The sequence below is a fragment of the Mesocricetus auratus genome, unplaced genomic scaffold (genome assembly GCF_017639785.1).
Source record: "Mesocricetus auratus isolate SY011 unplaced genomic scaffold, BCM_Maur_2.0 Super-Scaffold_15014, whole genome shotgun sequence".
Lineage (NCBI taxonomy): Eukaryota > Metazoa > Chordata > Mammalia > Rodentia > Cricetidae > Mesocricetus > Mesocricetus auratus.
The window spans coordinates 58029938-58102026 of record NW_024429186.1 but is presented as its reverse complement, the minus strand read 5'-3'; the positions used below and the strand labels follow the sequence as shown (position 1 = coordinate 58102026).

Below are 72089 nucleotides of genomic sequence, written 5' to 3'. Positions count from 1 at the left end.
AATGAGGTTTCTGTAGCCATTATTTTTGCAATATGGTTTACATGTTTTCCACCAGCAACAACGTATGATTGCTGTTTAGCATTTTTTCCAATCCAAAAAAACTATATTATGATGTATCTTGAATAGTCACTTAATTGGGGAATCATGGACACAGAGTCTGCTGGATTATAAGTTCTCTTTATTTTTATGACCAAGATTTTATTTCAAATTTTTACAAGTGATTAACCACTTAACCTTTGTGCTGAGAAGTGCTGGCCATTTTCCCTGAGCTACTTCACATATGATATATATTAACACTGTTAACAATCGTTACTGCATGCATTCTCATGCTCTCTTTTTAATTTGTAATAACCATGTCTAGATTACTAGCAGTTTATCGATTCTTGAAGCTCACCATTTTCTTTCCAATAAGTTTTTCATCTGTTTTACTCTCTGTGAATGAATATTCCCTTTATATGTTGCATTTTTAAAAAAAAGGTGAACCCTTTCATAAGGAATGTCTTTCTTCTCTTTTAGTAAGTAAGTTTTAAAATCCCTAGCCCAGTATCTGTATTTCCTATGAGGTCTCAGTTGTTTCAAGCCTTTGGTCAATTTTGATAAACTTAAATTCAATAGTGTTGCCATTGAAAATTGATTGCATTTATACCCTCTGGATAAAAAACACCAAACTCAAAATACTGGGTATATAACATGAATGTCAAAAAAGCAGAATTTATTTCTTGGGAAACAGACACGTGGCTATACTACAGGGTTTTGCAAAGCCTTCCAGGCCTAGTGCTATCATAGATTGATTGGACTCTATTAAGTTGCTTCTATAAACTGGAGTTCACATGGCCGATAGGCATGATTAGATCCCATTTTTTCAGGATATCCATCCATATTTATATGTCAATGGTGTGCAAGATAAGATGCAGGACCCTCAGCTCCTCCTCCAGCACCATGTTTGCTTATATGCCACCAAGCTCTCTGCCATGTTGATAATGGACTAAATTTTTGAAACTGTAAACTGCCATCTCAATCAAATGTTTTTTTTCACCTTACAATAGTTGCTGTGGTCATAGTGTCTCTTCCCAGCAATAGAAACCCTAACTAAGACAAATGATTTTGGGGTTTTTTGTTTGTTTGCTTAAGTTATTATGTGGCAGAAAACATGAGCAATCCAATTGACTGGCCCTTATGTCTAGGAGTTTGTCATCTTTTTTTGTTTCTTATATCAATAGCAACATAGTAGTCAAAAGCATGGGAGGGGAGCATGGTGAGGGGAAAGGGAACCAGGAAAAAGAGAGGGAGAGAAGAGGAGGGGGGAAGAGGACATGGGGGAACAAGAAGGTTGAGTTGGTGGAAGAATAGAGGAGAGCAGGATGAGAGATACCATAATAGAGGGAGTCATTGTAGGTTTGAAGAGAGATCTGGCACTAGTGAGACCTCCAGAGATCTACAAGGATGACACCAACTGGCAAACTAAGCAGTAGTGGAGAGACTACTTTAAATGCCCCTCCCTAGTAATGATTTTGACGACTATCTTACATACTATCCTAGAACCTCCACCTAGTGACAGATGGAAGCAGAGGCAGACACCCACAGCTAAACACTGAACTGAACTCATGGAACCCAGTGACAGAGAGGGAGGAGTGATGAGCAAAGGAGTCAAGACTGGGCTGGTGAAACACAGAGAAACAGCTGACCTGAATAAGAGGACCCCAGACTGATGGCTGAGAGGCCAGCAAGGGACTGATCCAGACCCTATAAATATGGGTGTCAGTGAGGAGACCTAGGCAATCTATGGGGTTTTAGGTAGTAGATCAATATATATCCCTGGCACACAAGTGGATTTTGGGTGCCCATCCTGCAATGAGGGATGCTCTCTCAACCTGGACACTTGGGGGAAGGCCTGGGTCCTCCCCGGAACAAAATGACAGACTCTAGAGATACACCATGGAGGGCTTTACCCTCCCTGAGGAATGGAGTGGGGATTGGGTGGGGGGTTGGAGGTAGTGGACGTGGAGGGGAGATAGAGGGAACTAGGACTGATATGGGAAGCAAGCTTGTTTCTAATTTAAATATATAATAAAAAGTGTTTAAAAAAAGAATGAAAAAAATTCAAACACAAGTTCACTCTCTTTAAAACATCCATTCTCTTAAATATCCAAAGTCTCTCTGAAAATCCAAAGTCAACTGTGGGTTCTGGAAAAATGAAGTTTTTAAGTTATTTTAAGTTATTCCTTGTTCTGAGAGAAGAACCAGAGTAAAGTTATAATAAAATAAAAGTAAAACCAAATAAAAAAAAACAAAAACAAAATGGTTGGACCAATTCGGTCTTCTTCCCACACCCTTAGTAGGAAGTTCCATTGTTGTAATACAGGCATTTCGTGTTGTAGAGGTATTTTTAAAAGTAGTTCCTTATTGGCAGAGCTAAAACAAATTACTCCAAAGTTGAGCTAGTGATTACATAGAGTTTTCACCCTCATGTTATAGCATCTTTGATACAGGAAGGTACTCTATACACTACCAAAGGAGAACCATAAACACCAACCAACAACAAAATCTTTGATCTAAAATGTTGTCTTGTCTGTAGGATATGTTAGGATAATAATAGTACAAAGTTTGTGGGAGTAGCCAACCAATATCCAACTTGACTTAAGTTTTACTCCACAAGTTTGAACGCACACCCAAACTACTTGGGTGACAAAGAGCCAGTTATCCCAGGGAACTGGGGTGAAATCAAATACTTCTGTTCTAAAAGGATAAAAAAGAGGTAATGATGAATAACTACTAATGACATTCTGCTCCACTCATAGATGTCTTTTGCTTTTGTTTTTTGAAGTCATGTGCTTGTGCCCTCAGAAGGTGTTAGCATATCTTTGGGAAGAAAAATACAGATACAAGAGGTAAGTCCCTAAAGTTTTCCATTGGAGGGGATAGCTGGAACTATTTAGTGTGGTTCTTTGTTTTCCCTGTTGCTGAATGAATTCTTTGATGTCTTTTATCAGGGGGAAAGTCACCCACTTTAGGCTCAAATTAATTTCATTCATTTCTTAGGAACTCATTGTGGATAGACTATACAACAATTCAGAAATTTTACTTATAATTTCCAAAAGTCCCCTTAACAGAGATGGCTCATGTAGTACTTCATCCAGTCTTGCAGAGTGACCAGTCATAATTTAATGAAGAGATAATACATGGTTTTCAAAACCTTAGGTTCGGAAAAATTAGTGCCTTTGGATAAAGAAGGCTGGGAGCTTTAGTTACTTTTGGATTTTGATTTTTTTGTAGTGCTATTCATTTGTTTAACTAATCCAAAGAACTGAGGACAGTGGACACAACCACAGTGTTGTATAATCGTCCTACTTTTACTTGTCCAGTAAAATTAGTTTCAGGACCACTGTGCGGTCAGCAGGAATGCTACAAGTAGGGATAATCTGTTCCAGTAGAAGTTTTTTGTTCTGTTTCACCTTTTTATTTTATTATTATTATTATTATTATTATTATTTTTGGTTTTTCAAGACAGGATTTCTCTGTGGCTTTGGAAGATGTCCTGAAACTAGCTCTTGTAGACCATGCTGGTCTCAAACTCAGAGATCCGCCTGCCTCTGCCTCCCGAGTGCTGGGATTAAAGGCAAGTGCCACCAATGTCTGGCTCTGGTAGAAGTTGTCCTACTGTGAATACACTGAATTTTCAAATAAGGAAGGCCTCAACCCAAAGAGAAAACATAAAAACTAGCACCAAGACATATTTATATCTGAGTCAGAGGCATTCATATAAAATATAAGTGCCTAGTCTTAAATGCTTCATTCATGAGGGAAATGAAATATGGTCAGGATTACAAGCAATACTGAAGGAATCACTATAAGGCTTAGATATTTAACTTCTTGATGGAAGAGTTGCATTTTAGCTATATTACGATCATTCTTGTCTTGCTATAATATGAACATGTTATCTCTGAGGCGTCATCATCTGAAATGGAGCATAAAAGTAGGTCACATGAGTATTTACTTAGAAAGTCATGAAAAAAAATAGATCTGGTAGGTCAGGTTCTAGAATTTGAGAATAAGCATGGGACTTTGGGTATATCCCTGTGGATATCACACTGTTATCATACTACTGTTATTCACATGAAAACCAAATAAATGTTGGTTCTCTGATGTTACTGGGATGCTAAAAGATTCACTTGAAAATCTGCTGTTGAAGAACAGTCTGTATTAAGTGTTGCAGGAGATTGGTTGCATGATTATTTTCCTGCCCAGTTCCACAACTGCCTTGCCCCAAATGAACACACGGATGCTTATATTAATTATGAAACTGTTGACCGTTATCTAGGGCTTCTTATTTGCTATCTCTGTCTTATTATTAACCCATTCTATTAATCTAAGTATTTCCGTGTGGTCTTATCTTACCGGAGAAGGGTACGGGCCTCTCTACATGGGGACTACTAAGCGTCTCCACAGGGAAGACAGTGGTTTCCTGTTTGTCCATGTTTATATCCTGATTCTGCCCACCTATGTCATTTCCTGTCTATATGTACAGACCTCTATGGTTAGCTAGTGGCAAGTTTCTGCCCAGCTATGTCACTTCCTCTATGGCCAATCAGCCAATCAGTGTTTTATTTCACTAACTGATAAGAGAAACATGTATACAGAAGAACATTCCCCATCACAGATTAGTTTGTTTTGCACTCCAAGATGACCAATAGGGTCAGACCTTGGTTGGGAGGGTGGAGTTCACATTTACCTGGCTAGAGTGGACCATAGAGATTTCTGGTGGACTCAGAGGAAGATAGAGTGTCACACAAGAGAAATAACTGGGGCTAGGGAGTTGTAGGATCTTTTTGACTAGGGAAGATGGAGAAGAGACCAGGTGATCACTTCTCTGTCACTCTATGAATCTCTCAATTTTATTTCCTAATATTTAACTCCAAAGTATTATCTTTGGTAAAACAATAAAAGAAGTTGCAATAATTAAGGAGGTATTAAATTATGTAGGAGTACATGAGATTAGGCACTGCTTTGTAGCAAGGAATAAATTATCTTATTTATGGGTCAGAGTTCTTGCACACATCTCCACCCTTGTCCATTTGGCTTCTTTATGCAATATTTGGTTAAAGCAAAGGGTTACATAAGTCATTTTATAGGTATTTTTGTGTGATGAATTTGATTTATTTTTAATTTGTTTATGTTATATGCTTGAGGCCATACATAGAGAGGTCAGAGGACAACTTGTGGGAGCTAGTTCTCTATTTCTACTGTGTGAGTTCTAGGGATCAAATTCTGATTGCTTGGCTTAGCAGAAGGCAACATGTTTTTTTTCCTATTGAGCCATCTCCTAGACTGATCAGTTTGAGTCCTGCCAAGGTGTCTTACATCAAAGGGCGATGGCTTGTTTCCTCTATAGTTATCACAAATAGAGTGACCAGTCTCATCTGCCTGCAATTCATTTAGGATTTACCTACGGTTCTACTCCTTGTGAAAGAAGACTTCAGTTTTCCCATGAGGTCTTTTCTGAACCCTTTATAAGAAGCATAGAGAAGATGGTAATAGTCTGTCCTATGTGTAAGAAAATCTTTCCTTTGGTGCAAAGGCATTTGCCTCCACAATGTTATAACCCAGTAAAGGAGCAGGGCTATCGCCAACAAGTAGAAAATTAAGAATTCCCATAGTTTCTTCTCACTAGAATTTTATGCTGTTTGTGTTAACAAATGATATACATAGATTAGAAATATCTGACATCTGAATTTTATCTTTATTCTGAAAGAGTACTTAAATATGGTACAATTAAAAACAACACACAGTTCATGTATGTATTAAGTCCATAGTTTCCTCTTAGGTTAATAATTATCTCTATTTCTCTTTAATTATTTGGAAATAGAAAAAGAAAAACTCTGTGGATTTCTTCAGGGCAGCCCTTTTGAGTTTTGTTCAATATTTCTCTGAGAGGCCTGTTTTCCCTTTATGGAGTTTCTTCTAATTGCCCTGAAATAGCTAAGATTTTTATAATAGTTACAAATAACCTGGCCTCTCTGAAGATAGGAGGATTTATGGAGCACTTAGCTGTTTTAACTGTTAGGAACTTCATAAGTTCATAAATTTGGTAGGAGTATCTTTTCCTTAATAATTCTTGAAAGTTGGTTCTCCAAGGTAATAACGATATCCACGGGAGATGAAGCCCATGTTTTCTTACTTCATTTGACAAAAAATAACCAGTTTCTCTTCTAGAATTTACAAGAATGTGAAATTAAATGAGATATCATTTCTGTACTCTCCAGTATTCTCAAGGGGAAATCTTCAGTGTTGTTGAAATATTTCTTTTTCAAATCTGCTGTAGAAGTCAGGGTTAGTGTCTCTTACTCTTCTATTTCACCTGTAAGAAATATATTTTGGCCCCATCAGGAAGTCACAGGGTTGTTTTGGCATCCCAGCAGAGGTAGTTTACTAATTTTCATCAGGCATTCTTGGAATTAGTACCTATTTTGTCCTCAAAAGATGTTTTACTAGCCTGACAAATGGAACAGTCTCTTTGTTTTTCTCCTTGAAGCCAATAATAATTAATATATAATAGAATATATAATATATCAGTAGGAAAATGTGAAACTTCTTAGCAAATTCCAGAGGGTCCTAATATGGACTGGGAAATGCCAAAATAAAAGTCTCCATCTTAGTTTCTGTCCAGGAAGAACATGGGCAGGATCAAGATCTTTGCTCCTTAGGCATATCTTAAAAGTTGCCAAGACAACCTTTTCTTTTAATGTCCAGTCTTACTCCTTCTGAGGGTTCTTACAGAATTGTCATTAGGGCAGTGTAGTGATGGAGGAAGTCCTGTGTATGTGCTTATCTTATTGGTTGTTGAATAAAGCACTGTTGGCCAATAAAGAAGCAAGATAGGTGGGACTAGGAGTCAAGAAAGATTCTGGAAAAAAGAGGCACAGTCAATCACGATGTAGGACTTCAGAGGAGTAAGAGGTCCAGACCCTGTTCTCCGGTAAGTGAGACCACATGGAAATATTCAGATTAGCAATTATGGGTTAACAATTATCTTGCCGTGCATTGGTGGTACACGCCTTTAATCCCAGCACTCGGGAGGCAGAGGCAGGCGGATCTCTGTGAATTCGAGGCCAGCCTGGTCTACAGAGCAAGTTCCAGGACAACCTCTAAAACAATACAGAAAAACCCTCTCTCGAAAAACTAAAAAAAAAAAAAAAAAACCAATTAAGTCAGAGCTAGCCAATAAGAAATCATAGCAAATGGCCGAGAGCTTCCCTGTGTGTCATTTGAGTTTGAGCAGGTGTGGCTCCGGGACCTAGGCAGGATCCCACAACAATATGGTACCTACAACATGGGTATTAAGAACTTCCACTTAAACCTAAACAAAAGCTTAAAAAAGGAGTTTGCAATCAAAACAACAGAAGCATACACAGCTTCTTGGTAGCAGCGTTTTTTTTTTTTTTCAAGTGAACTCTGCTTTGCTAGAGACAAACAGAAACTCATGCAGCTCCTTTCAGGGAGGTTTCCTGACTCAGCATAAATGGAAAAACTGCCAGGTTCTTTTAAGAGGCCATGCTAACAACAGAAAAATATAGTTTTTCAGTACAGTCTAATTCAGATGCAGTACAACCTCCAAAAGTTTTACAGTGTATTTAAATATATATATATATATATATATATATATATATATATATATATATATATAGGCTTGTGATAGAAAAGGAAACAAGATAAACTGGTTTAAAAAAATAGAGGTTCGGACCTTGTTCTCCAGTGAGACAACATGGAAATATTCAGATTAGCAATTATGGGTTAACCATTAATTCATGCCGTCCGTTGGTGGCACACGCCTTTAATCCCAGCAGGGAGGCAGAGGCAGGTGGATCTCTGTGAGTTCGAGGCCAGGCTGGACCGACAGCCTCCAAAACAATACAGAGAAACCCTGTCTCGTAAAACCAAAAAAAAAAAAAATAGAGGGAAAGAAGAGCTGGGTGATGGTGGCACACATGCTTTTAATGCCAGCACCCCAGAGTCAGAGACAGGCAGATTTCCACAGAGAAACCCTGTCTCAGAGAAAAATAAATAAATAGAAGTAAAAGAAGTAGAGTAATAAAAAATCCATGTAAAAATGGAAAACGCAGAGTCCAGATACTGTATGCTATTGTGTTTTTCGATTGTTCGTTTGTGTTGTTCGATTGCTAAAAATGAAACAACTGCTGAAATATACTTGATTATAAATGTTGTTAAATTAGTCCAACTTATATATTTTAAAAATACTTTGACTTCTCAATCTAAACATAAGGACAGGTTACTTGGGAAAAAGATTTTATTTATATTTCCTCAGAAAATAGAAAGCTGTGGATTCCTTCCAGGCTTCTGTGGTTTGATGAACCAAGACCCCCCCGGAAGCAGTGGCCCAAGTGATCCAACATCTAAAACAGCTGAGATGATGCTGCCTTAAAGACTACAAAAACAAGGACTTGGCCAGGTTTCTGAGTTTTGTCATGATCTCCATGGCATGAAGAGCACCCCCTATCAGCAGGAAGCTGTTTAGAATGAACAACAACCAATTTCCCAAATATTGTTTATAAATTTTTGTTTTCACTTAAATGGGGTTGCTTATAATTGGTTAATTATCACAACCAATCTTTTTTTAAAGGTAAAAGGGGATTATGGTATGGAAATGAATACTTTGTATTGGTATGATTTTCCATTTATTGATACAAATTTAAGGTCAATTTTGTGATATGTATATTTCTCCTCTTGTTTAAGTATTGTGTTTATAGTGATCTTTTAAAAATGTAATTCATAATTAAATACAGGTTATAGATAGTAAGATTGTAATAGTCAGAACTTATAGTTAGGTAAGTTAGGTTTTCTAGGTATACAGAGATATATTTTAGATAGATAGATAGATAGTCTTCAAACCTTTCAAAGACCTTCAGAAAATGGCATTTAAAAATGATTTAGGATTTTTCTTGACAATGAGAAATGTCTGCTCCTGGCAGCACCAATTACGTTGAAAGGAATACAGGCATCGAAGAAACTCGTTCTGGAGTTTGCTTTCAACATGTCAAGATTAGCCATTTGGGCAAGAAACTGCTCTTGCCTGGACTGCTTGAGTGTTGCTGTATAAACTGAACAGGCACCCACAGGAAAGTGACTGCTGAACTTTGACAGTCCTATAGGGTTCCTGCTTCATGGAAGAGTCTGCCAGACATTCTGCAGGACACAGAGAAATGACTCATGAACTACCAATGCAGGTGGACAGTTTAAAATTTCCTGCTTTGCTGAGAAGTCTGCCAGGCACACTGGGGCCTATGGGCTGAAAAATGGATGCCCCAATGTTGCAGAGGAACTTCAAGTGACTGTCCAGGTAGCAAGACGTCTCTGTCAATTCTATTGTTAATATATTATCCTTCTGTGGTCTTTGATGGAGTTGAAGACAGATAGTTATAATTACAGTTTTCCTTAGTTATGATAAAAGATAAGTTACATATAAGACTTTAGACTCACACAGATAGGATAGATAATAAATACTTGCTTTAAATCTTACTAAATGTTAATGGACTAAATATTGTAACTATAGTTCTTGCTTGATAACTGTTTTGTTATATGTAATTTGACTATGTTAAAGTTAAAACTTTTCTTTTTATTTAGACAGAAAACGGGAGATGATGGGGGAAATCCTGTGTATGTGCTTATGTTGAATAAAGCACTGTTGGCCAATAGGGAAGCAAGATAGGTGGGATTAGGAGTAGAGAAGGATTCTGGGAAAGAAAGGCACAGGCAGTCATGATGTAGGACACCAGAGGAGTAAGAGGTCCAGAATCTGTTCTCTGGTAATAGAGACCACATGGAAATATTCAGATTAGCAATTATGGTTAATTAAGTCAGAGCTAGCCGATAAGAAATCATAGCACACAGCCAACAACTTCATAATTAATAAAGTGTCCTGTGTGTTATTTGGGGGTTCAGACAGCTTGGCAGGGCTCAGGCAGCTGGTGGGAAGACTACATGTTACAGGATGGTGAAGAAGGAAAATGCTCATCTTGTTCCTAGTGGAGGAAGGGAGGCAGAGAAGCATAGCTTAGAGCAAGGATTTGAGCATAATTGGATTCCTTAGAACTCACTTTTGGTTCTGAAGCTGCCTATAAAATTTTCTTAATAATATCTTGTGCTTTATAATAATTTCCATAATTCTGATATAGTTTCAAAACTCTTTTTACTAATTGTAAATTAACAATTTGAAATTTTCTTCTCTCAGGTGATCTGAATAGCAATTAAGGTAAACTCTCCTCTATTCACCATTTTATTGCCTAGTACTTAGAGTTCAGTATGAGAAAAAAAGGAATACCAAACTTTCCATATTTCTCTAAATACTTATAGGTTGAATTACCATAGTTATCAAACATAAAACCAACAAGAGTGCCAAATATTTCTTTCCTACCAAACAAATCCTTCCCCTCTGCTTTGTTTTCAATGTTGGTGGAAATGACTTTTACCCTGAAAACTGTAACCTTTTACCATAGCTGGTGGATTTGTATGGAGATCAGAAATATGATTTGTTTAGGGGAATTACTCTCTTGAGTCTCAGTCTGAAGTTTGTTCCTTCTGCATCTTGATTTTAACCTGCATAGTTTTAGGAATGCAAGAGAGTCTAAGGATCTGAGTGATCACTCTTCTATGTGCGTTCAGCTAAGCCAAAAGTCTTTCTTCAGACCCCTGAATCACGCATGTTGTTTGGGGACTTTTTATAATGTCATTGTACATCCTGGGAACTTGCCCCAGACATATTTATCCTGTTGAGTAGAAGGGAGCAGGTGCCTCTTATCTTTGGCATTTGTATGTTTCAAGGCTCATTTAATTTTAAGCTAAATGTGGTAAGACTGCAATGCACAGGGAATGAGACAGAAAACAAAAAATTCAGATTAGATATCTGAGGAGTGACAGAAAAAAGAAAAAAAATGACTAAATGTCAGCAAGCAAGAGTTGTGATGCATGCTTGCCTAATGCTCTTCTACAGTAGAGGGTAGCCAACACAGCACCCAGCCAGACAAAACATTTAGTGTGTTTTCAACCAAACATAGGGCAATCATTCCTAGAAAAGACTCACCAACATGCATGCAAGGAGGCAACACAAATAGTGTCTGCAAAAAGTGCATGCTGTTGTCTGCCACCAGTCTCAGTGTGGATTCAGTAAAAGTAGATCAGCCTTCTGGTCCCCACATCAGGTAACCAATGCTGTTAATTTATTACACATCTCTTGCTACGAAAGAGCACAGATTTACAGTGGAAGAGGTCACAAGAACTTTTATACTCTCATAACACCAACAAAGGGCATTAATCAATTCATTTACCAAATATATTGGTGGGGAAATCAGATAGGTAGGTTATATATAGCAAAGAAACCTCTGCTATATGTTTCAAATGCTATCTGATGACACATTTAGCTTTTGCATCAGAAAAGACTTGTCATCTGTTAACAAATCCCAAAAGTTTTAACCTAGTTGTAATGAAGATGTTGAGTCATATTCATGTGTTAGGGGAAAATGGCTATTGAACGGACTAAAGTCTAAGATAATGTTGGCTCTCAGTCTGCAGCATGTCATTGTTCAATCACTGCATTCTCTTCAGTTAATCATTCTGTAGAATCTTCAATACAAACGTACATTTCCAGAGATCTTCAGTTCACAACTGAAGAAGTATGGCATATTTGAGGCCAGCCTCAATATGAGCTACATATAATGAGATCCTATATTAAAAATAAAAATACACGAGTATAGAGCTTGATTACTGTAGTGGAGCTAAGAAAACCCATGTTTGTGATAGCAAGTTATCTCTAACACATTATATATATAGTTTTATAGCACATTATTTCTTCAAAGAAAACATATTTCATTAAACTATAAGCCCTCTCATGTTAGAATCTATGTCATTCATGTCGTGTTGATGCCTGGCATAAAGTAAAGACTCATTATACTTTTGCTAGATTGAATTTTTTAAATGATGAGAAAAGTACTCTACTATCTGGCTTTAGCATTTTTTCTGTCCAAGACACTATACAACATCTGCTTTACTAAAGTTTTCCTCCCCATGCTTTTTGGAGTGGGTTAATTTGGAGAACCCAAGTGCTTTCATTTCCTGATGGTCTTGGTATTTTCCACTGGACACACTTCTGAAGGCTTACTCAATTTTTGAGCAGAGGAGAGCTGAATATCTCCAAATCACAAAGCCAGCTATAGTATCCAGCTTGTGCCCAAAGCACATGTCAGCTGGAATACAGTCTCAGGATAATTTTGTTTCTAGGCAAGCTTTTATAGAGCAAATGTCCATTCTGCTAAAAAATAAAGTCAACCAATTTGATATTCCATGGAGGAAAGAACAGGGGTATCATTAAATTATGAACCAGTTTTATATTTCAATCTTACATGAAGTAAAATATGAAGTTAGGAGCTATACTGTGCCATAATATATGAAATCACATTTCTCAAATGTTAACACAGAGTATAATATACTATAGAGAACTCCGAATCATTTTAGTCATTTTTACTATTTAAAAAAAATCTAACAAGTAAGTCGGTAAAATGACAGATTGCTAGGATTTTAAAAGGACATATGCTTTAGTTTTATATGGCTTTGGAAACTCCAGCATCAGAAATGATTTCTAAATACCATGAACTATAAAAAAGTAATTGAGTTTTCTCAATTACTAGTGTCAAACTCTAAGCAAAATTAAGACATTCATAAAATGTGGTCACAAATACTTATCATCAGCAACATTTTCACCCTTAAAGTTCAAAGAATGACTTCTGTGTTGATTAATATAAAGACATGTTAAGAATTTTAAGAATGTCCAAGAAGTAGTCTTAATAATAGTCATAGACATATTAGAAGAGACGTCTATAAAAGTTCAGGACAGTATTTACCTTTGAATACTGCACCTTCATTTTTTAGTTGTAAACTCACAGCAATTACAACAAAATGGCTAATACACAACCTCAAGCTACTGGTACATCAATTCTCAGAAAGAAATCTATCTATTTATCTCCAAATGTAAGATTTTTATTGGAATTTGATGTTAAAAAACTGAAATGACTACAGATATCAGTTTTTAAAATAAGAATTATTAGGTGGACAGACAATAAAGCACAGTGGTATGGCTGATAGTGAATAAAGAAATGGACTTATAGACATGGCTGATTCGGGGTTGTTAGTGTTAAAACCTGTTACTATTTAAACAAATCGCTAAATAGATATTTATCTCATTTTTGTCCCTCCATCTTTAGTCTATAGGCTCTTGAAGGCCTGCAGTTGTTTATACATAAGGTTATCCTCTGTCTTCTATACATGTGCGCATAAATGCTTATGCACCACACATGCATGTATTCATGTATGCACACACACATACAAGTATGCGTGAGTTTGGGAATAAGTGCTCGAGTGCACTCACACACACACACACACACACACATTTGCATGCATGAAATACAAAGATAACAGCAAAAATGTATCAAACTCCTAGAACTACCCAAAGTATAGGCAATAAGATAAAAACTAAATTGGATTTAATGAAAATTATAAGGTGTTTATTAGAAGTCATGCTTAACAAAGTAAGAGAATCTAAGGATCTTGGGATTCTAGTGTAGTTTAGTGTAGCTTTCCTGGACTGTTCCTCTAAACATTAAGCACTGTACTGTTATAAGATCTGGTAACCCCACTTGTGGCTATCATAGTCCCTAAATAACTGAAGCAATCATCTATCCAGATGTTTGTATCCTCCTGTTCATAATAACAGTGATATTAACATTATCTAAAATATGTAAATAATCTAAATATTAACAGATTCATAGGTGAGATAAAAGGTATTGTTCCATAAGAAAAGAATTTCGGTTTGGGAAGATGGAGAATAAAACTGCAAACAGATGGGATGATGGTTGTGAACAAAGTAAACATACTTAGTGACAAGTAAGTGGACAATTCAAATGGTTTAGCAGGAGGCTTTTATGTTTGGTAGACCTTACTTCAACAAACAACCAGTTGCTTCATGGAAGACTTAAGGATTGTAACTTGCACTGAGCTGCTGAATAAAATGTTTCCATAATAAGAAGTCAAGAAGGAGGCCCCTTTTAGATTTTGCTTTTACCAGAGAAAGAGAAAGAATGGCTGACGATTTCACAGGCTTGGTTGAAAACAACAGAACTTGTTGGGGAAGTCTTATGTCAATAAAGCACTGTTGAGCCTATAGGGAATCTAGATAGGAGGGACTAGGAGTCCAGGAGGATTCTGGGAAGGAGAAACACAGGAGAGTTCAAGATGTAACGCCATTGGGGTAGGAAGCCCAGAAACCTCTCCGGTAAGAGACATACTTAGATTAACAATTATGGGGATAATTACTTAAGTCAGAGCTAGCCAGTAAGAAACAAGCAAGGCCAACAGCTTCATAATTAATACAGCGTCTTGTGTGTTTATTTGGGGACTACAATCCAGCAGAGCCCAGGAGGCTGGCGGGGGATAAACCAAAGCGGCTAGCAAGGAAAAGCTTCTCTTAACAGAATGGTACCAGGAGTGGGGTCATAAATTTCCACGCAGAATGACAAAAGCTTTAAAGGAATTTTAGAAACAGAAGAATGGAGAGACGCACAGATTTTTGGTAGCAGCGTTTTCTCAGGTGTGCTCTGTTTTGCTAGCCACAAGCCGAGATTCACGCGGCTCGCTTACTGGAGTCTTCCTGACTCGGCATAAAAAGAAAAAAAAACCCAACAAGGTTCTTTTAAGAGACTCTGCTAACGATTGATGCTTCTCTTAACAAGAACTGTCTGTCGATTTACATACAAGGGCTTCATTCAGTTGTGTACTCATCGCACTTTGCAATGTCCTGAGATTACGAAGAGAGAGAGTGTGTGAGAGAATGTATTGTTTTTTCTCTATTTTTGTTTCATGTAATTTTCAGAGCACTTAATGTACACCCATGAGAAAGGGTTTTTGAACTTAAGTATTGTTATCTCCAGTCTTCTAGCACGTTAAAGAAAACAAGCAAAGCTGGCACATTGTGAGGAAAAAGAAATGATAGATTTCTTTTGCCAGAAAGTTTGTTTTGAGGGAAGAAGGGGGGTTCTTATATAAACTTAAGGTGTGTATACAAGTCAGAACACAGCTAGAAAACTCAGTGCCTCTGACTCCAACTCCCACTGTCTGGTAAGTTCCAATTGCCTGAGTTTTCTGACCTATGAACTCAGGGATGATTGTCAAATAGAATGGGGAGTGTTAGTGGTGTGTGTTGTCAGATTATATCTTATTAAAGCTTTGTGATGGTTCTACTTCTGCAAAGATGTAAATGCAGCTATAGAAAGGTCAGGCTATTAGCACAAACGACTTCTCTTAGCATTCAGCATTGAACTAGAAGGTGAAAAAAAATTTTTAAACATACTTTGCCTGACCCTTTCCCCTGAGACTGAGCCACCATTGCTTCTAAAGGGCAATCCTACAATCAGTTCCCTCTTGCTCATAATAGCGCTGTTGCTATTGTTAGGAAGAATAAATCATTGGAAAGGCAATCTATTTTTTCCCCTTAGCGCTGATTTTTATTTTAATTAAGTGTAAAATTTTATGTGGGTGTGCATTTGTTTTGCTTTTTATTTCTCCTTGTTATTCCTAGATCCCTTAATTACATTATGTGATGAGTAGGAAAGAGACCAAAATGTCTCTCTCCTCTCAATATGTGAATGTGTATGTGTGTGTGTGTGTGTGTGTGTGCGCGCGTGCGGGGGGCCGTGCGTGTGTTTACTATGTGTTGATCATGTATATAATGGGAGAGTCTGGAATTACATAGATCCTTTGCATTTTTTTTTGAGGAGGAAGAATATTTTCTTTATAAATGTGCCCTAAAAACAGATTCTGATGGGTGAGATGCTACAATTTTAAGAGTACTCTTCATTACAGAAAAAGAAGAAAGAAACGAAAGGAAAAGATGTCCACAACAGAAATCCTTGACTTAGAGTACCAATGATTTATAACAGTACTTCTCAATTTTCCAAATTGTGATAGAAAACTTGAAGAACAGTGGTGTTCAGGCCGTCCCACCATCAATTTTAATCAATACCTACAAGACTTTGACATACAGTTTTAATCATTCCTCCAGTGATTCTGATGGGCCCAGATCTCATCTACAGGTTTAGATGGTTTTTATTTAACTCTTTGAAACAAATACAATACCACTTCTCCATTCTAAAGCTGTAAACTTCTTTTACAAGTCTGTTACAAGTTTTGATTAAAATACCAAGCAGTTTACTGTAAAAGCTAACTAAAGAGGGCCTGGAGAAATGATGCAGCAGTTAAGAGCACTGACTGTTCATCCAGAGGACCCAGGCTTCATTCGCAGCACCCACGTGGGGCCTCAAAACTGCCCATCACTCTAGTTCCAAAGAATCTGACACCCTTTTCTGGACTCGGAGGGTACCTTACATGTGTGTAATACACAGGCATGCAAGGAGGCAAAAAGCCCATACACATACAAGAAAATAATTTAAGAAATGTTAAAAGAAACTCTCTAAAGACATGACAAAGCCATCTTGCTCTTTCAGTCAAATCCTGGCTTCTCCACAGTCAGGAGAAAAAGATCCACCTGTCTTCCTGCCATGATATCAGAGAGGCCCACTGTGCTTCGTGATAAATGGAAACTTTTCTCACACAGTTTCTGAATGTTTCCCAGAAAGCCTAGGGGCAGCTGGGACCTCATGCTCAGACCATTTCTTTGAAGTAGGTTGAAAACTTCTGGAAACCTCTAAGATACTGATTTCCCTGAGATTAATTAGGACATTTGAGGTTCCTGGGAAGCAGTGATTCTAAACTTTGTTGAAGGAAATTTCTCACAAAGACATAGCTTTTTCTTTAGACTAGTAATACTTCTATCTGAGTCCATATAACATCAAATCTTTAAAAATTTCTTCTCTGTTTCCTTAAATCTTGCTGTTGTTCCAAAACCATTTCAAAGCAGCAACCATCTCTATATTTACAGATTTAGAACCTGGATAGAGGTAATGTACTGGCACACAAAACTCCATCCCTAAGAAAAGAGGAAAAACAAATTTACGTCCCATATCTAAGAAGAGTCAAGGACTGTGTTTCAGTGTACACAAAGGAAACATGGAGAGTCAGAGAGAGAAAGATTTGCTTTATCTCTGGCTGTTAACACTCTCGAGAGAAAAGCAATTGCATCCCAAGGTGTTTGCTTCTCTGGTTACAGAGTATTTACAAAATGTCAAGTTTGTATTCTTTTTTTCACAGCAATTTTTTAAAAAGGAAATGGTCATTTCGGTCATTTGTTCTATTGTTATGATGACCAAGGCAACTCTTATAAAAGAAAACATTCTGTTGGAGGCTTGTTTATAGTTTCAGAGGTTTAGTCCATTATCATCATGGCAGCAGACAGGCAGACTCTGGAGCTGTAACTTAGAACTACATACTGATCTGTAGGCAGAGAGAGAGAGAGAGATACATTGGGATTGGCATGGGCTTTTGAAAGCGCTAAATCCAAACCCAGTGACAAACTTCATCCAGCAAGGTCATAATCCTAACCCGTGTGTGTGTATGTACCTTTTATCTATTGTAAATCAAGCAGGCCAATAAGTAGAAGCAGGTGGCCCAAGTACCTCATATGGCTAGCCTATCAGAGAAACTTTCTGTTGTGTCAATATGGTATTTAACTGCTCTTGTACTAAGACATTAAGGAGTTAAGTTCAAAATGTTGTAAAAACTCAGCATGCTCTCTGTTATTCATGTATGAAGGTTAATCTTCTTGTTGGGCTATTTTGTGCAGTTTCCTTAAAGACTTTTTTCTTGTATCATTCCTTATTTTATATCTCAGTTTTGAAGACTTTAGTTTTGTGTGTGTGTTTGTGTGTGCATGTGTATGTATCCGTGTATATGTGTATGCATATGTATGCTTGCATGTGTGTGTGTGTCATTGTGTGTGTGGGGGTGTGTGTGCATTTGACTCTGATTTTCCAGATTGTTGACTGGATAGTTGTTTCTTCCAATTCCAATTGAAACTTACTATCATGGTCAATATTTCACACAACACTAGAAATTCTCAAAGAATAAAATAAAACAAGTAAAACTTTAAGTCTGATGTTATTAAACTCAAATCCACATAAGTAGAATTATTTCACTGTGCCTGTGGTAGGCATATGTCTATTCATTGCCTATACTGGGGATAGAAGGTTTAGGAAAGTTTCATGGATAACAATCAGGTATCCAAGATGAAAAAATAGAAACTAAGTAACATTTGGAAATAAAGACTAAGTTTTCCATACTATAAATAATAATACTCAATGTTAAGAGAATCAGCTGACAATTTACAATTTCATGCAAATATATATTGACTTCTGCACATTTTCACTCTGTTATTTTCTCCCATTTCCCCCTCTCTGAAACCCTTCTACCTTAAAACCCCCCTCTTCTCCCTTCTACTTTGACCTCTCTCTCTGTCTCTCTCTCCATAGACTATCAGCGAGGGATAGGGTCACAAGAGCCTTATACATGGTGGAATGGTGACATGTCCAATCTTATGCAGTTGTTGTGCAAGTAAACACAGCTCCCTGAGTTCATGAGTTCAAAGACAGCGTCCTGTATATTATTTCTGCCACCAGTTCCTAGTGTCCTCCTGGATGGACTTCATCATTTTTATTAGCTTACAAAAAGACATAGGTTTCATTATGTCATTTTTCAGAAAAAAATAGTAGTTTCTTTCCCCCTACTTCTTCCTTCTCATCTCTCCATGGCCCCTCACTTCCATCAGCCTATTCTCAGACCTCTTTCCTCCTCAATACCTCTTGTCCCCTTTCATTGAACCCTATCTAGTCTCACCAACTATACCCATTCTAATAATCCTTATTTAGTATAAAGAGACGCTAAAGGTTAGGTCCCATATATGAATGAGAATATGTGATAATTTTTGTCTTTCTGAGATAGGGTTGCCTCACTAAATGTAATACTTTCTGATTTTACTCATTTTTCTGTAAACTTCATGATTTCCTTTTTCTTACTAGCTGAGTAAAATTCCATTGTGTGTGTATATCATGTCAGATTTACAGATTTGGCAAGGGTGTCTTGAAGTAGATCATCAGAGGCAGAACCATGGTGAGGCTCAGATCTTCACTGTCTAGACCAGGGTTTTAAAATCATGTTCCCTGTTTTATGCATTCTTGGGTCGGTCGTGTAACAGGACAACATGTCTTTTGGGGAACAATACTGAATTAAGAAGTCTTTGTCCTTGGAGTAAGCTTGTTAGAAAATATACCATCTGCTGTTACCTTTCCCATGGAAACTAGTCTAACTGGTGACACAAAAATGGCAATATCAGAATAAATGGAATTTTATTTTTTTCCTTTTTAAATTTAAATTAGAAACAACTTTGTTTCACATGTCAATCCCAGCTCCCTCTCCCTCCCCTCCTCCCCATCCCTCCCTACCAGGTCCCCCAGTCCCCCACCCAATCTCCACTCCAGTCCTCGGGTACAGTGAGGCCCTCAATAGTTTTAAAACAGAATAAACTTGTCCTTTGGAAACCCAACAGCACAGCTCTTCCCAATAGTGTGCTCCTGGGGCAAAGCCCCTGCTCCCTCTTTTGGAGTTTATCTTCACTGCTGAAATTTGGAGTGACTTTAGGAAGAGCACAGAACTTGAAAACACAGTCACCTGAGGTTGAATTGTTGTCTCTTTATATTTATTCTTTTGGTACCAAAGACTCAGTAGAAATAAACAGAGTCACTCCTAACATCTATTCCTTTGTTTCTGAAGAAAGATATCAAATTCTAGTTCTCAGGTTTTATTGAATAAAATATGATCTTGAACAAACTAAATGTTAAAAAAGAAAGAAGGAAGGACAGCGTCTTTACAGAATGGCTTGTTTTTGCAAAGAGAAGGGAAAGACTGGGTAAACTGAATACTCCTAATTCCATTAGTGGAGGGACATTTGTGTGAATTACAGATCTAAACCATGGAAAAATATGCAGCTTTTGAAATGAATGGATTAGGTCCATATGGAGTGATTCTGAGAAATGCCACTAATTTGTTTTTCAGTTTGAAAAGGAAATAGCAAGGGTTGGATACATGGCTTAGTGATTAGGAACACTTGCCACTCTTTCAGAAGACTGTGGTCCAGTTACCAGCACCCACATAGTGGTTTACAGTTACCTGTAAATCCAGTGCCAGAAGAACTGAGACCTTCTTCTGGCCTTCTCACCAGGCATCATACAGACACATACTTACAGGCAAACATTCATACACATAAAATAAAAAATAAAATTTAAAGAGAAAATAATGATAAATTTATAGAAACTGTTTCCACCTTGCAGTATGAATAAAAATAAAAAATGCACATGTATTTCTGTTGGTAATATCTGTTTTCAGCATTGTGAAAGATGAAGAAAAGATCTTCGTGTACTCGACCAACTTTGGGTGTCCCCTCAAGCCTCTCCTTCTCTGTGACACACTCCCCAGGGGCCCTGTGCCTGCTCCCATTACTCTTCTGCCCATTTAACCACCCCCCCGTCTTCTATTTCCACTGTTTCTTGTTAGCTCTAATAGAGTATTTCTTTTACATGAATCAGTGCATAGCACTTTATGAGGTATTTATTCACGAGACTCACATATGTGAGGATCTGTTTATAGCTATGCACGTAATGACCAAATCAAGGCAATAGTCCCATTTCCCCTTTGCAAGAATGTGAGCTCCAGCAAGGTGGGTGTTTCATCTTCGTCTTGCTGTCAATTCTAGAACAGGACCTAGTGAGCAGTATATATTCTATAATGACTTGTTTGATCGGTGTGTACAGAACATACTCATGCTGTTGATCTTAGAATAGATTGGTGATGGAGACTAAGACTGAGTAGAGTGTGTTCATACACTTGGATCTGTTTCTCCTCGGTGAGATGTGCAAACTACTTTTTTAATACAAGGTACAGTGTAGAAATCTATTAACAATAAACACAGCTGGTATACTTTCTGGTTCTATATTACATGCTCAATAAGTGATTGCTGCTTTTCTATGTCACAGACTTCTTGCCCCCACAACTTTACAATAGGTATGCCCTGTAGTATTGATCAAGAAAAGATTTTTTTGTATCTTACAAAAATCTAGTGGAAATTTTCAACGTGATTTTTCACTTTCTTAAGAGTATTTGTGCATAGTTGTGTGACATATTTACTTCCTCATGTAAAAAAAGTAGAAAACAAGGATAAAATGAGTATATGGAGAAAACTGAGGAGAAATTTATTTCGCAGGGTAACAAAATGATATGAGGAAAAGTAATACTGAGAGGGAAAGGAAGAGAAGGGAGATGGAGGTGAAGGTGACCCAGGCCAAGAAGAAAAAAATCAGAAAGATGAAGAGAAGTCTGATGTGGGCAGGCCCAAGTGATGCCAGGGGCAGATATAGTGGGAGAGACAGAGTCAGAAACTCAAGGCGGCTTATTACCAGAGTCAGGGAAGTTGGAGTTCATAAAGTGTGTGTGTGGGGGGGGGTGGGATTCTGTGCTCTTGATGTCTTCTTAAGCCTTCCAGCTTGTCCCAGAATCATGGTCTGCTTTCAGTTCATCAATGAAGGAGCTAAGAACTCTAAAGATCGGCCTTCTAGCTCTTATACACACATTCCGACCTCCAGGTACTGTCCTTATTTCCTTTCTGTTGCTGTGATGAAAACACTCTAGCCAAAAGTAGCTTGAGGAGGAAAAGGTCTGTTTTAGCTTCTAGTTCATCACTGAAGGAAATTAAGTCAGGAACTCAAGAAGAAATAAAGCAGAAACTGAATGAGCAGTGCCTACTAGCTTGCTCTCTGGGTTTCGTTCTATTAGTTTTCTTACACAGATCAGGGAACTCTTGTGGGGATGGTGCTTTCCACAGTAGGCTGGACCCTCCCACATCAGTTGTCCATCAAGACAGTTCCTTATAGACTGGCCATGGGCCAATTGATAGGGGAAATTCTTCAACTGAGCTTCTCTCTCCCAGGTGGCTCTGGGTCGGGTTTAGAGTAAAACTTACTAGCACAGGTACATATATGGGAGTATAACTAGTCACTTGTCTTCCAAACAGAGAAGGTATATCAGTTAAGACATAGTTATAATCTCTACTGCTAAAGAAGTAGAAACCCCCATGGTGAGAGAATTAAAGTCTGAACCATTGCAAGGCTGGTGCTACATGAATTAACTTTTTTCCTGATAAAAGAACTAAACATGATTTGAGAACCACAAGAGGCTATTAGGTCTGGATTAAATGAACCCATGGTGTTTTTTAAACCCATATACCAGAAGCAAGGCTTTTAGACTTGAGCCTTGAGTCAACCAGTATGGGACAGTCTCAACATGGCACAGAAAGGGAATCACATGCCTCCATTCCCTTTTACATTTGAGGAAACTGGTGACTGCATCCCACCAGCACCTGGCATTTCTTACCAACACAAAGGGTTAGAGCTGTTGTGTTTTATGTTAACCTTATTGTGTTTCTTTGTAAGCCACATGAATGTCAAACTGGAAAGATCAGGTAGCTTAGCCATTAAGTCCTTTAAAGCTTTACCACCAGGTTGAAAAGGAAATGAATGTTAAGATCTGCTGTCTGGGTAATAAATTTGATTAGGAAAAATGTTCATGGGTGAGAACATTGGGAGAGGAAGTGACACTTTACTGTGACTGGTGAAGCAAAGCTCAGTGCCTATGCTTAATTGCAAAGCAGGAGGCTCTTATCCACTGGCAGCAATGCCCACGCCACCACGTGCCTGTATTTGTTTTATGACAAGTCATTACAGCAGATGGAGGGGCAGTGTGCAAGGCAAAAAATGGGGTGCCCTGGGTAGGCTGTCTGTCTTCTGCTCTTTGGGGTACTGAGTCTCTGGGGTGCTACAGCTTCACCTCATCTTTGCAGGTTGACCCCCTTGAATAATGCAGGGTTCAAATGGTTGGCACCTCCAGGCTTCTGTCTGCATTCTGACTCCAGCCACTGAAACCATCACAGAGGCGTTAAAGCAGATAATCCATTTGGTGAATGACCATGGGTCAAAGATTTCCAATTCCTTTGTGGAACTGTCTCTAGACTTCTCAGCACTCTGGAATGCTTTTTCCTCTCTCCTTCACCGAAGCTGATATCTGACTGGTGATTTGATGGCATGTCCTCCAACCCTCCAGTTCTTCTCTTGTTCGTTCCTTTTATTTAAGCATTTCTCCTAAGATCCTTGTACCTGTGCACATTGAGATCTACTTCATAGAGAACCTAAGGTAGCAGATATCTTATTTTCCTCATTTATGAAGTAGGAAATATTCCTTCATGCCTTCTTGGAAGAGGTATCATAAAGATTAAATGAAAATGGGAAGAAAGTTGTCAATGATCCCTGGCAAATAGTAAGTAATTATATAAACAGTAGCTATTAGCCAGGATTGCTCTATTTTATCCCATGCAGGCTGAACTATAGCCTTGATATCAACTGGAACCCCTGTTCCCATTGGACATAAGAGCTGACATGGAGGGTCTAGGGCATGCTCAATTGCCTATCACATGGGCTTTGGGTTACCTAAAGCATACTCTAAAACTGATACATTTCTGAGAAGTCCAAGTGTTTTTTCAGCACGGTACAGAAATAGTCAAGAAAGGTAAATCAGTTTGTTTTTATGAAGCATAGAAGAGATTTAATTCTTTGGTTCTTTGAACTTTTGGATTCTAGTAAACACATCACCTCTCCCAGTAATTCTTTCATTTGAGTGCCGTTTCATTTGTCAAGTGACACACTGTGTTCCCTGTTAAAAGAATCAGCGAGCAAGTGGAGAACGGTAGAGGTGGGGCTTTCGTGTACATGGACTGAGCCTGTGACCCATCTCTGAAGTGTTTGTTCTAAGAAGTAGTGAGGAACAGCCTCACACACAGCCTGGCACAAGGGGTGGCAATCTTTTTTATTAGATTTGTTCTAGACATTTGGGAGCCATATAAATTCCTATTTAATTAAGGAAATATAATGTAACACAAAGGTCTAAGCTGGCTATAATGCACAATTACACAATGGACATGTAAAAATGATTACATGTTTTTAGACAAATAAGCATTTTCAAAAGTTTAACTGGCAAAAAAAAAATGGAATCAGATGATGGTGAGTGAAAACGATCAAGTTGAGTACCACAACATGTTGGTCATCTCTCAGTTTACAAGCTACAAAGGAGCTAAATCCTGTCATAAAGATGATCATATTATTGCAAAGGTCACTGCTCCCTGGGAAAGAGATGTCCATTGTCACATTTTCACTGCCAGAGACCCCATAGACTGGCCAGGCCTCCTAGATGACCGACATTCAGGGGACCTGGTTTGATCCTATGTTGGTTCCCCAGCTGTCAGACTGGGGTCCATGAGTTCCTACTTGCTCAAGTCAGCTGTTTCGGTGAATTTCCCCCAGCATGGTCATGACTCCTTTGTTTGTTATTCCTCTCAGCAATTCTGAAGGAAGGTTCATACACAAAATTCTACCTAAGTCTTTGGAATAGTTACATTTTATTTTTACTGGCCACTGATAGTTTTGTTTGTATTAAAGTAAGCTACACTGTAGAAGATACATGTCTGTATCCCAGCTTTTCACCATCTCTGAGTACAGGTGAAAAGTCAAATCTTAAATCCTTCAGATTATTTTTGTTCTTGTAGCAGGTAGTTCTTCTGTTTGTTGTTCAATGGTCTCTATTTTGATGTTCAGTCCTCACTCTGTAGAAGCCAAGGTGAGTCTTCATGTATGCTTGGGTTTTTTAACCTACAGGGTTTCTTCACTGAAGCCAGCTCCATACATCTTCCCTCTCTAATCATTTAGCTTTTCGTTACAGCAGATTGTCTGCAATGCACATGCAGTTTTCATTAGAGACAAATTTTATTTTGTTGTTCCATTGAGTCAAATGCTTTTCAAACCTTCTTGCCTTTTGACCTTGGGTTTGTCACAATCTCCTTGTCTGCATGTGTCTGCTCAGCAAGATTTTAATATAAGCGCTCTGGCTCCTAGGTGGAGATCAGCCTTTTGCATAACTATCCTAGAGCCATCTGGCAGGGTGTCTTAGCACTCAGTCTAAAAGTGTCAAAATTTGGAACCCTGTTGTGCATCTATTAGGAAGAGACTCACGGGTGCTGGCTCTTAATATTCATTTTCACTATAATTTGGTTTTTTCAAATAGAGAAAGAAATGCACCTTTTCCTGAAGGAAAGAACTCAGGGCTATTGGTTTGCATTACAGAGACCTTGCAGGAATCTTGGAGGAGAATTTGGTCCAGCTTGCAAAGAAAGCTGCTAAGATGCAGGAAAGATAGCCACATGGGACTCAGAGCTGGCTGATACCCCAGTGTGCACACAAGTTCAAGGGGCACTTTCCTCTCAGAGAGTATGTGTTATGCAGCCTGCCCTTTCACAACATACAATCAGAGACTGTTAGAACTTCCAGGAAGCTAAAGTCTTTTTGACCAGCCTGCCCGGTTTAGATGTCAGTGACTTGCCTAAGATCTGATATGTACATTCCCAGACTGACAGCTGGGAGGCCAGCATGGGACCGATCCAGACCCCCTGAATGTGAGAGTCAATGAGGAGGCCTGGGCTACCTATGGGATCCTGAGCAGTGGATCAGTGTTTATCCCTCGAATACTAACAGACATTGTGTGTCCATAATACAAAGAGGGTTGCTCTCTCTGCCTGGACTCTTGGACCCTACCCTGAATGAAATGATAGACTCTAGATATCCCCTATGCGGAAGGAATTGGCAATAGGGTGGGAGGATCGGGGGGGATGGTGGGGGTGCAGGAGGAGGGGAGGGAGAGGGAACTGGGATTGACATGTAAAACAAGCTATTTAAAATAAAAAAAATGTTTAAAAAAAGCATTCTTGAAATATACCATATGCTTAATAAGCTGAAGCAAAGACTAAATTCCAGGGCTTAATGATATTTGATCAGTAATCTCTTTAATATTTAGTTTGGTAACACTATTTTTTCATGTTAAATTCAATCAATACTTAATTTTTAATTTTAAGCATAACATTTAACTTTAGGTGTCTAGAGTAATTGCATTATTTTCTTTTCTGTTTATGTATGACCTTTCTCATAATAAAAGCACAAAAAGTTTACAAGCTACAAAGGAGCTAAATCCTGTCATGAAGATGATCATATTATTGCAAAGGTCACTGCTGCCTGGGAAAGAGATGTCCATTATCACATTTTCACTGCCAGAGACCCCATAGACTGCCCAGGCCTCCTAGATGGCGACATTCAGGGACCTGGTTTGATCCTATGTTGGTTCCCCAGCTGTCAGACTGGGGTCCATGAGTTCCTACTTGCTCAAGTCAGCTGTTTCTGTGGGTTTCCCCCAGCATGGTCTTGACTCCTTTGTTTGTCATTCCCCTTTCTCTACAACTGGATTCCAGAAGTTCACGTTTTCATAATAAGAATCATCCCTTTACTTGAGATATGATGCTCTTTGATCTACAGACATTTTTAGGTTTATAAGACCTCATTCATTGTCATTCTTAATGTTGGTACTATGGGGGTCCTATTCAGAAAGTCCTTTCCTGTGCCAATGGTTTAAAGCATGTTCTTTATTTTCTCTATCAGACTCAGGGTATCAAGCCTTATGTTTTGGTCTTTGATCTGCTTGGTGTTGGTTTTGTGTGGGGTGAGAGATAAGGCTCTAGTTTCATTCTTTTTACCTGTAATTATCCAGTTTGACCAGCACCATTTCTTGAAGATGCTGTCCTTTTCCCAATGTGTATTGTTGCCTTCTTTGTTAAAATCAGCTGGCTGTAGGAGTGTAGGTTTATATGTGGTTCCTTAATTTTATTACATTGACCAGTGAGTATGTTTTACTGTAAATATCATTTTTATTACTGTAGCTCTGTATTCTAATTTGAAGTCTGAGATGGTGATGCGTACCACAGACTTTTGTTGTTGATAGTGTTTTGGCTATCCTTGGTTTCTTGTATTTTCATATCAAATTTAAGATTTGTTTCCCTTTTCTGTGAGAGCTGCATTAGAATTTTGATGAAGATTCCATTGAATCTGTAGATTATTTTGGCAAGATGTCCATTTTCACAATTTTAATCCTACCAATCTATGGACACAGGAGGTATCTCAATATTCTAGCCTTATTCTATTTCTTCAGTATTTTAAAGTTTTGACTGTACAAGTCTTCCAATTTTCCTAGACTTATTCCATGATTTTTAAGGTAATTTTGAATGGTATTGCCTCCTTGATTGTTTTCTCAGCATGTTTGTCATTTGTATATAGAAAGTCACTGATTTTTCTATTTTACTTTTGTTTCTTGCTACTTTGTTGAATTTATTTATCAGCTGTAGGAATTTTCTGGTGGAATCTATAGTATCTTTTATGTATAGAATCATATCACCTTCAAATAAAGATACTTAGACTTTTTTCTTTTTGCCCTTCCTTGTCTCTTTCACTTGTCTTACTGTTCTAGCTAAGACTTGGACTTCTGTGCTGAACATGGTGGAAAGAGTGGGCATCCTTGTCTTGTTACCAGTTTTAGTGGAAATGCTTTGAGTTTTTCTCTGTTTAGGATGATGTTGGCTGTGTGGTTCTTGTCTATCACCTTTATTATGTTGGGATATGTATCTTGTGTCTCTATTCTCTCTAGGAATTTTAGAGTGAGTAGATATTGGATTTTGTCAAAGGATTTTTTGTTTGTTTATTTCCATCAAATGAGTTAATCATGTGTTTTCTGTCTGTTAGTCTATTTGTGTGAGGAATTATGTTTATTGATTCTCTAAGTTGAGTCATTCCTGATGTGGGGGGAAGGGAGTAATGTGTAGATATGATGGGGACAGATCAGTCAGAAAACTTCTCCCAAGAAAGGACACACATATGTGGATAAAGTAACAGCTTTTCCCCTTCAGTTAAGTATAGAAGTGTTTTTTAATCAATTATTTCATTTGTATATGGCTTGGAAAAGTTGGTAGGTGTATATTCTAAAGTGTAGGACTGAAGGCCCCAAAAGCTTCCACCTTTAAAAGATAACAATCAGAGATGACAGCAATTGCCTTGCAGGCAATGCCATGACTTGTGCCATCTGCTAGCCTGTGGCTACTCTCTGCAGTCCTGTGAGCAAAGGTCACGTGGACAATCTTCTCTGTTACAGATTACTTCCTGGAAAACAAATGAGATAGTGACTTAAATTTTGAACTCTGCTTGTAAAGTCAAATACTGAAAAGCAAAAAAGATATCGGTATTATTTTCAACATTTTTTCAATGAATATTTAATATCTCAGAAATCTCTGAGAAATGTTAGATTTTGTACTGATGTTATTAAGATTGATCCTAAAACAAAATCATTCCTTGGCTTTGAAATTTCCCCTATACTAATCTGATGGGCAAGATTTGCAAGATTAGCAGAATTTCACTGTTTGTTTGTGGCTTATTTGTGTGTGGCTTTGAAACTGGAAAACATAGCAAGCTATTTCTTGATATTTTATAAAGTTTTGTCAAGATGTAACGATGTACGCATGTATGTATATGTTCAATGTTTTAACTAAGGTTTATTAACACTCCACTATGTAGCGGTATGTAAGTTAATTACAGTGTTTGTTGTTGTTGTTTTGCTCATTGGAAGATAGACATTAGTTTATGGGTAAAGAAAATGAGGTTATTGAGAGATGAAATGAGAAAACTGATGTTCCATAGCTAGCTAGTAGCAAGTCTAGTCTGCAAAGTCTGAAATATCATAACCAACCTGAATGCCAGCCACACTGTTCTGTTTGTAAGGAAGGTATAACCTGTCTTACATACAGACATGTGATTCCCAAGAAATCCCTAAGTTCTAATTGTTTTTTTGTTTGTTTGTTTGTTTTTGTTTTTACGAGACAGGGTTTCTCTGTATTGTTTTGGAGGCTATCGGTCCAGCCTGGCCTCGAACTCACAGAGATCCGCCTGCCTCTGCCTCCCGAGTGCTGGGATTAAAGGCGTGCGCCACCAACGCCCGGCGGGAATCACAAACTCTTTAGGGGAATCAACTAACAATGTTTTTTGAAATGCACATATAATTAAGCTATTTGTAAATATTTATGTTTATAATCATAGACTAGTACAGCTCTCAGCCTTGGTCAAAGTGGAGAAATTTAGCTAGTCAAAGTTCTGAGAATAACCTTCCACCGGGAATTGACCCTAAATGGTAATCTGTGTCACTTCCTCCAAGCCTCATGGAATATTTGTCATGGAAGAGGCAAGTGAAAGGACTGTAGGGACCTGAGGATGGGGAGAGAGTGATATGAGACTCTGTCTTCAGTATGTAATATGCTGACTGCAATCATGAGCATAAGTGTCTGTGGCCATCTATACAAAACCCGCATAACAAAAAAGAAATAAATTATGGAAAGGAAGGGCGAGAGGGTAGGAGAGGTACTAGTTGAGAAAAAAGGGGTCAGTTGGAGTGAAAGGGGTTGAGAAAGGGAACTCAGGGAAGAATATGATCACAGAACATTGCCTTTAGCTATGAAGTAGTCAAAAACAAAATTAAGTTAAAATGCTATGCTATACACTCAAACATGTACCATTTGAAAATTTTACTATTAAAAATTAATTAATCAGTTTCAAATAAAATAACTACAAAAGAGGAAAAGCTTAGGTTTTTCTGCTACTTATAATATACGCACTCTGAAAGACCAATGGGTTGATCTCTGTAGTCGTGAGCTCCGTTTCTTTCACCTAACATTTTCCTGTAGAGAAGCAGCACATTCTATACCACTGCTATGTTTGCTAAAACCTGGAAGAACAAATGTCTCATGCTGTTAGCCTATGTGATGGCTAGATTTTATGTCAGCTTGACATGAGCTGACATAAGAAGAGGGATCCTCAACTGAGAAAATGCCTATAACAGGCTGGTCTGTGGGCAAGCCTTGTACCCACTTCACCATGGGTGGTGCCATCCCTAAGCAAGGGATCCTGATGCTCTAAGAAAGTGGACTGAGTGGAGTCACTGAGAACCCCAAGATTGCATTAAATAAAATCAATCATAGGCTGAGAGGTGAAGCAAAACAACCAGTTGAGTGGAATTAATTATAGAGTGTGAAGTGAAGTAGGGAGATCAGAGAATGGCAGGTACAGGCAGTAGAAGGGAGGGACATCCAGTTGGAGGACTTTAGTTTTCTGACAGAGTAGGAGAGGGTCTCTTTCTGAGACAACTGAGGAGAAAAGTCGCTGGCTGCTTTCTCTGAGCCTTTGAAGTAGCAGGTTTTACCAAAGCATCTGGATCCCTTGCTTAGTTTTGTTTTATTAGTAAAACAAAATGACAGATAGAGACTTAAGTCAAACATTTGTTTCCTTATGGGAGGTAGCAGAAGTGTATGGATGTGAAGAGCTCCAGCATGCAGCCTCAGCAACAGTAGTGGTGGCTGTGGAGAAAGAGTCAGAGCTGAGTTAGTGGTAGGATCAGGTGTAGCTGCTTACCAGCAGATATGAAAACAATGGGGATCAATGCAGTAAACAGCACTCCTCCATGACTACTAAATCAGCCTCTGCAGACTTCGTGTTCCTTCCCTGAGTGACTCTGACTTTTCTTCATGAAGGAGGGTGATCAGGACATACAAGCTGAAGCAAACACTTCCTACCCCAATGTAGTTTTTAGTCATGATATTTTATCACAGCAAAAGAAACAGCTAAGATAGTCTGGTTAGTTATATTTTGTTTTTGTGACTAAGGAAATAATATACCAAGTAATTAACTAAGGAAGTGCAACGGAGGATAGAGACATGGACAAATAATCGTTTGCCATTTGGTATCAAACAGGTGGCCTTAAAATTGCTTCAGTGGTATCTGCTTTATATATGTTTGTACATTTTCCCATAGGATTAAGTTGAATTTTTGTATTTGTACTCCAGTTGTGTAGCTAGTAGTGTGAATAAAATGTCATAAATTATCTGTCACTCTTACTAAAGCTTTTGTGAAAAGTGATCACGTGTTTCTGTATGATGTGTGGAAGCTTCCTTGTGTAACTTCTCCAAACACCCCTGCTACTGCTACTTATGGCTGGACAGGAGCCAGGCAGGGTGAGCCACACCATGTCACAGTCAAGAGACACCAGAACTCACTTAACCCAGTTCTTACTTTATAAATGAAGGGGTGTTGATGTTATCTGCAAAGGTGAAATAAAGTCCTCAAGATCTCAGTTTCATTAGTTATCATTTCAGAGTTAACATGCAGTTGATTATATAAAGAAACAGACAATTTTTATTATCTTGTGTCATTCTTTTACTGAAGTTTATGCTCATAAAATAACAATAGTATTAATAAGCAATAAAACTACTCAGTCTTGCTAAGTTATCTCTCTTCCAAAGAGCTGAATGTCATATATTTTCAAATGCTAATGTTTTGGAATATGTAAACAAATAACAAAATTATGTGACTTTCAGTTTTTTCTTTAGTTATTTCTTTAGAGTTCTAGCTGCTTTGAAGCAAATGGTGCTCTTAGGAATGTCTCACTGGATCTGATAGTAGGTCAAACTCATTTAATATTACATTAATTTGGGGGGATAAAAGTGGTTTGTAGTTTACAGATTTTGACAGAGGGTTAAATCTAGTGTCCCAAATGGCAGGGTAAGAAAACAAGCTAAATTCTTTCATAATAATCATTCCCAAACATTATTTCTTCACAAATTGTTCCTTTGTCACACTAAATTTCCTTCCATAATGACTACTTTTATTTCCATTTTTACCCTCCATTTTGAAGAATAAGATCCTAACTTCCAATGAAGGCTCTTTTAAACTTGTCTTATTGAATTCTAGGGGCTATCTTCTAACCAATTTGCAAAATGGTTTTAAATGCAAGTTATTTTAATGCTCATAGTTGCATTTAATTTTAAGTAGCTACAGAGAACTGTAGCTACTGTGAGAGCCCTTGTTTTTTATTGTTTAATTTTAAAGTGGGATAGTATAGGAAATAAAAAGTTAACTCCTAAAGCTAGTAAACTAAACTTATTTTGTTCTGAAATTGCAAAACATGCTAGCCTAGCTTTGTGATAACCAGGGAAAAACAAATTTAAGACCATGGCCACAACACTATGACAGCCTTGTTAAAAGGAGTGACACCAATAGAACAATGTGAGGTGCACTCTCACCCAGAACTCTTGGGAAAGGGTCTAGGCCCTGCCCTATATGAAATGACACACTATGGACACCCCCATGGAGGGCCTCACCCTCCCTGGAGAAATGAGAGGATAACGGGGGGGGGGGGGAGGGCACGGGAGGGAGGGAGGGAATGGGAGAGGGACCTGGAACTGACTTGTGAAGCAACCTTGATTCTTATCTAAATTCTTATCTAAATTTAAACTGGAAAATAAAATTAAAAAAAAAGAAAGCTTTATTGGTGTTTATGCTTTTGACTTTTGGTTGCTTTTCTGTCCCCATTCTGGAACCACATCTGAGATCGGTAAAGAAGAGATTTAGGAGCAAACCTTTTTCCTAGATCTGAGTCCTTTGTAAGAATTTACCATATTTGGGAAGTTGTAATCTGATTTAAAATTCCATTGTCAAGGGAATGTCCCTGACAAACAGAAAGTATTTACAATCTACAGTGAATAGTTCCTTACAATTTGACTTGTGTTTTGGATTCCATGAACTGAGGAGCAAAAGCAAGAGCTGTGGCACCATAGAAAAAACACCTCAAATACTCAGTATGAGGAGGAAGGAGAAAACTCTCCAGTTGTATGCTGCCTGGAAGACTAGAAAACCCTGTCTTGATGATGATCTAAAATATATTTTGCCATGGTTTAGTGTAAAATAGATATCCCATTTTTGTAATACAGTGGCCAGAATAAACTAATATTACGTAATGTTTAATACACTGAGAATATGAGAGTAATAGTGTTTAAGTCCATTAGACTCTTATTTTTATTATCTTTTTAAATATCATGATTCAAAATGATCTCTAGTATATATTCTATATGATTTTAGAAAATCTAATATATGATTTTCTAAATTTGTACTACATTATAAATTCAGGTTCAAAGCATGTAACATTTGCATCCATCCTACACTACTAAAACATTTCCGAATTATACATGGACTTTATATAATATGATAACACCAGAATTAGCAACAGATGTTATTTCAAAGCTCCAATTTGAAATGATTTATCATTCTACATTAAAATTATGATGCACAGCTGTATGATTTAATTTTATATGTCTAAGTGTTTGTATAGATCATGAAATACTCTGTACAGGTGTACAACTCAAAATCCAATATAACTTTTTAATTATAGAGATCCTAACTAGGAATAGAGACACATACCTATGATTCTAGCACTAAGAAGGCTGATGTAGGGGGCTAACATATTCAAAGGCACAATCATGTAGTTAACCTTTGTCTCAAACAAATTATAAAGATTCTATTTTTGGTCTATTTTTGCTTTGAATTTTTATTTTACTGACTTATGAAGCTTAGAAGATATTGATTAATATAAAATTATAGAGCTGAGTAAAAAAATCAAGACCATTTATAGTATAGTAAAGACTAAGTAGAAAGGCCTCAACTCTCCATAGGAGCCTACAATCAATTAAGGAATGCTGATAGCAGGAGAAATAGTCTTCCCCGGAAAAAAAGCACACCAATTGGTGATTCCTGAAAACAAATATAGAAGTAACATTATACAGACTGAGCTAGTTGTAGCTATGAATTTAGGAATAGACAGCAAATTAATGAAAATAGAGGCCATGAATTTGAAAGATGACAAGGAGGAGGATTTGCAGGGAGAAAGGAAAAAGGGGAAATGATGTAGTTATATTATAATCTGGAAAAATAAATGAAATAATTATAACTTAGAAAAATCTTCCAAGAAATAAAAGACAATAAATAGTTGAATATGCAACATAAGAGAGGCACAAGGTATTTTATATTTCATAAGTACCACTGTATTATAGTGAGTTTGTGGAATATGGATTAAAAATATCAAGAAGACCAATATTAACAATAAAAATAATTAGGGGAAGATAAGTAAAACAGTGGCCCTTAAATTCATGACAGAACCATAATTTCAAGAAAGAGAACCATGTGATGACCTTCAGGCTTGGTGTGTAGGTAATCTCTCTCATTTTTATTACCCAGTCCCTAACAGAAACAACTCAAAGCAGATTTCTGGTTCATAATGGACTTCAGTCCATTATGGTGGGAAAGGAAAGGCTGCAGGATGAGTAATTCACATCATGACTGGCCAGGAATCAGAAAGCAAGACAGGAAGCAAAAGGACTAGGAGAACACCCATGCTTCCAGTGGTCTACTTCCTACTGCTGGATTCCTCCTCCTAAATATTTCAGGACCTCCTCAAACAGTGGCATTAACATAACTTCAAGTCTGTGAGCTTGTGGGAACACATTTCCCAGTCCCACTCAATATTAGGGACCACTGTCTTTGCTCTGCTTATGTTAAGGGCCACTGTAGGCATTGTACTGCAATCATTACATTACATAAATTCGTGTAGCTAATTAGTGGTGCAGGATTTTCACATAGGTGTCTCTGACTCTAAATTCAGTGTACTATGTTTTTTGTGTGTTTGTATGCATTTTATATCCCATGCATACCATAATAAATGTTTTAATTAAACTCGAAATTGGTAAGGATTCAGTGTTAGCAACAAACAAATTTCTATGCAAACTCATTGCTAAAAAGAATGACACTACCACCTATCATAAAATTTGAAAATTAGTGTAACTCCAACACAATAAAAATTATAATGTCAAATGCTGATATTAACCTGAGTTGCTCAGCTACCTATATGATGTACATAGTTATTGCTAAGTAAAACACACCTGAATGTCTAGTACAAAATAAATAATACTGGCAGAGATTAAGAGTATAAAGGTTTTACTAAATGTGAATTTCTTAAGGCTCAATATATTTAGGGAAATTTACATTCTGTCCTAAGAAGAAGCTGAGAGCACATTTGCACCATTGATTTCTTAGCATTATAAGATTATGTGAGCAATGTCCTTTGCCAAGCAGATTTATGTTATGTTAATATCATTATTTTTATCATGAATGCAATTATTCAAAGCTAGTCTTTCAATCATGACTAATTTCTTGCTCTGGTGACTCATATGCCTCACCATCAAAAAAGGAAACCTATGACTTTATAGTTTCAAAGATAACTAATGCTAAAGATTTGAACTTCTAACTCAGAGTTGTATTCTTGTTTATTTGTGTCTATGAAATTAGATATTGTAAGCACAGAGTATGGGTTTCTTGGTCATTGTTTAAAGGGGAAAATATGAGCTCTGGATAGTGTCAAGAGCCTTTGGGTAACCTATTCTGTTTCAGTGTCTCTGACCTGAAGCTGTGTTTCTCTTATTAAATTATCAGTGTCACAGACTGAGTCATATAGATTGACCTCAAAACCAGTCCTACACTTTGTAACTCTATCATAACTGGGCCCTGTGGGCTGGTCTCTTTTGTCCTAAGATACGCAAGTGACAACCCACTCAAATGGGTGGAGTTTCTCATAAATCTGTTACAATGCAAGGTTTCAACTTTTCACAGCTTCATAGAAGTAAAGCCAATCTTATTTTATTTTAAGCCAAAGGAAGGAGGTGAAGGAAGATTATTAAGGAATCTCTACTACTAATGGTGTCCTGTCATTTAGTGGCAATCTCAAAATCCAGTAAGAGGACATGCTGCGATCTGCAGAGTCAACATTGATGTTGTTACCAAGGGAAGTACATTTCTGTCAGATATGGTATACCAGTGAAGAAACCAGAACTTTAAAATATGTAAGCACCATAAAACAATGTTTTTATTAATGATGTACTATATATATTATTGTGGGCTATATATATTATGGGGAGATTATTATAATGGAACTGAATTCCTATCACCTAGAGACACCACAGTCATCAGATGTTTAAATATCTATCATTACCTTTTTAAGTCAATACAATAACATGATGTGCAGTTTTGGATCTCAGCTATATGTGTTTCACTGTAGATCCTGGGTATACTGTAGGCTACACTCTTTAAGTTGTTGTAAGTATGCTCTGTAATATTTGAATAACGATGACATTAACTTAACAACCAAATTCTTTAGCATGCTCACAATTCTACACAATAAAATAGATTTTGGTAAAATGTCAGTTCTGTCACTAGCCTAATGTGTGTCTTATAAGTGACTCAATTGTTATTTTGAAACACAGAAGAGATTATAATGCCTACCTGTATCACTTAGTCTACCAGATCCTGGCATAGAAATTACATAAAGCAAATTCTCAATAAATTTTACCTTGTACTTTATCATAGATGTAATATTTCTTCAGAAAAGCAAGCCATTTTCATACCTTATTTTGGTTTAAATTTCATCAGAAATTTGTGATTAATACAGGGCAATGAGATAATAATAAAAATTTAGTACGTCTCCAATGGGTGATATGGAGTTGAGTCAGAGTTGTGTAATAGTTTTAATATTGGGAAATAGTTTAAGAATGAGTTTGAAACAGCTTCTAAACTGACTTCTGGAGGTCCATTGAATAGGCCTGTGGGTAAAATGAAGACTGTTATGATTATTTGTTTAAGTCTACTTTGTATAACACAGTTATGTTAGACTTATGCTAGAATTTATAATAGAGTTAAGATCTCACATACATAAAATACTAAATAGAAAATAGCTATTTTATATCTGTAGGTGACTTTGCAGCTACAGGCTAGAGTTTTTCTTATAGTCGAAGCCTCATTAACATGATTTATTGTTCAATGATTCAGCCCGTTCTTTGCCATTTTGCAATCACTGATGTGAGGTGCTCACTGTTCCAGCAAATCTATGTTTGCTCAACCAAGAAATAGGAAGCTTACTGGTAGAAGTTTGCTGTGGTTTCTAGAGATGATGTGTCTTCTTCCAGTCTTCTAATTCACTGATAATGACATATGGACAGTTACTCAAAATCTAGCCAGAAGGGCAGGATGGAAGGTTGAGGTTCACGTTTGGATTACAAAACCATCAGTTCAGTGAGTATCTGCTACAGATAGCCCACTATTTCTTGTTTAATGTCCACACTAAAGGACTCCATGGTGTCAATTCTATGCCTGCTCTTAAAGTTTTGTACTAAACTTAGTAGCTGAGAATTATGACCCTCAAAACTGATACTCTCAAAAGAGAGGAAATGTTACTACACCAATATTTGTACCAGAGATCTCCAACTCATATCTCATTTTCGCTTACTTTGTTTTCACCAACACATTGACAAGAAACTCATTTTTTGCTGCCACAGCTCACTTTTCATCCTTCGTGTTGCATATACTCTCCCTTCACCCAATTCTCTTCCAATTTCACTTTCCCCTTCATGAACTGTCTTTTCTTCTCCAGGTCTGGGTCAATGTTCTCCCCTTTACCTTACCAACAATGTTGGGGTAGACAAGGGGGTGATACTTGGAAAGACAAAAGATGAAAAGAATCCTCTCTAAAATGTCTTCTTTGGAAAATAATAAGGAGCACAAGTGAGTCTACAGTCCTGTGTGGTTAATCACTTGTTGAGAATAGGCAAACTGTGCCTTGTCCTAAGTACTGCCATTTTGACTGTAGGGTGAAACAAAGCTCAGTTTCCACTTAGGGGAGCTGGCAACCCTTCATGAGCTGACCTATCTCCTCCTTAAACCATAGAAATAGTTATTATGCATCTATAGTTCTCTATAAACATTATGGCTATTCCTAACAACAGAAAGAACAAATAAATCTGATTGATTTTACTGAAAAGCTTGCATTGTGTCTTAGTTGATAATGATTAAACATCGAACGAAGCCCTGAATCTCTAAATCCTGATTGGTGAAGACTGTAACTGTAACTTGGCAACAAATATTTGTGATTTTTTTTGTTTATGTACTTGCTTCAACTGGCATTCCGGGTCACAGTTCTGCAACCATGATTAATCAGCCCCCTCCCCTTCCCCTTTATTTTGTGCTGACCTGTATTAAATTTTGCTATGCAGGAACCTCTTGTGTCTGCTTGGGTTGATTCGGAGCCTCAAACCACAAAACACAGAATCTCCTTCCATCTCCTCTGTCATTCCTCCAAGACATGGTCCACTCCACCCCACCCCATTCCACATGGCTCTTCTTCTTCAGATCTCACTGTAGTTTCCATCCCAGGTCGATGTAACAGATGCAAAGCCATAAGGACTTCATGTCATTGTGGAGTAAACATGCTCCAAGCATCTCAACATGGAATGAAGGACCCATTTTTATACCATGTATTGCTATATGCAACAGGCTGTATCTGTTGAGGCTACCAGCATAACTATAAGTTGAGAAAGGGAAAGAGCCCATCTCCAGCTACCATGTACTAATCCAAATATTTGCAATGAGAAAAATTTAACGGGTTTTTTTCATGTAGTTATGCTGGAATATTTTATATCATTTTGAAAAGTAATGCTGTTTTAAATGTATAAGGGAATCACTGTTTTTGGATAAGTCTTCACTGAACCCAGTAGCATCTACTGTATGTTACAAAAAAAAGTGTTCCTGTGGCCAGTCCTATAGACCAACATCATGTGAAACACTGGGAAAATGTCATCCAGAGCTTTACTCAATCAACTTTCAAAATTTCCAAATGTTGAAAAATCAACTACCTCGTCTTATCTGCTTGCCTCCAGGCATGTATATGGTGCACATATACACATGCAAGCAAGCACTCATGCACATTCAGTAAATAAATAAATTTTAAATAAGAAAATGACTTGAATTGTTCCAGAAGGCATATGTGACCTAGTTTTAAAAGTCTTAATTTTAAAAAGTTTATCATAAGAATTATTTATTTCAAATCAATTGGTAAGAAACCCTATATTTTACTTCTATTAAAATTATTGCTTATACTATTATTGAAAGGGATGTGATACACCTTTACTGTATATTACTCTTATTAAAAGCTTTTTCATTCATAAGTAGGACTCTAAAACTTCAATTGAAAATATATTGCAGCAGATTTTGTTTTGAAAACTGTTCTCTGACATAATTGGGAATGCTTTATGTTACTGCAAACTCAAGGTTAGATGTGAGCAGCTTATGTAAATGAGGAAGGAGAACACTTTTTTTTTTGGTTCATTAACCTAAGTGACACTAAATCAACTTTCAGTTATTTGTGTCCTCAAATAGTGAGACAAGGTCTATGGAACACAACTCTTTGGGTCCAAAAGCTCCTGTAGAGGTGGTTTAAGGAAAGCAAGGGTGTCTCCAATGTGGTACAGACTGTTTTCACCTGCTCCTCATGCCTATGAAGAAGTGACAATAACTATCAATAACTATCCGTTGAATCTCAGCCATGACAATGTAAGGCATGAAAATGTGAGATCATATATGGTCAGAGATATCATGTGAAAGTTGGTGTAATGGTTTGAGAAAAAGATTTCATTAGTTCTCCTTTACTTTCAATCATTTTCAGCGCTGAGCAGTGCAGACTTGCCTAGAACCAACAACATCAGGTCACTAAACCAGGAGGGCTGCAATTTCAAGCTATCAACATGGACCCAGGAGAAAAGCCTGTCTAAAGAAACAACATTAGGTGTACAGACTCAAATTAATAACTGTTGTGTGCCAAACTGCTCTTCTGTCCTAATGCTTGAGATAGTTTGATGATGGAAAGTTGTGTCTACCTTCTGACTCAAGTGCTAATGGAGGCCCATATTTAATAAATTCACATATAAATGGTACAACAATTTGTCAGGTAGTACACATGTTTCTGCTGTAATTATGAATTAGTTTGTATTTAGAGCCTGAAACTCTTTGCTAGAGTCTACCTTATGTGATTCTGTGGTCTGTGAAGCCTAATAATTGTACTCATTTCACTGTAACACATTTATGTCATTAAAAAGATGGCCTTTAATTGTTTTCTCAAGATAGGTCACAATAAAAACTATTTAATACTTACTTGGGATGTTGGAGGGTGTGTTCCATGAGTATATATACATGTACTCACAACAAATTTTACTATCTTAATTGGGGTTTCAATTGCAGCAAGGAAACACCATGACCAAAAAGCAAGTTGGGGACAAGAAAGGTTTTGACTTACACTTCTACATTGCTGTTCATCCTTGAAGGAAGTCAGCACAGGAGCCCAAACAGTGGGAATCTGGAGTCAGGAGCTGACACAGAGGCCATGGAGGAATGCTGTTTAATTAGTTTGCTCAACCCACTTTCTTTATTATTATTATTATTATTATTATTATTATTATTATTATTATTATTATTTTAATTTTAAATAGCTTGTTTTACATGTCAATCCCAGTTCCCTCTCCCTCCCTTCCTCCTGCACCCTCCCACCATCCCCCCCAGCCTCCTACCCTATTGCTATTTCTTTCCACATAGGAGATATCTAGAGTCTGTCATTTCACTCAGGGTAGGGTCCAGGCACTCCCCTAAGAGTCCAGGCTGAGAGAGCATCCCTCTTTGTGTTATGGACACACGATGTCTGTTTGTATTCCAGTGATAAACACTGATCCACTGCTCAGGGCGCCACAGGTTGCCCAGGCCTCCTCACTGAATCTCACATTCGAGGGGGTCTGGATCAGTCCCCATGCTGGCCTCCCAGCTGTCTGTCTGGGGTCCAAGAGCTCTCCCCTGTTCAGATCAGCTATCTCTGCTGGTTTTGCCAGCCCATTCTTTGCCAATTTGTTCATAGCTCCTCTCTCTCTGTCACTGGGTTCCTTGGGTTCAGTTCAGCGTTTAACTGTGGGTGTTTGCCTCTGCTTCCATCAGTCACTGGCTGAAGGCTCCAGGATGGTTATAGACATCAAGTTCATTATCAGGAATGGGCATTCGAGGTGGTCTCTCCACTATTGCTTAGCTTGTTGATTGTCAACCCACTTTCTTATAAAACACAGGACCAGCAGCCCAGGGATAGCACCACTTATCATGTTTTGGGCCCTCCCTCGCTAACTGAGAAAATGCCTTACAGCTGGATCTCTTTCAGGCATTGCCTCAAATGAGGCTCCTTCCTCTCTGATGAGTCTAGTTTGTGTCAAGTTAACAAAAACTAGCCAGTAAATGCATTAATGGTAATCTCTGGCACATTTGTGGTTTTAGACCTAGAACAAAGTTAGGAACCCGAAAGCTCTCAGAGTTATCTAAAAAAATTGGGACAAACATTTGTGCTAAAATATTAAAGTTGTATAATAAGCATAGTGGTTGGTGATACCCTAGGAAAGGATAGAAGAGAAATTTACATGGAAGTTCAACTGGTGAGGAAGCATTTCCACATCAAATTTCAAATCACAGGAGGAACATAGCACTAGGTATTGTGTTAAAAGAAGGGCAGTGTCTCCTCTCTGTAGGTCAGGTTAGGTGAATGCATAGGACAGATAGCTTCCTAAGTTGTTACAATATATAAGCACCAGCATTGTCTTTGAAATAATTGCTTTTTAATTCGTATACAAAGTAATGGGTTTCATTATGCAGTTTTATACACACTTTATTTCTGCTAATTTCCCTTCCCTAATCTCCTGTCAGAAGTACCATTCTCTGTTAGAAGTTACTTGTCATTGGTTCAACTAATTTTCATTAATTGCTATACTTACACAATTCTTAGGGTAAAACTGTAATGGATACAGTATACACAAGCCCTATACAGTTCATGTGCTCCAAAGATTTCCACTTTGATGAGGAGAGCTGTTCAGTGTGCTGCTTGACTAATCTGGGCAAAGATATGAGCAGGATTGGAGTATAAGGCTGCAAACTAACAGCAAAGGCCTGGCCTGGAACAATGCAACATAGAAAAATACAGCTAAACTCAACTCATGACCCTAAAGATCTCACAGCTTCAATATGCTGTACCCTGTGTCAATTTGCATTTACCAGGCTCCTCTGAGTCATCAAGAAAAATTATGTCATAGAAATTTACAATCAAGCTAGAACTCAGAGGTTGTCATGTCCCTTCTACCTAAAAATCACAGCCACAAATTAAAATCAACTTCTCCTTTTCTGCTAAAAGTGAATTGAATTGGTACTTGTGAGACAGCTCTCATTTTATACAGCTCTGAAGGTGTAAAAGTCTCCATATGGTGTACTGAAATCTGCCTTCAGGATCACTTCCTCCCACAGGGAGTTTCTGAGGAGATGGGATTAAAAACTACTCTCTTCTGTTCATGATGTGGGATTCTATTTGACATAAGAGGAAGGGGTAGAATAATATATCTATAGACAGTTTCAGCCTTTAAAATCTCATCTATAAGAAGAAAGTTCCTAGCAGGCACCATATCATCAGTTTTATTCCAGACTTTATGCCAGCCTGCAGTCATGCCAGCATCCATAGTGATGGTGTTCTGATACTTTTACAAATGCACTCACCCAGTGACATGTTCTCTCCTTGAGGATGCAAAGTGACTGTCCTCAAATGACACACAGCAAGTTTTGGGCCCATCCTTAAGTCCATCTTCTATGATTTGAGATATAAGCAAAAACGTATTACAGAGCTCTTCTAAAGAAAGGACAGGAGACCTTTCATACCTGCACTTTCATTCTGTGACTGGATGTGATGACTTGAATAGGTATGTCCCACAGACTCATATATTTGAATGCTTGGCCTATGGGAAATAGCAATATTAGGAGGTATGGCTTTGTTGGAGTAAGTGTGGCCAGGATGGAGGTAGGTTTTTTGGTCTCATGTATGTTCAAGATCCTGTTGCCTGCAGATCAAGATGGAGAACTCTCAGCTCCTTCTCCAGCACTATGTCTGCCTACACACCATGCCTACTGCTATGATGATAATGGAGTAAACCTCTGAAACTGTAAGCCAACCTCAATTAAATGTCTTCCTTTGTAAGAATTTTGTGGTTCAACCAAGCACCAGACTGACTCCGGGAATCCAATTGAAAGAGAAGAGGTAATATATGAGCAAGGGAGGCCAATATCATGATGGAGAAATCTACAGAGACAGCTAAACCAAGCTCATGGAAACTTATGAACTCTAGACCAACAGTTGTAGAGTCTCCATGGGACCAAACTAGGCCCTGCATATATGGTAGACAGAGTTGAGGGACCCCTGGCAGTAGGACCAGGATATACTCCTTGTGCATGAACTAGCTTGTTGGAGCCCATTCCCTACAGTGGGATGCCATGCTCAGTCTTTTTTTTTTTATTAATATTTTTTTTATTTTCCATTTTAAATTTAGATAAGAAACAAGGTTGCTTCACAAGTCAGTACGAGGTCCCTCTCCCTTTCCCTCCCCTCCTCCCGTGGCCATGCTCAGTCTTAATGCAGTAGGAAGAGGCTTGGCCCTGCTCCAACTTATTTTACCAGATTTTGTTGACTCCACATGGGACCCCTTACTGGTTGGGAGAAGTGGATGGAGGATGAGCTGTGGTCATGGTGTCTCTTCACAGTCACAGAAATCCTAAAGAAGACACTGGGGAAAGAATAAAGTTTCTCTTAAGTTCACTTTACAATTAAAGAGCTGGAATGAACTCAACTACTTCCCATGTCTTCCTAAGTCTAACTAACCTGAAAAGCTTCTTGTTTTCACACATGTGCAATCACAGAGAATCTAAGTTTATGAAGTTATTCTATCCCATTCTTTAAAAACTCTGATTCTGTCTCTGTTAGAATTTCATCTTCTTCCCCTCCACTCTTTCCCCTCTCCTTCTTTTCTCCACCTCCCACCCTCATTATTTGTTTTATCCCTAAGACTCACTCCAAACTTGTGATTCTCCTGCCTCATCTTCCTGCTTGAGTAGCTGGGACTAATAAAATATGCCCCAGCTCCTGGATTTCTCTAAAAGAGTGCCTACTTCTTCACAAACTACCAACTATTTTTAGGATCAGGATAGTTCCTCAATAAGCTAATATGTAAGTTTACATAGTATGTCATACATTGAACTAGGGTACAAGAGTAAGCAAGAAAGTACTAGAATTTAAATCTTTGCTCTCACATTGCTAAATAGTCAAATGATGTAGACATAAATAAGCAATTTTGAGAGAGGTGCTCTGTGTTGAGGAACTATATGGGGTTCTGTATGAACCCATACAAGGAAGAGTTGATCTGGAAGGAGAAGAAAAGGCTGAGGCAGGGGATTGGCAGCTGTTAATGGCATTCAGGGTTTCATGCGGATGGAACAACACAAGCAGTGTGCTTCATAAGGTACAGAGATGAGAGAGCAGCGTACATTCAGAGACTGAAAGAAATTGCTCATGATTGGCATGTGAAATGGGGGTGTCAAGAAGTAGCAGTTGAAGCGGCATAGATTATCAGGAGGGAGCTCACAAAGAGCCCTTAGAGACACATTACAGAGTCCGGGCTTTGAGCTTGTAACAGTGTGACCTTATTAAAGCAATTTAAGCAGGTGGCTTCGGGGAGATGGTGTTATAATACTAGATTCTTTGAGATAAAAGTATTTGAAGTATCAGATTGAGAGCTGAAAAACTAGTAAAAATTTTGGATTGATCCAGAGAGAGATGGTAATCTTGGTAGAGTAGGAGGGAAGTAGATGGGTTGGAGACACATTTCAGCAATACAGTCAGAGAACGTAGTGCTTGGTTGAAAGCTGAAGGTGATACAGAAAAAGGACCTGAAATTGACCATCAGGCTTCTGACATGAGTCTCTGAAGGAACGGAGGGAGTGAAGTGGAGAAGATAAAAGAAGGCACACTTGAGGGAATGTTACCAGTTCATTTTGTGGTTGTCTAGATGTGAAATGACTTGGATGTCCAAGAAAATACACAGCTTAGCATATAGCTGTTTATAGAAGATTCAGATTTTAAGTCTTGTGGTAAAGATCTCATAGTTTTAGCTGCAGTTGACATTTGGGGATTATTTCAGAACACCAGGGATAGTGTGCAGTGAAAAGAGATCTGGGTGTGAAACAGAAACGAGTAAAACCATAGGAAGGGTCTTTGCATAGGAACTGGAGCTTTCCTAGTCAATGATGGAAAAAACAAAGAAATAATGTCACAGAAACAAAGATGAAATACTTAAAAGAGGAGCATTCTACAGAGTCTATATTTGCAAAAAGAGACAAGTACGGTAAAAAATGGAAATGGCGCTTTACAATCTGCCTCATGAGCTGGGGAGATGGAAGTCCAGATTAAAGGAGGAGACTCTAATCCCAGGGAGGGTTTGTAAGAAAGTGGGGCATAGAAGGAGAGATTAGGGCATTTTGTGCTGCGTTAGAAGAGTATCTCATGCCAAATAATTTATAATGAACAGAAATTCATTTGTGACAGCTCTGGAAACTGAGAAATCCAAAGGCCCACAGTCTGCTAAGGCCTAGTCTTCACATCCCACAGGGCAGATTGAATGGTAAGTGCCCTGGAGGGCAGAAACATTATTTTTCAAATTGTATCAAATCAAAACAGCATGGAAATAACATTCATTGCAGAAAAATCTTTTAAAAGAAGTTAATTACTCCTGACCATCTACTCCTCATGGACAAATCACTGGAGATCTAAAAGTTCTCGACACCTTAAGGCAGTTATAACAACAACAAAAATTCAGTTTGCAGTTTGGAGAACCGAAACATACAAACCATACCAGAGGGGCTTTAAATTTTACTTTAAATATATTTGAGGGTATTTAAATTCTTCCCTGCTGTATTTTCATTGTATTTAGCATTGGTGTTCATTAGAAGATATCTTTTAAATATGTACTTTGAGTATCTTCATTCTGCTGACATTCCTCAATTTTAGAACTACTACCTTCCCCATTCTTTTTTATTACATTTTTATTAATTTATTTTTTAAATTCCTATCCCAGTTCCCCCTCCCTCTTTTCCTCCCACTTTTTCCACTCCCTCCCCTATATTCCATCTGTTCCTCAGAGAGGGTAAGATCTCCCCTTGGAAATCTACTAAGTCTGTCCCATCATCTGCTTGAGGTAGGACCAAGGCACCTCTCCACCTCAAACCCCTGTGTCTAGGCTGAGCAAGGGATCTCTCCATATAGAATGGGCTCCACTAAGTCAGTTTGTGCATTAGTGTTAGATCTTGGATCCACTGCCAGTGACCTCATATATTGTCCCAGTCACACCATTGTCACCTATATTAAGGGAGTCTAGTTTGGTCTTATGCAGGTTCCCCATGTTAGATCTGAGTTGGTGATCTTTCACTAGCTCAGGTCAGCTGATTCTGTGGGTTTCCCCATCATGATCTTGACTCCTTTACTCATATTTTCACTCCTCCCTCACTTCAGTTGTACTCCAAGAGCTAGGCTTACTGGTTAGTTGTGGGTTTCTGCACCTGCTTCCATCTGTTTCTGGAAGAGGGTTCAAGCTTCTCTGGGTTATGGATTGCATGCTGGGTATCCTTTGCTTTATGTCTGGTATCTACTTATGAGTGAGTACATACTATATTTATCTTTCTGGTTTTGGGTTACCTAACTTAGAATGGATTTTTTTCTTTTTCTGTTCATTTGTCTGTGAATTTTAGGATGTCGTTGTTTCTTACTGCTTTGTAGTATTCCATTGTATAAATATATCACATTTTCTATATCCATTCTTCACTTCATGGGTATCTAGGCTATTTCCAAGATTTGGCTATTACATATAATGTGCTATAAACATAGTTGAGCAGATGTCATTGTGGTGTGAATGTGCCTCCTTTGGACATATGCCCAACAGTGGTATTGCAGGGTCTTGAGGTAGGTTGATTCCTAATTTTTTGAGAAATCACCTTTCCCATTCTTACATTGTCCTCTTTTATTCTAGTCTTGCTTTTGCTTTCATCATTATTTGTATAATGTATATACAGAGAATTCTAGTACATACAAATGGGAGAAAACATGATATTTGTCTTTCTGCATTTGACTTATTTTTCTTAACTAGTGCTCTTCCACTGTGTCCATTTTGTAGAAAATGGTTGTGCACATATTTATATGCTTCAGGACGTGACCAGGAATGGAAGATATCACAAATACAAGGACCAGAACACAAACACTGTAAATAGCTATGAGAGGGAAAGAGGGGTAGAACAGAAAACACTGGCTGGAGAGCTAGAAACTGGGTTATTTCTTCCATGCTAAATAACAAAACTACTCTATTCTATGGGCTAATACTTCAAGGCATTGATCTTTGATGACCTTATAAATAGCACAAACACAACCACATTTCTATGAAGAACTTTTACCATAAAGATAGTATCTAAGACTAACTACTGGCTGTGATGAATTATAGATCCATATTGTGAGCACATATGGCCCCACCTTCTTTGTCTATAGAATGACATTAGTATCTTCAGCTAAAAGCAAATGGGTATTTAACAACATGGAGTTTAATTAAATAAAAATAAATTCATCAAGTTAATATGTAATTTTAAAATTCATTTAAAAAGACAAAGTAACAAAATGTAAGAACAAATACAGGCTGCTGGGAGACGGTAGCACATGCTTTTAATTGTGGCACTCAGGGGGCAGAGGCAGGCAGATCTCTGTGAGTTCCAGGCCAGTCTGGTCTACAGAGTGAATTTCATGACAGGCTCCAAATCTACACAGAGAAACACTGTTAAAACAAAAACAACGACAGCAACAACAAAAAGAATAACAATAGGCTTACAAAAAAGCAAACATAAAAAGTGTAAAACCCTATTTCTTGTACTAACATGGTCCTGAGAAGATAGGAAGTATGACCACCAAAGCCTGTCACTCTAATGAGTGAACCTGCACGCACATGGGTGTGCACGCATGCACACGTGCGCGCGCGCACACACACACACACACACACACACACACACACTGATGATTTAATTGTAGTAATGTAACTAGTGACTATTTCATCTGCCTCTTTAGCTACCAACGGCATGTGTTAATTAATTCAAATCCTTGAAATAAATTACCTTACGATGTAAGGTACAATGATTTTGTTGAGTATTATATATTATGCTCATATGACAAAAGAAGAGTTTAAGTAAGTGTAGGAAGAAAGGAGGCAGAGTCCACATCATAGCTGAAATGGCCAACCATAACTCATGCTGTCAAGCTGTATTCCCACACTCTTCCTTGTGCAGATGCGACTCTGTGCAGAGATTGCAAATGCCTCCCTGAATAGCAAAGTCCCAGCCCTGTGCCCAGCTTCTCTGAGCAGGATACATGCCCATCTGTCCAGAGACTGTGTCCTTTAAGGCCCCTTTCATCTAATTGCCTGTATGCAATGTTCCTGGTAATGAACAGAGTATTGTGTCATGTGAAAATGCATCTCTTTTCTCACCTCCACTTTCTGTTTCTTGTCTTCTTCCAGGGTCTGGAAGATATTCACAGATAAGAAACTTCAAATGAAATGGGTAAGTGTCACCCTTGACAAATAATAGAATGCTGGAACAACAAGGACCATGGTCCCTGAACAAATTCCTAGGTGTAATGAAACCATGCTTGATATGTTAGGTAAAAGCCAAGGTAGTCTCTGGTAGTGAGTAAATTACTAGCCTGTACATTAGCTAATACAGGTAATTAATAGTCACCTTTTTTCCACGGTTCAGATTCTTTTTTAATTAATTTTTATTTAAATCTTATTTTACATACCAATCCCAGTTCTCTCTCCCTCTGGTCCTCCCATCCCCCACCATCTCCCCATCCCACCACAGGGTCCATTCCCCAGGGAAGGTGAGGCCTTCCAAGGGGGATTTTCAAAGTCTATCACATCATTCAGGGCAGGAATAGTCACCTTTGTCACCTTTTAATAATTTATTGTTTGCCAATATTTTTCCTAGAGAGGAAGAATCAACATTCTGAGAGTTGTTAACCATTTAATATACATTTAGCAATTACTACTTAATGAGTATTTCATTATAATTTTATTCATCACCAATTTACCTTCAATGTAATTGTTTCAAGCTCAAATACTAATGTAGTTGTTGTCAGTCAACCTCTGAAGATGGGATAGCTCAAGAGGCAGATGCAATGAAGTGATGAATTTAGTTTAGTTTTTCTTTCTGCAGCACTGAGGGGTGGACTAAACCACAGTGAAAAAAAATTCACTTGATCTTCTAAGACACAAGCATCTTACCTTCTCCTGACAGGCCAACTCAACTTCTTCAAGAGTTACATGTCAATGTAACTACTGTGGCAACTGCTACAATTTATTTTATTTTCCAAGTACAAAATAAACCCAAATAAATACTGATATACTTTCCTGTATCATTTTAGAAACCCATTATAACACTGCATATTTGTAATTCCAGGCTAAAGGGGAGGATCACTGGAGTTCAAGAGTTCAAAACCAGCTCAAGCATCATAGTAAGATTCCCATTTTATTTACAAAGCAAATAAATATTAGTAATCATAAAACTCCATAGTAATTATTGTTTGACAATAAATTATCAGTTATTTTACATTATTTAGCCCGATTCTTCAAAGTAGGTTCTAATTACAGGACTCCACACTTTGCACTGTGTTGTGAACTTTAATCTTTCTTTGCTTCAGGTATTGGCTTGTTCACCTCAGAAATTGGTTAGGTTGCATTGGAAAGGAAGCAGTTATTTGTGTCAGTTCTTTGTTATAATAAGGTAATGTGCTTTATTTGGCAATAAAAGCTGGATAGCAGCTGGCAGTGTAAATTCGTTTTCAAATAGTCTTGGCAAACAATTGAATCTAACCCCCATAACAACTTGAGCAGACCTCAGATGGCTGCATCGGGACCACTGAAAACTTTGATGCTCCAAAATACTCTTTCCAGGATTTGTATGTTGTGAGGATTTCATTTTGCTTTACAGTGAAATAATGTAGAAAAAATTGGAGTTCAGTATCAATAACTACATAAGGGACTCAAGCATGACAATATAAAGTCACTTCCCACTTGACAACAAGATTTAGGATGAAATGATCAAATGGTCATATTACTAAAGAGGCCACTGATCACTGTTCAGATGTTTGAATATTAGAACTGGAAGCATTGCAGTGAACCCTCAATAGTTACATCATCTGGCTCAATGAAGAACATTTGGGGGCTTGGGAGTTTTGTTGTTGTCATTGCTTTAGATTTCATATTATTTTCTACTACATGGCATTTCCAAGAAGGTTTATTTGCCTCTCAAGTGAACTGTATTTGATCATTTTTATCAACGAGGGAAGGATCTAGCAAAGGAAACCATCTTGTTAATTTTCTCTAAGTAAAGCAGCAGTGTATAATATGTAGCAATGCTCTCAGAGTCTGATTCAGTAAGGCAGAGCTGTGCTCCTGTGAGAAAAGCTACAGTTCATTCAGACAAAGCAAACCCTTACTTTGCAGAAAATGACCTGGTCGTCTGCTTGAAGAGTCCTGGAAGCCAAACACAGCTGCTAGGAAAGCATGCAATTCCAAATCCAGTGTAATGGATATCAGCACCCTAAACTTGACACTGCTTAGATTATAGCAAAAAGCAACAAATTCCTTAAGACGCATCGGTATTATGTAACAATATTCAACAATGGCTGAAACACTGAACCTAAAAGGAAGTGCAATAAGTTGATGATTAAAACAGCTTCTATAATTTTACCCTCAAAACAGTTGTTACAGGGCACAGAGACTCACAACTGCAATTCTAGCACATGGCTGAGGCAGAAGAGTACAAGTGCAGGGTCACCTTGGCCTATACTATGTAGCTACTATGTGGTGAGCCTCAGAGGAGCCTAGATTAATAGCCAAGACCCTGCCTCACACATTACATCGTCCAAAATGACTAGCATTGGTCCACAACCCATATTTTCAGGTAATATTATAAACCTCCCAAGAAGTTGCAGAGACTCCACTGTGAATGTACAACTTCTTTTCTTCGCAAGGAAGCTATTAAAATTTGTTAAAATGATACAAACTATGAAGGTTTCTGAGACTAGTCAAGATTTTTCGGACCACTGGGAGAGTGCAAGTTGCTTTTATTTATATCAGGCAAAAGATCAGACTACAGGAAATTGTTAATATATTCCCAATTTTTTGTTTGTTTGTTTGTTGTTGTTTTGTTTCTTAAAATGTATTCATGTTATGACAATGAACCAGAATGACTGCAGCCAGTGATTCCAGACAGTCATTACAGGACAGGGAATGCCGAAATTTATGTTTGAAAACAAAACAAAAAACAGAAAGAAAGAGAGAAGAAAACAACAGACACGGCATTGGCATTTCACAAATTATTCAAATCCATGACTTTTACCAATGATTTTGGAGTTAAAGATGCTGTTACTAGAGAGGTGAAAGGGAATTTCAAATAAACAAAAATTTACAATTTCTCCCAGTTTTAAGACGTTTACTTTACAAGAAAAAGTGTGACTGCCCACCATAATTACAACAGTTTCTAAAGTGCAGCCTCCTGCCAAAATAACCAAAAGGGTCACATATTTCAATGTAAACAAGACTGAATCTTCATGCCCATGATATTCTAGGCAGTGTGCTGTGTAAACACTTTTATAATTGTTACATTTAATCCTCAGAATGATCCTACGAGGCAGAAATTATTATTGCCACTTCCCCCTAATATGCCACAAAGCAAAAGTCATTATATATTGGCTAGACAGTAAAAATGGCTTCATATAATTTTATCTAAAAAGTTTATACTGCAGAACTCTACATAATTACCCCTTTTAACAAGCCTGAAGCAAAATGCAGCTTATCATTGCTTTTGCAACTATACTCATTGCGTTTAGTTTGGTATCCAGTTTTGCCTGACTTCTTTTTGGTTTTATATCCACAAATCAGGCCAGCTAAAGCCCAGATGCACCCTTATGATTTCCATATGTTCATCTACAAAACCTGAGATGTATTATCTTCCGTGGTATTATGAGCTCATAAGGCCACTGTTCAGGTTGTCCCAACATAATCACAAGGGTCCTTCTAAGACTTGAGGAAAAAAACAAAATAAACAAACAAACCAAAAAAATCAACCCCCCCACAACTCATTTAATATAACATATCTTAGATAACTTCTTAGCTCTAGATTTTCTGGCCCGAATAACTGTAAATTTTGTATTTGTGTAATTTAACTCCATTGTTTCTTTTCTAATGATTATTTTTTTATTTTAGAAGCACTCTTATTTACATATGAATCCCCACATTCCTTTGCCCTCTCATCCTCCAGTGTTCCCCACTGACCCCTCAACCCACCACCAACCCCACTCCCCAGGCATAGTGAGGCCCTCCACTGGGGACCATTAAAGTCTGTCACATCATTTGGGAGAGGGCCCAGACACTCCTTCCTGTATCTGGGCTGCAATAGTATCCCTCCATATGGAATGGGCTCCCAAAGTCCATTTGTGCTCTGAGGATAAACACTGGCTCCACTGTTAGAGTTCCCGTAGACAGACCTGAGCTCTTAGCTGGCACCCATATTCAGAGGGCTTGGTTCAGTCCAATGCTGGTTCCTCATCTTTACGACTAGGGTCTCTATGCTTTCACTAGGTCAGGTCAACTGCTTCTGCAGGTGTCTCCAGCCCAGGCTTGGCTCCTCCCTCTCCGCATTCCAGGAACAAGGCTCAGTGAATTCAACCCTATTTTCATGAACTGGGAGATGAACTCATGGCGCTCTTGCACCAGTTCACCTCTGCTAATTTCCGCCCTGGTTTTGAGCTTTGCATCTGGTAAACTGGTTCTCATTCACGTATTGATTTATTTTGACATAATATTTTATTGATTATTTGGAATTTCACATAATGCAATCTGATCACTCTTCATTCCCAGTCCTCCCAGGTTTTCCACCCCCATCTTGTGCCCCACCACCACCAAATTTTTTAAGTCAATTTGTGTTTTCTACATTGTCACTGGAGCATGGTCAAACTCCAGGCTTCCTTTGGTTCCAATCTCTGAACCTGTCTTCTGCGCTGTCTCAAGTTTTAGTCTTTCCAGGGTCTTATTTGGTTTGCTTTTGTCTTGGGACAAGGTCTTGCTATGTAGTCACGGCTACCTGGAATTATGCAGACCAAGGGGGCCCTCAACTCACAGAATTCTGCCTGGCTTTCCCTTCTGAATGCTGGGATTAAAGGTGTGTGCCACCATGCACCACTAGCAATTTATTTTGTAGAGATGAATTAAGAAATAAGAACTACTATGCAAAATGAACTCAATGGCATCTTGAGAAAACATTATAATGTTTTGTCAGTGCTTTTTTCCTTTTTCCTCCCTTCCTTTCTTTTGATCTTACAGGTCTTTGTGTGTGTGTGTGTGTGTGTGTGTGTGTGTGTGTGTGTGTGCCTGTGCACGTGTGTATAATGACTTTCAGTTCTGTGTTTTTTATGGGATTCCTGTGTGTGCAAACATGTTGGTCTATATGTGTTCCTTGTGCTTTTTCTTTGACTCTTTATCTTCCATTTATTTGTTTTGTCATATTCCAGGTTGCTTATGTTTTATTGTATCCTATTTTATTTTGCTATTTTTCTTTAGATGCCTGTCTAATGTTTTCTAAGGAGAGACAACAAGGGTATGGAATTCAATGGGAAGGTAGCTTCAAAGGACCTTGGAGGAGTTGGGGTGAGGAGAAACCATAGTCAGACTATATCGTATGGAAAAAAGTAAAACTTCAATAAAAGACAAGAGAAAGAAAAAATAAGAATAATCAGAAAAGGGGGGATGCTTAGAATTATTATTACACATCTTCCAGTGAACAAGTCAGAGTGTGGGAATCAATCGTCATCCCGTGCATTTTGTTGAAGATAATCTTGCTATCTTAAAGTATGTTTTGCTTCCTAAAATGTGTTAGATTATTATTATCATCAATTAGACAAAATTAGTACTGAGGATAACCACAAGTATGAAGTTAGCCCTGCAAAACTCAGGCCTGTTTAGTAGCCCTAACCCTTTAGAACTGTGTTTTATAAGCACCTTTCCACTGACCGAAGGGCTGGACTCATTTTTCCCCAGAAATTTTCTAGGACAGTTACTTGACTATAAATTACTTTTATTTAAATTATGGTGTTTTACACTATGAATCTATTTCTTTAACAAATGTAAAGCTATTATTCCAAATGGCTTGAGCTTAGCCTAACTATATCTTTCTACTTACAAATAATCTGCATTCGTCTTGTTTACTGCCACAAACACTTCCCAACCTGGCACTAACATTCTCTTGTCTTGCATGGAAACAGTAATCACACTCTTTTCCTTACTGTTCTAAGGTACAATCTTGTTTTGTGTTGGTTAGGGCAAGAGAGACTGTATGTGATTCTCTCTAATTTTTCTAGACTATGTCTGATGTCTTGTTTATATAGTTTTCAAGATAGAATGAATGATTACCTTAGTGAGTGATTGATCTATAACCAAAAACACATTATGATTTCATCTTCTGACCTGTCTGCATATAGAGGGTGGTAGATAACCTCTTTCCTGGATGCATGTAGAGAGTACAGAGGGCCTTTGAGGTCTATTTTTGCTGTAGGTAAAAGAGGATTCCAAGCTCAGAAGAAAAATGCAATTTATTAACTTACTTATCTGGAACATCCTGGGATTTTATGTTTGATCAAATCCCATCACACTCTTGGGATGCTTTCTCCCTGCATGCCTCTAGCTCCTTCTACAATGTGCTAGCCTTACCCTCTATCCTGGAGTTGAGTTTCCTCTAGATACTAAGGTTGCTGATAGTCTGTAATTCACAAGTCATCCCACCTCCAAGCTCTGATTCTGTTCATAGCAGTCTAAGGAAGGAAACTGTCTTTCTACCAGCATCTTTGTGTTATGTCAAAGAATCCTGACTAGTCACAGTGATCTACATGATCATTTCTCTAGCAGTTGCTGGTTCTATGACATTGGCTGTCATTGTTGGAAGGGCCTTTATGAAATATCTATCCTTTGGCTAAAATGGATTGTCAAAGTACTAAAACCAATATGTATTGCAATGGGGTTAGGAGAAAACTTATGTCCTAGAGCCCAAACAGTGCTTGACCAACAGTGACATGCAATAAATATTTGAAGGACTAAATTAAATTGAACTCGACTGCATTTTCACTTTTCTGATATGGAAATAATTTAGTGCAGTGTAGCAACCAAATTATTCATTTGGAGCAACTGACATCTTGGCTCCCCCAAGTTTCCTTATTTATAGACTGGAATAACAACAGTATCTGCTTTGTCTAGAGGAGTCAATACCAATATAACATTTAACATAGACTATGCTACACAGTAAGCTCTTTTTTTTTAACCTTTCAAAAATTACATTAATGTTTCACATGCATTCAAATAACTTTCTTTTTTTTCCAGTTTAAATTTAGATAAGAAATGAGGTTGCTTCACAAGTCAGTTCCAGGTCCCTCTCCCATTCCCTCCCCTCCTCCCGTGCCCTCCCCCCAAACCCCCCCGTTATCCCCTCATTCCCCCAGGGAGGGTGAGGCCCTCCATGGGGGTGTCCATAGTCTGTCATTTCATATAGGGCAGGGCCTAGACCCTTCCCCAAGAGTTCAGGGTGAGAGTGCACCTCACATTGTTCTATGGGAGTCCAAAGTCCATGTGTATACTTGGGATGGGTACTGATCTGCTGCCCAAGGCTCAATAGGTTCCCTAGGCCTCCTCACTGACACCCAAATTCAGGGGGTATTGATCAGTCCCATGCTGGATTCCCAGGCTGATGCCTGGGATTCAAGAGGTAACCTTTGTCTGGTCAGCTTTTTCTGGGGGTTAAACCAGCCCAGTCTTAATCCCTTTGATCATCAGTCCTCCCTCTCTGTTACTGGCTTTCTTGAGTTCAGCTCAGTACTTAACCAGCCACAAAATGAAGTTTCTGTTTCCCAGACTCTCTGGCCATAGGATTGTAGGCTGGCACTCCCCAGATCTATGTCTAAAATCCATATATGAGAGAGTACATGCCATGTTTCTCTTTTTGTGACTGGGTTACCTCACTCAGGATGGTTTCTTCTAGTGTCATCCATTTGCCTGCGAATCTCATGATTCCATTATTTTTTTCTGCTGAATAGTACTCCATTGTGTAGCTGTACCACATTTTCTCTATCCACTCTTCGGGTGAGGGACATCTAGGTTGCTTCCAAGTTCTGGCTGTTACAAATAAAGCTGCTATGAACATAGTGGAATAGACATCTTTGTTGTATGAATGGGCATCTTTTGGATATATGCCTAAGAGTGGAGTTGCTGGGTCTTGTGGTAGGTTTATTCCCATTTTTCTGAGGAATCTCCATACTGATTTCCAAAGTGGCTGAACCAGTTGGCACTCCCACCAGCAATGGAGGAGTGTTCCCCTTTCACCACATCCTCTCCAGCATAAATTGTCATTGGTGTTTTTGATTTTAGCCATTCTAACAGGAGTAAGATGGTATCTCAGAGTTGTTTTGATTTGCATTTCCCGGATGGCTAAGGATGTTGAGCACTTTCTCAAGTGCCTCTCAGCCATTTTAGACTCCTCTATTGAAAACTCTCTATTTAGTTCTGCAGCCCACTTTTTGATTGGGTCCTTTGCTGTTTTGGAGACTTGCTTCTTGAGTTCTTTGTAAATTTTGGAGATCAACCCTCTGTCAGATGTGGGATTAGTGAATATTTTTTCCCATTCTGTGGGCTGCCTTTTTGTCTTGCTGACTGTGTCCTTTGCCTTACAGAAGCTTCTCAGTTTCAGTAGGTCCCATTTATTAATTGTTGATCTCACTGTCTGTGCTACTGGTGTTATGTTCAGGAAGCTGTCTCCTGTACCAATTCGTTCAAGGGTACCACCCATTTTCTCTTCTAAGAGGTTCAGTGTGGCAGGATTTATGTTGAGGTCTTTGATCCATTTGGACTTAAGTTTTGTGCATGGCGATAAACATGGATCGATCCGCATTCTTCTACATGCCAGTCTCCAGTTATGCCAGCACCATTTGTTGAAGATGCTTTCTTTATTCCATTGTATATTTTTAGCTTCTTTGTCAAAGATCAGATGTTCATACGTGTGTGGGTTAATACCCGGATTTTCAATTTGATTCCATTGGTCTACCTGTCTATTTTTGTGCCAATACCAAGCTGTTTTCAGGACTATAGCTCTATAATAGAGCTTGAAGTCAGGGATGGTGATGCCTCCGGACGTTGCCTTGTTGAACAGGGTTGTTTTGGCTATCCTGGGTCTTTTGTTTTTCCAAACAAAATTGATTATTGTTCTTTCAAGGTCTGTGAAGAATTGTGCTGGGATTTTAATGGGGATTGCATTGAATCTGTAGATTGCTTTTGGCAGGATTGCCATTTTTACTACATTGATCCTACCTATCCAAGAGCATGGGAGAGCTTTCCATTTTCTGAGGGCTTCTTTAATTTCTTTCTTTAAAGATTCAAACTTCTTATGATACAGGTCTTTCACTTGTTTGGCTAGCGTTACCCCAAGGTATTTTATGTTGTTTGTGGCAATTGTAAAGGGTGATGTTTCACTGATTTCTCTTTCAGCCCTTTTATCATCTGTATATAGTAGGGCTACTGATTTTCTTGAGTTGATCTTGTAGCCTGCCACTTTGCTGAAGGTGTTAATCAGCTGTAAGAATTCCCTGGTAGAATTCTTTGGGTCATTGATGTAAACTATCATATCGTCTGCAAACAGTGAAAGTTTGACCTCTTCCTTCCCAATTTGTATCCCCTTGATCCCCCTTTGTTGTCGTATGGCAATAGCTAGAACTTCAAGTACCATGTTGAAAAGGTATGGAGAGAGTGGACAGCCTTGTTTTGTTCCTGATTTTAGAGGAATTGCGTTGAGTTTCTGTCCATTTAGTTTGATGTTGGCTGTTGGTTTACTGTATATAGCTTTTATTATGTTTAAGTATGTCCCTGTTATCCCAGCTCTCTCCAAGACCTTTATCATGAAGGGGTGTTGGATTTTGTCAAAGGCTTTTTCAGCATCTAGTGAGATGATCATGTGATTTTTGTTTTTCAGCTTGTTTATATGGTGGATTACATTGATGGATTTTCGTATGTTGAACCATCCCTGCATCCCTGGGATGAAACCTACTTGATCGTGGTGAATGATTGTTTTGATGTGTTCTTGGATCCGATTTGCCAGTATTTTATTGAGTATTTTTGCATCAATGTTCATGAGGGATATTGGTCTGAAGTTCTCTTTCTTAGTTGTATCTTTGTGTGGCTTGGGGATCAAGGTTATTGAAGCCTCATAGAAAGAGTTTGGCAAAGACCCTTCTGCTTCTATTGTGTGGAACACTTTGAGAAGAATTGGTATAAGCTGTTCTTTGAATTTGTGGTAGAATTCTGCACTGAGGCCATCTGGACCTGGACTTTTTTTGGTTGGGAGACTTTTGATGACAGCTTCTATTTCCATAGGGGTTATAGGTCTATTTAAATTGCTTATCTGTTCTTGATTTAGTTTTGGCAAATGATAGCTGTCCAGGAAGTCATCCATTTCGATTAAATTTTCGAATTTTGTGGAGTACAGGTTTTCAAAGTATGACCTAATGATTCTCTGGATTTCCTCAGAGTCTGTTGTTATGTCCCCCTTTTCATTTCTGATTTTATTAATTTGCGTGTTCACTCTCTGCTGTTTGGTAAGTTTGGACAAAGGTTTGTCTATCTTGTTGATTTTCTCAAAGAACCAACTCTTTGTTGCATTGATTCTTTGTATTGTTTTCCTGGTTTCAACTTTATTGATTTCAGCCCTCAATTTGATTATTTCCTGGCATCTACTCCTCCTGGGGGAGTTTGCTTCTTTGTGTTCTAGAGCTTTTAGCTGTGATGTGAATTCTCTGGTATAACTGTTCTCCTGTTTCTTCATGTGAGCACTTAGTGCTATGAACTTCCCCCGTAGCACTGCTTTCAAAGTGTCCCATAGGTTTGGATATGTTGGGTCTTCATTTTCATTGAATTTGAGGAAGTCTTTAATTTCTTTTTTTATTTCCTCTTTGACCCAGGGATGGTGCAGTTGAGCATTATTCAATTTCCATGAATTTGTAGGTTTTCTGCAATTTGTGTTGTTGTTGAATTCTAATTTTAAGGCATGGTGGTCTGATAAGATGCATGGAGTTATTCCATTTTTTTGTAGCTGCTGAGGTTTGATATGTTGCCAAGTATGTGGTCGATTTTTGAGAAGGTTCCATGTGGTGGTGAGAAGAAGGAATATTCTTTTTTATGTGGATGAAATGTTCTATAGATATCTGTTAATCCCAGTTGGGTCATTACTTCTATTAGACCCTTTGCTTCTTTGTTGAGTTTCTGTCTGGTATTCCTGTCTAGTGGTGAGAGTGGTGTGTTGAAATCTCCCACTATAACTGTGTGGGGCTTTAGATGAGATTTAAGTTCTAATAATGTTTCTTTAACGAATGTGGATGCCTTTGTATTGGGGGCATAGATGTTCAGGATAGACACTTCATCTAGGTGGGTTTCACCTGTGATGAGTATGTAATGACCTCCTTCATCTCTTTTGATTGATTTTATTTTAAAGTCTACTTTGTTAGATATTAGGATTGCTACCCCGGCTTGTTTCTTGGGTCCATTTGATTGAAAAATTTTTTCCCAACCTTTAACTCTCAGGTAATGTCTGTTTGAGGGTGAGGTGTGTTTCTTGTATGAAGCAGAAGGAAGGGTTCTGTCTTCGAATCCATTCTGCTAGTCTGTGTCTTTTTATGGGTGAGTTAAGGCCGTTAATATTGAGGGATATTAATGATCATTGATTGCTCATCCTTCTTCGATTTGCGATGGTTGTTGTTGGTGGAATTGTGTGTGGAATTATCCCCTTTGTTCTTTTGGCTGTTGGTAGAGAGGGATTCTCTAACGCTTATGTTTTTCTGGTTGTAGTTAGCTTCCTTGGGTTGGAGTTTTCCTTCCAAAATTTTCTGTAGGGCTGGGTTAGTGGACACATATTTCTTGAATCTAGTTTTGTCATGGAATATCTTTTTTTCTCCGTCTATAGTGATTGAGAGCTTTGCCGGGTATAGTAGTCTGGGCCGGCATCCATGATCTCTTAGTGTAGGTAGAATATCTATCCAGGACCTTCTGGCTTTCAGAGTTTCCATGGAGAAATCAGGTGTAATTCTGATAGGTCTGCCTTTATATGTTACTTGACCTTTTTCCTTAGCTGCTCTTAATATTCTTTCTTTATTCTGTATGTTTGGGGTCTTGATTATTATGTGGCGAGGGGAATTTTTTTTGTGGTCCACTCTATTTGGTGTTCTGTAGGCTTCTTGTACCTTCATTGGCATGTCTTTCTTAAGGTTGGGAAAGTTTTCTTCTATGATTTTGTTAAATATGCCTTCTGCCCCTTTGAGTTGGATTTCTTCTCCTTCTTCTATACCTATTATTCTTAGGTTTGGTTTTTTCATGGTGTCCCATATTTCCTGGATGTTTTTGTGTTAAGGATTTGTTGGATTTAAGGTTTTCTTTGGTTGATAAATCCATTTCTCCTAGTGTATCTTCAACACTTGAGATTCTCTCTTCCATCTCTTCTATTCTGTTGGTAATGCTTGTATTGGTAGTGCCTGACTGTTTGTCCAGCTTTTGTATTTTCTGCCTTTCTTCAGATTGTGTTTTTTTTAATGTCTCTATTTCAGTTTTCAACCCTTGCAGTGTTTGCATTGCTTCTTGCAATTTTCTGTTTATCTGTTCGTCCGTTTGCTGCCTTTTATGAATTTTTTGGTTTGTTATTTCTTCCATTTCTTGCATTTTTTGGTTTGTTTTTTGTTCCATGTCTCGCATTTTGTGCTTTGTTTCTTCTTCCATTTCCTGCCTTTTTTGGTTTGTTTCTTCCTCCATTTTTTTCATTTTTTGCTTTGTTTTTTCTACCATTTCTTGCATTTTTTGCTGTGTTTCTTCTTCCATTTCCTGCCTTTTTTGGTATGTTTCTTCTTCCAATTCTTGCATTTTTTGCTTTGTTTTTTCTTCCATTTCTTGCATTTTTTGCTTCATTTCTTATTCCATTTCCTGCCTTTTTTGGTGTGTTTTTTCATCCAATTCTTGCATTTTTTGGTTTGTTTTTTCTTCCATTTCTTTGAGGGATTTTCCAATATCCTCTTTTAGGGCCTCTATCATTTTCATGAAAGTGCTTTTAAGGTCGTTCTCTTCTGCTTCGTTCACATTGGAATGTTGGGGTCTTGCTGGTGTGGAGTCTCTAGAATCTCGCGGTGTCATATTTGTTTTTCTGTTGCTGACTGTGTTTTTGTATTGTCTCTTTCCCATCTCTTCTTCTAGTGGGTGCAGAAAGAGTCACTTACTGGTCTGGGGACCTGAGTTCCCTTTTGGTGGGTGCTAGCAAGTCCAATAATCTGGTGGTTCTTCTATTCCTTGTCCAAATGGTGGTCCCGTGGGTGGAGAAGAAGAACAGGAATCTGGGGTGCTTAGCCTCCTACCTGGTCCCCTGGATCCTATGCTGGGTCCTATTGTACCTGATCCGGAACAGCTACTCCCCTAGTCTCCCTGGGTCCTCTGGTTTCCTGGTCTCCTTGGTGGGAGAGAAGATCTGGAGTCTGGGGTGCTTGGCTCCCGTCGGGATTGGGAGCTCTGTTTAGTTCCCAGGCAATCTGCAGGCACTGGAACACAGGCCAGGAAGCCGGCCTGTTTACCTGATGCTGCCGGAGGGATAGCTACTACACAGTAAGCTCATAAAATTATTTGTCTCATTATGAACATATACATAATATATATTCACAGAGATTTTCATATACAATTGCATGTATATGTATATTTTTCAGTGAGAAACCTACATTTTATTTATTCAGAAGACATTTATTTTGTATCATCAGAATCTCTGCTAGAGTTATGAACATGTGAAAAAAGCATTGCCTTTGCACTCAAATAGATAATGGTACATGATTCTGAATGTACATTTTCATACATACTTACATACACACACACACACATACACACACACACACACACATACTGTCTCACTGATGAAGCTATAAATTATTCCTAGGAAACATTTGTCATACATTTTAAAGTTCATTGTAAAAAAAAATTCAGAAAACTAGATTATGGTCCTCGCCCTTCAATATTCTTTCAAGTTTAACATCCTGTGACTCCTCTGACTGTTCATCAACACTCAGTGAACTTAATTGCATGACCAAGCCCATACATTCATATGGAAAAAAGCTCCAGAATTAATGAAATAAACTATTTACAGATTTTCCAATACTGTCTAATCCTAATAGAACCTTTGCCTACCCAACCTTAGACATTAGCTCTTTTCAGCTGAATATCTTCCTAGGTAGAGGGAAGTTATTAATTCACTTATAATGTTATAGGACCAGAATCATATAGCCATTGATCAAATTGTCATTATGTAGCACATGAATGTAGATATATGCATATGTAAAAAGATACTCAACTTTACACATTAAAAAAGCTAAAGTCATATTATACACACACACACACACACACACACACACACACAGAGGGAAAGACAGGCAAAGAGAGAGAGAAAAATATATACATTATTCCCCTTTAGCTAGACATCTGGAGGCTACAACTGTAAGGTAAAAAAATGTATTATTTTAGTTATTAAATTTTTGGAAATTGTTTCTACAGCAATAGAAATCTAATGTCCTAGATTGATATTTTTCATTCCTTCTGGGGAAAAAAGTTGCAGCTATTTTCGAATATTAGCTTTGTTCTCGCTCCCTTCTCAACAAGAAACTTTAATTAAATATATGTCAGACTTTTTCATTCTATTCTCTGTATCTAAAAAACTATTATCTTTCTGTTTCTCTTAACAAATCTCTGTTCCGAGTCTGTATGATATTTTGTTAATGTGTTGCTCATTATTAATTTTGTGCCTTGAAGTTCTAAAGTGTTTTTGTTTCTGCTTTCTTGAGAGCTTCAATGTAGGACAAGAGACTATTTCTTGGTTTATTCATATATAACATTATTTCTTATAAAGAATAACACAATTAACTTTGACTACACCTAAAATAAACACACAAACATTAGCACTGGGTGTATGTACACACACACACACACACACACACACACACACACCAAGCACACAAGCACATACACATATAACCTAGTAAACATTTTCTACCTTGAAAGTCGTCATTATTCGAAACTTAGTTATGTTCCTGCTTAGCTGTGGTGGCTCTTCTCTCCTTGGTATGTCCTTCTCCTTCTAGCTTTGTATAGCACAGTGTTCCTGCTCCAGTCTTTATAAGCTCAATAGTGAATAAGATTTATAGCACTTCATATATATCTATATATAGAGAGAGAGATTACAAGAAATTACTTCTGATAAAAGAAGTTTCACAGTGAGTAACCCAACTGTAAAAGTTTTATTTATAGAACTTTATATTAATGTGACTGCTAAAAATAATATCAAATTTGGCGGTCAAAGGAAACTTTAGAAATCTTATGAAACTAACCCTTACTAGGGGTTCATTATGGGAGATGGACTCAATCTAATTTTCAGGATAAAGTCCAGACAGGAACAGCAGTGGAGGGGTCTGGTCACCACCTTCCACAGATTGAATATTTTCTTCCCTTGTTCATTACCTTACACGTATTTGCTAATTAATTTTTAAAATTTGAGGTCACAACTGCCTTTTGCATCTTGTAGAAGATTTTGCTTCTCTTCTGTTGACCAGTTTCACTGTTTTAGTACTTACTTAATAAGTAGGGCAAAGCTCATATTAGTATGAATGATTTTATTGGACACTGACAGAATACATTTGATTCATATATATAAGGATGGAGCATCCCAGTTTAGGATTTCAGAAACAGATTCTGTTCTTCTGATTTCTCAAATTTATTCTAATAAGCTATTTCCATGCTAACTATAGCATTTCATTATTAGCAGTAATGAAATGTTAGTTTCTCTACTTTTTGCAATTAAGTAGATTAAACCAAAACAAACTCAGATTGAATTCTGTTACAGTAAACGCACGTGTGTGTGTGTGTGTGTGTGTGTGTGTGTGTGTGTGCACGCACTCACACACACTTAGGAAATCATTAAATAAATTATTGTCATTCTAAGTTTATAAATGTCACATTGTTGACCTAAAATAGTCCTAGATCTCACTGAGACAACTTATTCCATGCACACAGAAATAAGGCCAGTCTAACTTAAAATAAGGGCAAATGTAAATTCACCTGAGGGAGAATAAATGTTGTCATTGGTTTAAGTGCTAGGTTTTATTATTCAGGTTCTCATGAGCACAGAACAACCAAAATGAAGGTGGCTGAAGGCATGGGCACATTCACCAGCCATCCATCTGTCTACATGAAATGCTGTTCTAGCTTTCTAATCATACCTTAGTGACCTTAAATGTTAATGTAACTTCAAAAAGACCCTGACCTCTTAGGGACCAAAAATCTGATTCAGTAAGTCTAATTGAGTGAGAAGATGAAATTTGTCTTTTCATAGCTAAAGTACAGACTAAAGTACTGATATAATTCCAAATTAGTATTGATCAAGGTATACTATACCAATTCCTCATCTCAAAGTCAATAAAGAATTTAAGTGGTAAATATTTTCTTTACAAAATTGGATTTTATCAACCTTTTTAAATAATTCATTTAATATTAGATTTCCTAAAGTGAAACTACTTTTTGTAGCACCAATAATAAAAAACACAAATGCAATTACTTGTCATATTAGAATAGAAACCAAGAAGCAGTGGTCAAGATTTGAATTAAGTGTATGAATCCTATTCATTTTCCACTGAATATTTGCCCATAAGCTGTTCAATTATTTGGTATCATTTCTTTGGGCTTCCTCTTTATTTTCACCAACTGTTATATTTTTTCTTTACGGCTTGATTTAATGTAGTCTCAGAAACACTAGTTAGCTTTCTAATGCAGCCCAGAGGAAATTGGTAGTATAACAATTACCACTTTCAAATTCTTTCTGGCTTTAACTTTCTTCATCTTTTTTATATGGTACTTTCAAATGAAATTTTAATTATGAATAAAATTAATCAGTGGCAAATTATTTTACCATTTTATGCCAACTAATTGTCTAGTGATAAATAGAAGTCTGGCTCCTTGGTGCAGTTTTTGCAAACAAGAAAAATAATTAACTGCCAAATCATCATTACCAATAAGGATTATTCAAGTATTGTCTCATACCTTGAAGCTCTTTGAGTCAGCTATTTGAAAATGAAAATGGTAAGAGTTTTATATAGACAATTTCATCCCTAAGAAGTCAAACAACTCCATATAAGTTTATGATTTTAAATATTTTAAAAGTATTTGAAGGTTTTAAATATGGCAAATAATTGTGCAGCAAGAGTTAGACACACAGACACAATTGCTTCCTGCCAGAAAGCTAAGTCATGCCATTACACATGCATAAGGGGGGCACTTTTTTGTCTGAATCAGGTAAAAGAAAAAATCCATTTTTTATGGTCTGTGTTCACAGGAATACAATTTTGTGGGCTGTAATATCACTGTAACTATAAAAAGAACAAGCATTTGTATTTTATTCAACTCCAGGAGGTAATTTTTAAAATTCTTATTCTAATTCTTCTATGTTGAGGATACTTGAAAAACCCAATTTCATTTTTTAAACATTTTTCCATATGTGTAAGCATATGGATTGCCAATTATGTTTTAACCACTTTAAAGAAAAAGATAGTTTGAGAAATCCAATAGGAAATCAGATATTCAGTAGTGCTTTTAAATTTTGGTCCATAGTTCATTCATTCATTCATTCACTCATGCATTAAGTATATTGATGACTTAGTAAATATTAGGCACACACAGGAAAGAGACTTTTTAACATTATTTGACTTGGATGATCTGGTATCAAGAACTGTACTTGAGTGTAAACAGAGCAGAAAACAGCCTTAGGCCATCTGTAACAGAGTCAAAACTCAAAAGCACAGCAGGAGTTTACTGTTTTACTTAGTAAGCATGTCATAGAGTTTAGAAGACTTCCCCACCATGGATAGGATTATGCAGAAGAAAGGACAATTGAAGGAAAATTTACCTGCAACATTTCTACAGGGGGAAAGATAGATATACTTAGTAGAAGGGCATTTTCTTTTTTATTTTATTATTATTTTTTATTTTAATTTAAATAGCTTGTTTTACATGTCAATCCCAGTTCCTTCTCCCTCTCCTCCTCCCGCACACCCCCCACCGTCCCCCCCCATCCTCCCACCCTATTGCCAATTCCTTCTGCATAGGGGATATCTAGAGTCTATCATTTCATTCAGGGTAGGGTCCAGGCACTTCCCTAAACATTTTCTAACTGAAAGAATCGGCTGGGCTCTTGCTTCATATAAGGCACTGACTCCAGTGACTACCTCTGCGTCTGTTTGTCTCCGTGTGGACTCACACCCATCTGTTTGGTTATTCTGGGTCATGTAGCAAGAGAATTCTCTAGGCTGTGATGTATCAGAAGAGACAGGACTCAGGTCTCCTGTTCCTGCATAGGTAGACTGGAAACTGCTAATCATCCTCTGGTATTCCCTTGGTCATCTCTACCCTAATTAAGTCAGACTGCTCTGTTTCCGTACACAGTTGAGACCAAATTTCTAGGCCATTCTTCACACTGTTGCTAGCCTTATTTACTTTAATGGAAATATCTGTAGGTTAAGAAGAAAACATACTGCCTTTCTTGCATAATTTCACAGAAATTTCTAAATCCCTCTGTTCTCAGTAAAATGGAGAAGACATAAAGTACATACAACATAGTGACTGAGTAACACCTTGACTTAATTTGTTTTATTATTTTAATTAGTTTAATTCATCTAAAAAGTCTAAAAAATAATTAATTAATGTTGTTTCCCCAAGACAATGTCAGTAAATGGCTATGAATTCTATGCACAGGTACGAAGAAAACAGGTTCTATTCTCAAGTTTCCGATTCCAGAAAGATTAGATGAACTTAAGATTTCCCCTGAACTTAGTAAGTATAACAACACAAGTTTATCATAGCAGTTAGTATGTACTGAGAAACTACTTGATGTTTTCATGAATAAACCTCCCAAGAGAAAGCCATTGCCCTGATTAGTAAATGAACAGTGTGGATCAGATACGTCCAATGCTTACATGTTAGAAACAAACTAACAAACTATTTTAACAAGATAAGTACAAATGTAGAAAAACTGACAACAATGGATAATTGGCAGCATATGGGTCATTTCCAATGTATGTTCAGGATCAAATAGAATCAGCCAATTTGGTTTTTTTGGGGGGGGGATAGTTTGTTGTAGGTTAGTGTGTTTTGTCTGCAGAAGGTGTCTTGCTTACAAAATCAAGGCATTTGGGGACTATTGAGCTTAAGGGCAATCATTTTGTTTCCCTCTGATGCTATTTAGAGCCTCCACTATACAAATTTCATTCAGTATGCTAATTGCATCCTTGCATCCATGATGGGGCAGAGAGTGGCCAGTTTCCAAGTTGCCTACAGAAGTCTTTTTCTCTTGGAGTATCGTTTGGGATCGGCCTTTTAAAGAGCCCACATTAAGAAGTTGCTCTCTCTTCACTGGGTCTCAGATGAAACCCCAGAAAAATGCTAGCTTCTGTCCCTAACACAGCTCTTTGCTTCCCAAAACCATATTTTAAATCTTCCACTTGAAAACTGGAGTCCCACATCATCTTGCTATCACCAAAGAGGCAAGAAGGCCTGATTTGTCCTATAAATGGGACAGTCTCTGGGATGTTCCTGAGGTCCTACAGCACTAGCAGAAGAATATGAATGTGAAGTAACATTCAAATGCCTTACTTGGTGCTTGTCACATCATAAATTAATTGTCAGTTTGATATCTTCTTTAATTATTGGTTTGAAAAATAAAACTTTTAGTTGTATTTTCTGCAGAGTACAATCTTAGGACCTCATTAAATGCTATTTGCTCTATTTAGTGAATACAATTGTCTAGGTTTCTGAGAGGCATCTGCTTTAGACAAATACTGACATGACTTGTTAATAAGTCACTCACACACAAAAGGTAGGCATAATCAATGGGCACATTAGCCAATAATGTTCATGGAATATGCTAGTGTTGAGCAAAAAAATTTTAATTAGCCAACGGTTTTAGACTCACAGCTATTTGACTGTACTTCCTGAAGTTCATGTATCCAAATCTTAATCCTCTGTTGCAATACTCTTGAGAGATAGGACTTCTAGGAGGTAGTTAAGTCTTGAGGTTCTGCTCTCAGGAATGAATTAGAGATTATCATGGGAGCTGGTCAGCTGGGTTGCTCGTTTACAAAAAACTACATACTGTGTGGTCAGACCTTAAATAGACAAGTGGGCTACCCATATTCTCTTTGGTAGATGCTCAACATATGTTTTGAAAATACTCTGCAATTCTTGCTGACAATGTTTGGGCCCCAGTACTCTTTCTCTCTGGTTGATTTGTGATTTCATTATCTCACAATTTTACATTTACTGATTGAAGGTGACCAAAGTACTAGTTATTTTTAGCTTGTTACACAAAGAACTTGTTAATGAAGAGTCACAGCAGGTTTAAATTTGCTTGACATACATTCTCACTGACCCTCCCATGGAATTTCTCTTTATTTTATCACATTTTTTAAAACACAAATTTGTGTTTCTCTGACTTAAAAACATACTACCAGTGAAACTGAAAGTTTTATTATATAGAATTAAAAAGGAGGTTGGAGAATTATGCATGAGGACAAAAAGGAATGTTTGTTTAGTGAGTCAGAAACAAATTGAGATAAACAGAGAACATGGAAAATAAGTCAGCACTTTTCACTGTGAATAAGATGCTGTGCATATTTCTGTCACTTTGAAAAATGGCTTTTAAAATTTGCTAATAGTGTTTCCAAATTGTTAAATTGATTATAACTTAGTAGGAAAGTAATAATGTTTTTCTCATTTGCAATGCTGACTTGAAGCAAGAAAAGAAAGAAAAGCTATGTAGACAAGGTTCTGTAACATAAATGAATGACCAAGTAAAAACACAATGCATCTACTTTTGACCTCACTGCCCAGAAGGGAACTGGATTATAATTTCTCTGAATAAAAACTAAAAGCATGTATCTACTTATTCATATAAAAAGGCTAAATGAAAAATTTTAAGTGTAGTTATAAAATACATACATTTGTAGTGAAAAAATATACTGTGCGGCTGAACGAATTAAGAGCAGAATCCTACTATGTTTCATCAATTCTAACTTACAAATTTTCACATTGAGTATGACTGAAGTCTGAACAGATCTGATATGACATGGAGTTAATTCTGTAGCTAGAGTGCTAAGAGATAAGAGACTAGGACATGAAATAGGCAAATAACGTAGACTTTCTTTTTTTTAATCTCCATCAAGATTACTAGTTCTTCCCTTCAAAACTGATCACTACAATCAGTCAGGGGAAGAAAGGAGATTCTGGTTTTATTCTCCGTGGTTGCGTTTCCCCAGTGAAAGTGCTGGTGATCTAGAACTCCCCATTCTGGGACTATTTGCCCCTGTTTTCCTGACCTGCTGGAAGATACTCATGGACAGAACTTCATCTTCAAGGCCCAACTTGGTGGGTCTCACAAGTACTCATTGGTGACCAGTTAGCTGCCTTCAACCTTTGCTCTATTTGTGAATGCTTTTGGTGACCATGAGGATGAGCCTCACTAAATCTTTGCCAATGACTTTTACGTTTGCTCAATTTATCCCAAACCATCTAACAACATTACTCTTTTAAGTCTCTTTTACCTTTGAAGTCTTAAATGCGGTATTCTTCTGTCTATAACCCTGAATCTTTATGTTTCTTTCATGTTCTGATTAATGCAACATCCATTCTGTTGCCTCATTGACACTTACTGTCTTTTGAAATTTTCTTTTCATGAGTTAATTGGTTTTTTACCACTTTCACTTCTTGATATGAAATAAAGTCAAGATTTCATCACGTGTGTCTTCAATATTTGACCTGATAGCATATCCCAATGTATTATTCTCTGCTATTTCATCCAGCTATATTATAGCCTTAGTCCAATTTAGTTATCTACTTTTCTTTATACCTAAACAGAACAACCTTAGGGAACAAGTCATTTAAGGAGGTAGCTTCCAGGATGGATTGGTGGTCACGAGTTTCAGAGGGGTGAATAGCCTACTAAAGGATGTTTTGTGTCTGATGAAGCTTAGAAGAGTATGTTAAACCATTTACTTTCTCCTCACAATTTCATACCAAAACTTTTCTTTTAATTTGGTTAAGTGGGAATTTAAATTTTTCTGTTATTTCCAATTTCACATGTAAAGTATTATTCACTAGGAATCCACTAACAAATATAGCTGCCTTCTCCTTTCTCTGGATATACCCTGGATATCACCAGTCAACCACAGTCAGGCCTGTGGTAGTCCATCAGTCCTAAACATATGCAGACATTTCTTTTTGCAATCATTCTTTAAATAACACTGCATTAAGTGTCCTGCATTAAGTACTATTTGCATAGCATTTACATTATGTTAGCTACTACGAGTAACCTATGATGAGTTGAAGTATATAGGAGTATATGTGGAAGTACTAAGTCACTATGGACAAAGGCATTGAACACTTGTGTATTTTGGCATGGAAAGGGATTCCTGGAACTGTCTTCTTGTCTTAGTGCTTCTACTACTGTGAATAAACCCCATGACCATCAACAGTTGGGGGGTAGGAAAGGTTATTTTCAGCTTACAAGCCTCAGATCATCTTCCTTTGTTAGATGAAGTCATGGCAGGAACACAAAGAGGGCAGGAGCCGATGCAGAGGCCACAGAGTGATGCCGATTACTGGCTTGTTCCTCATGACTTGTTCAGCCTGCTTTCTTAGAACACTCAGGACCAGCAGCCCAGGAGTGGAACCACCCACAATGTGTTGGGACCTCCCACACCAATCACTAATTAAGAAAATGACTTACAGACTGATCTTATGGAGATGGTGGCATTTTTTCAATTGTGGCTCCTTCCTTTCAGATGACTCTAGCATGCATCATATTGACATAAAACTGGCCAGCGCACATCTCTAAGTAGCTGAGTTGTTAATTAGTAGACCAGGTTAAAGAAATTGTGCTTCTTACCTTTTGCCTCAAAGCACTATTGACCCTATTCTTTTCCAATCTCTCAATTCTTTCTGTGATTGATGCAATGTTCCTTGTTCTCAGCTACTCCCATTCAACTCCAAATTTGATCACTTATGGCCCCTGTGCTATTTCCTGAAGTGTTTTAAAGGTGGTAAAATGATGTGGTAATCATTTGGAGTCAACAAACAGTAAGTTTGTAGAAATTGTAATTAAATCTTCTCTGGATCCCATTACAGCATTATGTCTTACTATATGAGCAGAAACTCTCCTAGTCACTTGTGAATTCTTTGTTCATTAAACCAAAGCCTCAGAGCTTTACAAGCAAGTGACTCAGAAACACAACAGCTAAGGTGTTGCATTATCAAAGTTTCTCACTGGCTCTCATGACCACTTGAACTTTTACTATCTGGTCGCATATCTTTTCCATGATATTATAAAACCAAGTCACAGGGGCATTGTTATTTGTTGCCATATGCATGGCAGCACACCATGCAGTACTTAAGAGATGAGAAGAGAAGGAGGGAGAAGATTAAAATCTTACTCACATTAAAGATCTAACACACACACACACACACCAGGTGCAGCAGATACCCTCCCAACTGTGTGCAGAAGAGAACTATTCCTTGCATTAGTTTTCTTGCTGATAGTACCAAATTGTTTGATAATGAGATATTTTGGGGATACAGTGCCAAAGGGATGTAACCTGCAGAGAAGCATTTAAGGAGCAAATTGTTTCAATTTGCATGAGTTGAGATGGGCACAGGAAGGACATTAAAAATGTCTAAATTCGACTTCGTTGTATTTGGGGATAAACTCTACCCTATATTACAGGGGATTCATCTATCTTTCTTGTTTCTTTTAATTGGGATACAGTCATCAGTAGTTTTTGTATCTATTGTTTAAAAATATTCTGGTTTTCAGGCCGGTGGTTGGGGCGCAAGGCTTTAATCCCAGCACTTGGAAGGCATAGGCAAGTGGATCTCTGTGAGTTCAAGGCTAGCGTGGTCTATAAGAGCTATTTCCAGAACAGCTAGGGCGACCTGGAGAAACCCTGTCTCAAAAACCAAAACCAAAACAACAAAAAAAATCTGTTTTTCGTGAGAAGCCATTTGTATTTTGTTTAGATTTGGGGGTGGGGGTGCTTTTATTCTTAACTATTATTCTTTAGCCTGTGCTGAATCATTACCTAAAGCATAAAAGGAACTTTTTCAAGAATTCAGACTGAAAAGTAGGGCTCAGAGATAAAGCTGGAGGCAAAGATCATCAGTGATTGCACCATTCCTGTTTGGAGCAAGTGGCATTCCTAACCCCCTCTGTTAATAGCACATGGTTCTTTATCTGAATGACATTGTACAT

The 72089-nt window shown here is 37.8% G+C and overlaps 1 long non-coding RNA gene across 1 annotated transcript; it reads left to right on the top strand.

The window, feature by feature from the left end:
* The first annotated feature begins 35531 nt into the window (after positions 1–35531).
* On the top strand, positions 35532–39875 carry LOC121139487. Its single transcript, XR_005876440.1, has 2 exons — positions 35532–35740; positions 39391–39875. It is a non-coding gene; the product is annotated as an uncharacterized LOC121139487 (long non-coding RNA).
* Positions 39876–72089: the final 32214 nt, after the last annotated feature.